The sequence below is a fragment of the Triticum aestivum genome, chromosome 1D (genome assembly GCF_018294505.1).
Source record: "Triticum aestivum cultivar Chinese Spring chromosome 1D, IWGSC CS RefSeq v2.1, whole genome shotgun sequence".
In the NCBI taxonomy this organism is placed as follows: domain Eukaryota; kingdom Viridiplantae; phylum Streptophyta; class Magnoliopsida; order Poales; family Poaceae; genus Triticum; species Triticum aestivum.
The window spans coordinates 6678371-6750459 of NC_057796.1; the positions used below are offsets into that span (position 1 = coordinate 6678371).

The window sequence follows — 72089 nt, forward strand, 5'->3', positions numbered from 1 at the left end:
TGGGACTGCCATGGCAGCATGCGTAATGACGGTCCTTGCACTAATGGACGCGTTTTGGTTCATGTGGGCCATCGTTACTGATACAATAGTTCTCGTTAGGAGGGAAGACTGGCGGTCAATGCCCAAGCGACTGATGAAGCTGGCGGCAAGAATCCTAATCAACACTGTGTATGTGTTCTGGCCCTACATCGTCATCTTCGGTCTGTTGGCCATCAAAAGCATCACTGGCCATCAAGAGACCTCAGTACCTGCACCAATGCCCACCCAACGGCTATAGGATTGATCACTAAATGCTTCCTTTATCAAAAAGAATACGATTGATCACAATGGAAGCCACGGCAAGCCAGACAAACTCACCTTAATAACTATGTTGACTTATGAATCCTTCCTCATCGTCCCATATGTTCATTTTCAGAACAATTTGTTTTCAACTCTAAGGGAATGTGTGTTTTTTTTGTTTTATCATGGTTTGTAAGCATGTGATAAATTTGTTCAACAGTACGTAAGCTTCTGCTCATGCTTCGTCGTGGTAATTTTCTGTCTTCTACTAGCTAGTATAGACATTCAACTTGAACAATTTTTGAATTGTGTGCATTTCTTACATTTTATGTCATTTGCATGGTATGCATGTATTTTATTGTATGTAGGCGCCACACCCAATGAAGTGATATTGAAGTTTATAATTAATATGAAACTAGCATAAATTTTATTTTGGAATGATATTTGTATTAATATCAACTTGGACGCATAGTTCTTTTAATAATATTGGAAGTTCTAGAGGATAAAAATATATGGAAAATTGCTAAATTGTCTCGTTAAAGAGGAGTCCAACTTCTATACGCATGGCTGAAATCACATGATAAAATAGAAGTTCTACTTTTTTTTTTAGACAAGAGTACTACTGCTATACGTACGTGCTGGATAGTCTTGCAACAGGCGTACTTTTTTCCTATCTAATCTCCACAAGCTGCTCAGCCTTTCAACTAAATGAAAATTGCCCGGCCTTTCAACTCAAGAAAAAAAAAAGCTCCTCGGCCTTTAGGGTATCCAATTCCGTGACAGCCCCATGGAGTCGTCTTTCTCTCTGATTAGGATCTTGCTAGCATGGGACTCTTCTCTATGTTCTCCCTTTTTACCTCCAACCCAAAAGTTGGAAATCATAGTCTCCGGCCAATCCGTGTTTGCAAGGTGCCGGTGGAAGTTTGTTTGCAAGGTGCCGGTGGAAGTTAACAAATCTGTTTCAGCAGCCTAGGCCAGCGACGGTCAGCAACGTCGAACATCACCTAGGGATCATCTTACTTCTATGCCACTACCTCGGCCCTGGAATCCTCTTCCCCACGCCTTCTGATTTGGTCACGGGGACAAGGAGGTACAACTACAATCATGCCCGATTGGATAAGAGTGCCATGTTTCATGCAATTTAGTTTACTTGATTTGCTCTATATAGAAGAATTTGCGTGCAGGCTAACCTCAATAGGAGGGGAATTTTGGTCATGCGTGCTGTCAGTAGGTTTGTTAGAACTAATAGGTTTATGTATATAACAAATCAACTGCTTCGATCAATTAGCTCACGCAGCAAGATACTGACACTAGAAGATGGTCAATACTATTTCAATTACATCTGAGAGATAACATTTTTGAAACTAACATGCTCAGCCTTTCAACTAAAAAAAAGCTGCTTGGCCTTTAGGGTTTCCAATTCCGTGACAGCCCCATGGAGTCGCCTTTCTCTCCGATTAGGATCTTACTACCATGGGACTCTTCTCTCTGTTCTCCCACTTTACCACAAAAAAAAGTTGCTAATCATAGTCCCCGTCTAATCCGCATTTGCAAGGTGCAGGTGGAAGATAACAAATCTGTTTCTGCAGCCCAGGCCAACGACGGAAAGCAGCTTCGAACATCACCTAGGGATCATCTTACTTCTCTGCCACTACCTCGGCCCTGGAATCCTCTTCCCCATGCCTTCTGGTTTGGTCACAGCGACCAAGAGGTACAACTACAATCATGCCCAATTGGATAAGAGTCCAATGTTTCATGCAATTTAGTGACTTGATTTCCTCTATATAGAAGAATTTATGTGCAGGCTGACCTCACTAGGAGGGGAATTTTGGTCATGTGTGCTGTCATTTGGTCTGTTAGAACTAATAGGTTCATCTATATAACAAATCAGCTGCTTGGATCAATTAGCTCACGCGGCAAGATACTGACACTAGAAGATGGTCAATACTATTTCATTTACATATGAGAGATAACATTTTCTGAAAGTAAACGCATACAGACGTTTGTGTCATAGGAGAAGCAGACAAATAGTTTTTAATTCTGCTCGAAGATGCACACACAGACGCGGAGGTGGGCTCTTAATATTTTATCACGTTATATAAGCTCCTATTGAATAACTGTTTGCGTTGGACCATTGGAGGTAGTGTAGGTACCTATTTTTTTATCATCGCATTTAAGCACTATATAAACATTTTGCATTAGAGATGGCTTAATAGGATGTATCGTAATATTGTAATGAAATACATGACACAGTAGTCGTGATTGGCAGGACACTTGCAGTCAATATATGGCAGGATAGCTCGATTATTTCCAAGCCGATCGGTGTTGAGAGCAGATGAAAATATAGCAGAATCGTGCATGTAAAGAAGCTAGCAAGCTGCTGGATTGATTCCGCTGCAAGACACAGGTATATGATGCTAATTTCTTCGATCCGTTTGGGAAAACACACGTACACGATGTCATAAATTCTTTGACATAGAATCGTGGCGCGCTTGGTCGAATCAAGCTAGCCTGTACGTGTGCGTCCATGACTCTATATATGGCCGAAAATAACATGACCAATTTGATGACTGTGAGCGTGCTCTCAGCGTGAAGTAGACGAGGACGAGAGATGATCGGGCCTGCACAATTGACAGAGTTTATATTGCTCAAGCTCTTTCCAGCATTTTGCTTCCTATTTACATGGCAGTGGTCAGATTTTCTACTTCGGAAGTATATTTGAATCACCATCACAACAATGGATAGCCTCAATCATGTGAGTGCTCGCCCAACTGGAGGTTTGCTTTATTGCACCACGCTTTTGTTATTATGAGCAAAACACATTGTTTTGCATTAGTTCTTCTGTTTGTCTGTTTTCTTCTTTTAGACCAGAGTGCATGGACATATATCATGTTTAAATAGTGAATTATTTGCTTCTGGCTTCTATGGATGTAAAATGCACAACCCGCTGGGACTGTCACAGGGATGTCCATCGACTAATTATCACTTCATTAGTTACGACATGCTTCTAAACCCAATTATCGGTTGATATGTTGTTGTGTACCAGTATTAGTTTCTAAATTTGGACATGACGTGAACTTCCTTATGTTTTCATGGCACTAGGCCACACCTACTTCCTTCACACCATTTTGTTCCCACCTTTCTTTTGATCTTACATCACATGACACATGTTAAACTCTTATAGCTTTCTTAATTTCATGGGGAATAACATAATTGATACAATTATTTTAAGGTGGGTTTGCAAGTTTAGCCGGTTTGAGATGGTACACACGAACACATTGCTGTTGCGGGCTCCTCTTCTGCGTAGGAAGCTTCATGTATAACTCTAATGTTGTGGCAATACCATTCTCAACCTACTTCCTCTTTGGTGTGCCTCAGTAAGCCCTCTTTGACCGAAAACAATCATTCAAAAATTACATGGTTATATTTCCTTCATTTTCTTACATGCGCGTGAGGATTTGCTCAGCTGGTATGTGTCGCTAACTATTTTCCTTTGGGTATCACATAGCTTTCCTATTGCCGGTATCGTGTTGCATGGCTACTGAGTCCGAGATTTCTAAGTCTCTCTATTTTCTCTTGGCTCGATGGAACATTTCCCAAAACAAAAGCAGTATTCCTTTGGCAACTTCGACATCACTATTAAGAGCTTGATTTTTTAATGTATAGTTATGAACAAATGGATCTACCATATTGTTTCACTTTCATCCTCTAATGATTTATTATGGTTCAAGACAAAATCCATCAGTTTATTATGCATAGAGTTCGTCAATCATGTAAATAGTTTTTCGCCTACCATAAGCTCCAATTTGTGTTATTTATTTTATTTTTCCGAAGGCCAACATTTTGTGTTTTTATCAAGTTTTCGAGACACTAAATGTTTATCACTACCCACATATTTTGCTCTGTTGTATACAATTTAATGGTCAAATTTCATGCTCATTAGTCAATATGGATTTCTGGAACTGACTGTTCCATAATTTTGAAAAAACTAGGAATATTAAATATTTTCTCAAGGGAATATAAGCATATGTAAAGTTATGAACTGTATAGATTCTTAGTAGGAGTTGGACGAGTGACTAATTAATTACTACGGGATGAAAATGTGGTACTTTAAGTAAAATGTTTTAGAACGATTGTGATATTCATGGGCATAATAAACAATAATATGTACTTTGACGTTTGATATTTGTGACATAAATGTTCACAAACAATTATGAAACAGATTTTCATAAAAAAAATTATGTTACTACATATTATGACTCGACCTTCTTCAATATTTCTATATATTGGTAGTGGAATTTACCTACACGTTTTATGTGTGCCATACATTTAATACTGGATGTCACATAAAAATACAACTGTTCTATAGTTTGAGTATTTAAGTAGCCAGACAATATCATTCGAGATATATTAGCTTACATGAGAATAATTAGGGAAACAGAAAAAAAATTCTCGACTATCCCGAATTTTTATTGTTCAAATATTTATTTGAATAGTTACAAGTATAAATGCCATACACTATGCATAAGAAAAATAAGCAGGATGTTTGGCGTCTCTACATCCTTCCCAAATGAGACCAACAAACATATGATTAGGGAAATTGTTCACAGAGGATTGTATCTTCGTATTAGTGAACTTTGAGCAATATAGCGTGATTCTATGAGGTCAAAAAACATTGTTGTTTGGTGACGTTACATGACGATTTCATTTAACTTATATGCATACATTCTTTTGAAAATCATTGTGACTCTAAAGGCAAATTCCAAAAAAAATCAAGTATAGTGCTCCATATTAAAAAAGCCATATTTTGTAAAAATACATATCGATAGGAAATTTTCGATCACCGGCCCGTGCGAATGCACTGGTTGACGACTAGTATTCTATAATTCATGAATATTTCTTTTAATCCGTGAATGCTTTTTGAATTCGTGAACTTTTTCAAATCTGGCCATGGGCTGGTGTTTTCAGCCACCAGCAGATGGTTTTTTGGCCAACAGCTGCTGGGTCTTTAGAGGCTAAGGTCCACGGAAAAGAAAAACTGAGCAAGGAGAGCTAGTGGTACTGGGCCACGGCCCACTGAAGTATTCCTATTCGGCGCTCATCACAACTGCCGCCGGCGGTAGCAGCAGCACACACTCGCGCTCGCCGCCGGGGTCCATCCACCCGATTTTTTACGACTTCAACCCATTGGGCAGCCAGGTGGCCTTGACGAGCTTCCGCCCCTGTCCACAGGCCGAAGTCCCCAAGCGTCTCGATGACGACCGCACCATCTTGAAATAGGCTTTCGCCCCGTTTTATAAATAAAGCAACGGTCCATACAATCCATGTTCGAACAACACCCGACAGACAACGGCTGGGGCCACAGCACAGTCAAGCCCAAGAAAACATAAAAGAAATAAGGAAAAGGCCACCTAGTGGCAGCCGCGAAGCGGCACTACGAGGACGATAGTCGACGCGCCGAAGCCAAGAGCGCATCCATCATAAGGCCGAGTCGATCACGATCACGCTGTCTCGAGAGCGGGTGCCAGTGCTGCAGACGACCGCACCATCATCATATGGCAGGCCGGGACAGCTGATAGTCGTTGCTCATGGTCAGACTTATGACTTGACTATCACATGCATCTGTGGGTGCACAAACGAACACGAACTTACACACACACGCACGCACATGCATGCATGCATTGCGTCTCGGTCTACGATTTATACTTGGTTAGTTTGCATTTCTCAATTAGTTAGTTAACGATCGCACTAGCTGCCATGACATGGGCTGGCCAAGCTTGCCTGTGTAGGAGGAGACAGCAAGCTGAAGAGCGTGTCATCGAGCCATGATCTCAAGTTTCTCTGCGGGTCCAAGTTCCTTCGCTTGATCTCTGTACAGAACTAGAGGCTCGAGGAGTTGCCCCATGGGATTGGTGACATGATTCACCTGCGGTACCTACGCTCCCTAGCACAGGGCCGGCCCTATGTTTTGGAAGGCCTTAGGGCGAACTGGACTATATGGGCCCCTATGTCCTAAGACCATACATATATATGTGTGTGATACATAAACATATATATATATATATATATATATATATATATATATATATATATATATATATAACTTCATTTGGATAATATTAAGAGTAAACATTCCACCATAAATCTTTAGTATGAGATTTACCTATAATAATTGTTGGCAATGCCATATTATGACATAAATAGTGACATGACATGATTACCTTAAATAAGAACGAATTCAGCTGACTCCATTGACAGCAATAATGCTTTAGTACTTATAAAGAAAATGTTCTTCGGATGTTTCTTGATGCAAAGTCATTACGGAGAATATCAATATCAACATTGTCCAAGATATCCTTCTCAAGAACCCTTCTCTGATTGAATTTCCATTTCGCTTTCTTTTCTTTTTCCCCTTTCGTGAGCACCCGACAAATGCTTCTTATTCAACATTGTAAGCCAGGCTAATGGCCTCAAATTATGAAGAAAAGAGGATGCAAAAAATTATAAACTTATACAACAAAACCCAAATCGTGTACAATGAAATTAGGGTTGAGGTCTTGGGGATGGATAAGTTAATACGTACAGCCTACTCTCGGTCTCGCGGATGCCGGACGGCGAATAGCCTGGTCGCCGGCACGGCAGACGCCGCACGGTGCACACGGTTGAGCGGCGCACAGGGATTCAAGAACGGCGGCGACCGAGGCGAGCGACGGTTGAGCGGCGCCAACGGAGGAAGACGAAGCGAAGCGATCCATTGATTCACGCGTGGTCGCGTGCGTCCGTGCCTAGGGTACTTCACGTATATCGCTAACAGCTAAGTGAACTGGGCCTAGGGCCCATGCCTAGCGTACTTCTCGTTCTTTTTCCCCTGTGCTATACCAGATCATGGGCCCCTCGCAGGCATGAGCCCTAGGCCACCGCCTCTCCGGCCATACCCAGGGCCGGCCCTGCCTAGCAGCATCAGAAGGCTGCTCAATCTGCAGACGACACTCGACATAAGCAGCACCGAAGTCGAGGAGATTGACGCAGAGTTCTAGAAGATCAAAACACTGCGGCATGTGCTTGCAGAAAAGCTCAAGCTTCTAACGCCACTCAAGGAGATCGAGGTCATCGAGCTGCCTTATATATTACATGTTAGATTTGGCTGCGAGGTCTGTTTGATATTAAGCCCAGACTATCAGCATCCCTTCATCAATTGGATAGGAGTAGCGACACTTTTGTTGCCTAGACGGTGGCTTCAGTCTTACTGTTGTATGACTTTGTAAGGTCTTGTGTGAATAATTAATAAAATGGCTGCATGCATCGTTCAGATGCAGAGTCCGGGGCTCCTCCTCTATTTTTTTAAAAAAAATATACAGACTCTGCATGGTGTAGTGGCCGGTGATGAAAATTGGGTCAAAGGGAACTCTTTACTGGACAAGATGACCAAACTGCAGTCACTGGAGCTGCACGTACTCAATGCTGCTAAACACGGGCCTGCACTGGAGAGTGCTATCAGTAAAATGGATCTCCTTGGGCACGTGAAGTTGAAAGGTGATGCTATCCCGGCATGCTTGTTTACTGAGCCGAATCTGCGGTGCCTGTAGACTATTGAGATAGAGGGCACCATGGAATGGGATAAGGTCACTTGGGATGCATGTCATTCGCAAGGACCGCCCGAACCTTGTTGAGCTCAAACTTAAAGCAACCGGGGGTGTGCCAGAACAGTTGAGTGATGAAATTGTAGCACACAAGCTCACCTGCATTGTGAATGGAAAAACTCTCTGCCAAAAAGGTCGAAGGAGAAAACTAATTAAAGAACACAAGCTGATTCCACTGTCTGAATGAGCAAACTCTCCTTACATGAACCTCACTGCAACTGCAAGTAAGGCTTTTGTTTCACTCTTTACTGTTTTTTTCTTGGCTGTCCTACACAGCTACCGAGTAAGAGTTGTGGCAAAACTAAATGATCTGATTTGGTGTTGTATTATTTTACATAGTAACGCACAGTACATGTATTCTGTTGTTTCGAACATGCTTGCTTTGAATTTTTACACCGATTTGTTTGATGTAGATGGACCATTTATGATCTTATTTTTACATCGATTTGTTTGATCTAGATGCACCATACGAGGCTCAACGTTCATTGTAAAAGTAAAGAGATTACATCCATCAGATTAAAATATAACATATTTGCAGCAGTTGATGAAGCCTAACTTTGAAAAAAAAAATCCTCTCGGTTGTCCCACGCACGGGAGTCGTCCTGTGCTGGGTCTCTATCTCCCAATGATTCTCCAAAAATAAATAACAGGGCAAGAAGCATTAATTGGTGCATATGCCCTGGTCTGGAGATCATCCCAATGCAAGTCACCGAAGACTTTCCTATGAGCGTTATGGACGTGCCCAAAGCTGGCTCTGTTAAACATTGTAACTTTCGGTGTTGTATAAACCGTAGGATAGATTAGGTTGTTAGGCTGTTGTGATTGAGTCCTTGGAGATCAATCCACGCCATGTATATCTCTTTGTAACAACCTGGCTTCGGCCTCTATATTAACACGCAATGCGTCCCTGCTAGGCATACACTTAACCTATTTTTATCACATGATATACAGAGCCTACCTTTTCCATCGCATCTAGATGTCGAGCTCCTCCTCATCCGTCGCCATGGCCACGCCCTCCATGGCCTCTCTCGGTCACACCATCATCGAAAAACTGACCCGAGAGAACTTCCTGGTGTGGAAGGCACAGGTCTTGCCACACATCAACGGGGCGGGGCTGATGGGCTATCTGGACGGCTCGATCAAGGAGCCCGCCGCCGTGATCTACTCCGAGAAGGACATCACCGGCAAGAAGGAGATCACGTCCTCGCCGAACCCTGAGCATGCCGTGTGGGTTACCCAAGACTAGCAAATCCCCAAGTTTTTGATCTCATCGCTCTCTCGTGAGGTCTTACTGCAGGTCAGCTCCCACACCACCGCCGCTTCGATCTGGAACGCTCTGCTGCAGAGCTTTCCTCGCAGTCGAGGGTGTGGGTCATCCAACTCCGCTCTGCCATCGAGCACACCCGCAAAGTAGACATGACCGCTGCTGCCTACTTCACCAAGATGGTGAGCATCTCCGACAAGCTGGCAGCCGCCGGCAAGCCCCTGGATGAAGACGACGTCGTCGATCACATCCTGGAAGGTCTCCTCCACGAACCCGACTACAACGGCTTCGTCTCGGCCATCTCCACCTGCACCGCCACCGACTAGCCGATCGGTCTCAGCGAGCTCTTCTCCCTACTGCTGTCGGCTGAAGCTCGCATCGCCGCCCAAAACACCGCCTTCCACTCCGCCATCTGGGAGCAAGGGGTGGAGGTCGCGGCAACCCAAGGGGCGAAAGCAACAGTGGAGGCGGCTCCCGCGGCTACATCAAAAACAACGCGGGCGCCCACTACCCTGACCATCCCGGCGGCGGCGGCTTTGGAGGTGGACCGCGATGACCGCGAGCGCGAGAAGTGCCAGATTTGCAAGCTCGAAGGGCACAGCGCATGGCGTTGCAAGAAACGCTTTAACCGCAACTTCAACAACAATGTCCGCAACCCCGCAGGAGGCGGCGGTGGCGGAGGACGCGGCAGAGGTGGAGGACAGCGCTCGGCCAAGGCAGCTCACGCCTATGGAGTTGATACCAATTGGTATCTTGACACCGGTGCTACTGACCACGTGACAGGAGAGTTGGAGAAGCTCGCTGTTCGTGATCGTTACACCGGCACGGAACAAATCCACACGGCAAGTGGTCAAGGTATGGATGTTGCACATATTGGTCATTCGGTTCTTACTACCCCTAATGGTTCCTCTTTAGCACTAAACAACATCCTCCATGCTCCACAAGCTGACCAGAGTTTACTTTCCGCTCATCGTCTTATGCAAGACAATCATGCTTTTCTTGAGATTTACCCTGAAATTTTCTTTGCTAAGGATCGGGCCACTCGGAGCACCATTCTTCAAAACAAGAGTAGAGATGGCTTGTTTCCTGTATGCGGCCGTCAGGGTGTTCCTCATCGTCAAGTGCTAGGCGTTGCAAAACCATCCACTTCACGCTGGCACAAACGCTTAGGGCATCCTTCACTACCGGTGGTCCAGAAAATTCTTCGTGATTTTAGTCTTCCAGTGTCAAATAAACAAGATCACCATCTGGTTTGTGATGCATGTCAAATGGCCAAGAGCCATCAACTTCCTTATTCTAGGTCTACTAGTGAGTCGAAAGCTCCTTTAGAGCTTGTTTTTTCAGATGTGTGGGGTCTTGGCCCAATTTCTGTAGGCAGACAAAAATATTATGTGAGCTTCATTGATGATTTCAGTAAATTTAGCTGGGTCTATTTACTCAAGCATAAGTCTGATGTGTTTGAGAAATTCCATCTCTTTCAAAAGCATGTTTAACGACTTTTTTATCGCAAAATTCTTGCTATGCAAACCGACTGGGGGTGAATACCAAAAACTTCACTCATTTTTTGAACACATTGGCATCACCCACCATGTCTCTTGTCCTCATGCCCATCAGCAGAATGGTTCTGCTGAAAGAAAGCACAAACACATTGTAGAAGTTGGCCTCTCCCTTCTTGCCCATGCCTTCATGCCTTTGAAGTTTTGGGATGAGGCCTTTCTCACGGCAGTTTACCTCATAAATCGTCTTCCTAGTAGAGTTATTGCCAACCAAACACCACTTGAGCGTCTCTTTGGCACCAAACCAAATTATTCGTTCCTTCGCATCTTTGGTTGTGTGGTGTAGCCAAACCTATGCCCCTTCAACAAACACAAACTTGAATTTCGGTCCAAACGATGTGTGCTTAGATGTCTCTACTGGGCGAGTTTATCTCTCTCGTGATGTGGTGTTTGACGAGCACGTTTTTCCGTTTTCATAACTCCATCCAAACGCCGGTGCACAACTTCGCAAGGAACTTGTCCTTCTTCCATCTCACCTCCATCCTCCATCAGCCTATGTTCCCGAGGGTGTAGTAGGTCCTAATGATCAGATGTCAATATCTAATGCTCATGCCGAAAGTATGCAGGAAACTGGCGAGGAAATAGGCGAAAATTCCTTTGATTTTATGCAGCAAACATAAAATACGGACGAAACTGGCGCAGACGATCCCAGCTGCAATCCCGGAGCTGATCTTGGCGGGAGTATCTCCTCGGGATCGCGCGCTGCAAGCCCGACAGGCGGATCCCCGATAGGATTTGCACCTGCGCCAGCGTCAGCGTCAGGCGGACCAGGTGGGTCCCATGCACGTGGGCCTGGTCAGTCTCCCGCAGCCCCTCAGCGGGCGGAACCGGGCGCGACCCCCGCCGCACGTGGGCCTGGCGTCGTGACAAGGTTGGGAGGTGGTGCGCCGCAGCCCAACCAGGACTCGCCACCTGGCACTCCAGGAGAGGAGGCGCCCTCTGCGTCTGGCGGCTCGCTGCATGCCGCACCAGATCCGCTACAGGAGTCGAACGGGGGATTTTCTGCGGCTGATTCTTCGGCTGTGTCTTCCGCGTCCAATCGGCTTCAACAACATCTGGCTCAGCCTCCTCCGCCTCCTCCTACGTGAGCACACACCAGGTCACCGAGTGGTATTTCTGAACCAAAAAAATATAAGGCTGGTTGCATTCGTTGGGGATCTTTCTGTGCTACAGGTGAACTGACAAATCTAGGAGAAGCACTCAGTGACTCCAAGTGGAAAGATGCTATGGACGAAGAGTATGCTGCTCTCATGAAGAACAAAACCTGGCACTTGGTTCCTCCTGCCAATGGTCGGAATGTGATTGATTGCAAATGGGTGTTCAAGGTAAAAAGAAAGTCTGATGGCAGTATTGACAGGTATAAGGCGCGTCTGGTGGCCAAGGGATTTAAACAGAGGTATGGAATTGACTACGAGGACACTTTTAGTCCTGTAGTGAAAGCTGCTACCATCAGATTAATTCTCTCAGTTGCAGTATCTCGGAATTGGTGTATGCGACAACTAGATGTAAAGAACGCGTTTTTGCATGGTGTTCTGGAAGAGGAAGTCTTTATGAAGCAACCTCCTGGGTATGAACATCCACAGTTAAAGCAGCATGTTTGCAAGCTTGACAAGGCCTTGTATGGGCTGAAGCAAGCACCTAGAGCTTGGTACTCTCGGCTATCCTCAAAATTACAATCTCTTGGTTTTGTTCCTTCAAGGGGGGACACCTCATTGTTCCTTTATCATCGCCATGGCGTCACTATTTTTATGCTCATCTATGTTGATGATATTGTTGTCACAAGCTCATCATCCAAAGCAGTGGAAGCTCTTCTCAAGGATTTGCGCATGGACTTTGTACTCAAGGACTTAGGCAATCTTCACTATTTCCTTGGGATTGAGGTAAAAGTGTAGATGGAATTGTGTTGTTACAAGAAAAATATATTCAGGATATACTTCAGAGAGTAGGCATGAAAGGATGTAAGCCATCATCTACACCTATATCTACCTCTGAAAAATTGTCTCTTCATGATGGAGAGGTGCTTGGCGCAGAGGACTCCACCAAGTACAGAAGCATTGTAGGGGCTTTGCAGTATTTGACATTAACTAGGCCAGATATTTCATACTCTGTTAACAAAGTTTGTCAGTTCTTGCATGCTCCTACTAGTGTGCACCTTACAGCAGTGAAAAGAATACTTCGATATCTTCAAGCAACACACAGTCATGGTCTTAAACTTGGGAAGTCGTACTCCATGCTTGTAAGTGCTTTTTCAGATGCAGATTGGGCCGGATGTCCTGATGATAGGTGATCAACAGGAGGATTTGAAGTTTTTCTGGGCAGTAACTTGATCTCATGGAGTGCTCGCAAGCAAGCCACTGTGTCTAGGTCCAGCACAGAAGTTGAATATAAAGCCTTAGCAAATGCTACTGCAGAAGTTATCTAGATACAAAATATGTTAACTGAACTGGGTATTCGCCATCCTCAGGCAGCATCACTTTGGTGTGATAATCTTGGTGCTACGTACTTGTTAGCTAATCCTATCTTCCATGCTAGGACCAAGTATATCGAGATTGAGTATCAACTTGTTCGAGAAAGGATAGCCAACAAACTGCTGAATATCAGGTTTATACCTACTGGTGATCAAGTTGCAGATGGGTTTACCAAACCCCTTTCTTTGAGACAACTTGAATCTCTACTCCTAACTAGTAAAACGTCTGTGTGTTGCTACGGGCTACAATGCATGCATATAAATGAATCAAACAAATGATAAGGTCAAAGCTGGATTTAGTATGTTAGGTGCACGTGCAATGCCATAAGACATCGCCCGAAGACCCTTGTCATTGGAAGGTGCCCCTGCGCTGCCATAAAAAATCCAAGGGTCTTCAAGCTATTCTTTTTGGATGTCGACATAATTCATCTCCATCTCTCTCATACTCTGTGAAAACAAACATATATATAAAGACACCTTTTGTATTATCACGGGCCAAGGAAGATGATCCCTTCAGACTTCTCATGCCCTCTCAATAAAACAAGTTAAAATGTCCCTTTGTGGTCCATTTCACTTCATGATCAAGCACAAATGTGCAAATCCTTAATGTTTTTCAACAGTGGAAGATTATTTTTCTTTAAATTTGACAACTCTGTTTAAATGATTATCATATCCTTTACAAGAACTGAACCGGGAAATAAGGGGGTGGTTCCCCTTGACCTCTCAGGCCCTGTCAATAGAACAAAATCGACCAAGTGTTCATGTGAATCTGCCTCTCGCCCCCGGTGCATCATCCTCGCCCTTCCAAAGCTTGCCATTAAATTCCGGCAGTCATAAGTGACAACTGCCCCTAAAGTGCGGTACTCCGACTGGTTCTTCACGCCTTGAATAATTTTCATTGAATCTCTCCACCGCATGGGAGTGGATGTCGAATTTTCTGCTAACTTCAGGCCCATCATTAATGCTTCAGCTTTCATCGGTGGAATGTCCAACCTTGACCGCTTGTACCTACATGAATCAACGTGTTGCAACACCCGAGCTCCAGTGCTCTCTATATTTAAACATTTTGAAATTCGTGTTTTGAAGTTTCAAAAAAATGTGGATTTTTTTCCAGGGATACATATACACATTCCAAATACCCGTGGCAAGTGTGGTAGTTATCTTGTTTTGTTTTTGGCTATAAAAAAACAAATTTCTGATAGTATATAGGACAAAAGGGGAGTCATTCCTGTCAGAATTATATCTTTTTTATATCTAAATACAACGTATTTTTTTCAGGTTTTTACCGGGCCTTAAGAATGTGTGTATGTATTCACGTATTTGATTTAAAAAATTTCTAGCAACCGAAGTGTGTTTTTCAAAAAATTCAAATATCTAGAGCACTGAAGCCCGGTAGTTGCAGGCACTTTTCGCAACGAAGCCCCCAAATGAGTCACGAAGAATAGCCCATAGGCCCCGTTGCCTCCATCAGTGTGAAACGAAGTGTTCTTGTTGAGCTACACACTGCCGAACGTAGATAAAGTCCATTTATGAACTTGGCGTCGGTGCACGATCCTCCAGAGCAATGGAGTTTGCAACTACGTACCGTCCTCATGCTCATCGATGAGTGAGCAAGGGGATCATATTTTTTTCCTCATGAAAATATTTCAACACTCCCACCAGATAAACCAGAAGGAAACCATTAGAAGATCCTTGTTGTTGATTAGATTCCTTTCTTTTAGCAGCTTCCTCGTGTCAATTATCAAGTCCACCCACACTTATCCAAAGTACCAATAGAAAAAAAATGCAATGATATTTTGAGAGTATTTTGGGAGTGTTTTGCATATATCAAGATCCTTGTTTTGAGCATGCTCTATATGAAACTTGCTTAGTTTTGCATGTAGTTTCATCTTATCATGTTGCATCCATGTTTTGAGAGTGTTTGCTTGATGTTTGAATGCATTTTGCATCAATGCCATGTTTGACTTGTTTTGCTCATATCTTCTAGGCCGTAGCTCCGAATTAAATGAACTTTATATGTAACTTGACTAGAATTTCGTGTAGATCATCTTGGTGCATCTTAACTTGCTGTTTAACAACTTGAACATAAAGTTTATTCAGATCTGGACCAATTTCGAAACTCGCATATGAGGACTTACCGGAATTGTTATATGTTGCTTCCGGCCTCATGTAAACTTGCTTTGATGTGTTGCTCTTGTATGCATCATCTCTTGCCATGAGTAGCATCATATAGCCTTGTCATGCATCATACTTGGTTGAGCATCATGTCTTGTTATGTGTTGTGTGTTTACCATGTTGTTTGCTTCTTTCCGGTTGTGCTTCTTCTCGATAGTTCCTGTTTCGTTGCGATCGTGAGGATTCGTTCGTCTAGGCTTGGTTCGTCTTCATGGATTCATCTTCTTCATGGATTCGTTCTTCTTCCTAGCGGGATTTCAGGCAAGATGACCGTTACCCTGGATCTCACTACTATCATTGCTATGCTAGTTGCTTCGTTCTATCGCTATGCTGCGTTACCTACCACTTGCTTATCAAGCCTCCCAAATTGCCATGAACCTCTAACCTTTGTCACCCCTCCTAGCACACCATTATTTGGCTACCGCTTTTGCTCAGCCCCTCTTATAGCGTTGCTAGTTGCAGGTGAAGATGAAGATTGCTCCATGTTGGATTATGTTTATGTTGGGATATCACAATATATCTTATTTTAATTAATGCATCTATATACTTGGTAAAGGATGGAAGGCTTGGCCTTATGCCTGGTGTTTTGTTCCACTCTTGCCGCCCTAGTTTCCGTCGTACTGGTGTTATGTTCCTTGATTTTGCGTCCCTTACGCGGTTGGGTGATTTATGGGACCCCCTTGACAGTTCGCCTTGAATAAAACTCTTCCAGCAAGGCCGAACATTGGTTTTACCATTTGCCTCACCTAAGCCTTTTCCCCTTGGGTTTCCGGAGCCCGAGGGTCATCTTTATTTTAACACCCCCCCCCGGCCAGTGCTCCTCTGAGTGTTGGTCCGAACCGAGCAGCCTGCGGGGCCACCTCGGGGAAACTCGAGGTCTGGTTTTACTCGTAGCTTGACTTATCCGGTGTGCCCTGAGAACGAGATATGTGCAGCTCCTATCGGGATTTGTCGGCACATCCGGGCGGCTTTGCTGGTCTTGTTTTACCATTGTCGAAATGTCTTGTAACCGGGATTCCGAGACTAATCGGGTCTTCCCGCGAGAAGGAATATCCTTCGTTGACCGTGAGAGCTTATAATGGGCTAAGTTGGGACACCCCTGCAGGGTATAAACTTTCGAGAGCCATGCCCGCGGTTATGTGGCAGATGGGAATTTGTTAATGTCCGGTTGTAGAGAACTTGACACTTGACTTAACTAAAACGCATCAACCGCGTGTGTAGCCGTGATGGTCTCTTCTCGGCGGAGTCCGGGAAGTGAACACGGTTTCTGGGTTATGTTTGACGTAAGTAGGAGTTCAGGATCACTTCTTGATCATTGCTAGCTTCACGACCATTCCGTTGCTCCTCTTCTCGCTCTTATTTGCGTATGTTAGCCACCATACTTGCTTAGTCGCTGCTGCAACCTCACCACTTTACCCCTTCCTTACCCATTAAGCTTTGCTAGTCTTGATACCCACGGTAATTGGATTGCTGAGTCCTCGTGGATCACAGATTACTACAACACCAGTTGCAGGTACAGGTTTTGCGATGATCATGACGCGAGAGCGATGTTAATTGTTTTGGAGTTCTTCTTCTGCTTCTTCTTCGATCAGGGGATAGGTTCCAGGTCGGCAGCCTGGGCTAGCAGGGTGGATGTCGTTTGAGAGTCTGTTTGTGTTCATCCGTAGTCGGATGTTGCTCTTATGTATTGTATTGATGTATTCTTGCGGCATTTGTATGCCTTGTATGTATCCCCATCTATTATGTAATGTTGATGTAATGATATCCACCTTGCAAAAGCGTCTTCAAGATGCGCTTCTATCCTTGGTGGGACCTTCGAGTTCCTTTAGGATAGGGTCGCATCTTGGGCGTGACAAAGACATGGGAGCTCGCGGCGGCGCGGATCGAACGGCAATATCGCGGTGGCCCAAGGTTGAGGAAGATGGCAGCGACGTCGATGCGGGGGGTGTTGGACATGATCTCGTTGGCGCAGACGAAGTAGCGAATGCGTTCGGGACTCCTCGACAAGCTCCTAGCCCGCAGGGAGGGCAGTGGCCGTGTGGACGGGGTCGGTCATGGTGGCCGTGGCGTCTGACTTCGTCCAGATCGACGGGATCGAGCGAGCGAGGAGGAGAAGTGGATTTGGGAGGGGGCGTCGAGGAGGAGTGAGGCCATGGGGGCAGGGAAGGCAGGGCGTCACCCTTATCCATTCCCCTTCGATGCCAGCGAGGTGGTCGGGCGGGAGCCCGGCTCTGTAGCGACGCGGCTCGGGGAACAGGAGAAGACCACCGCGCGGGGACTGGACCGCTGAGCCGGTTCGGTGGCAAGGCCCGGGGGGCAGGGAGAATCCCCTTTTACATCGTCCTTTTGGTTTTTCAATGTATTCTAATCTGTTTCGCCTTTTTAACACCGTTTTCTATTTATTCTTATCAACTAAATGATCTCTACTCCTAATGTCTCAGTTGGTAGTCTCCATTCCAGGTTTATTTTCGTCCCACCTCCCCTGGGTTTTTTTGGTCCTTCCTCCCACCTCCCAATTTCTTGTAGGTGCTTCTCAAGCTGGAGGAAAACATATTAGTCAAGACATTAGGGATCCTCATTGATGTTTTATCTCTCGTCTGCACTTACTTTGTTTGCTCCAATTCTATATATTCTCACGTGTAGATGAGGGACGCGGTGTTTTGGCTCCTAGGTGCATATGCACCCATTTTCTAAATACACATTTTGAAAAGTTGAAAAATTCGGAACAATAATCCCGCGGGTATATCCGGACATTCTATGTGCATGTACAAAGTTTCGGTGAAAAATGACGTTTTTTGTGGCTTGTGAAAAAAGATAAAGAAATGCAAAATGAATAGTTAAAATGAAGCATCAGAAATTGTCTATTTTACACAAGCCACAAAAAACCTCATTTTTCACCGAGAACTTTGTGTACGCACATAGAATGTCCGGATATACACGCAGGGTTTTTGTTCGGAATTTTTCAACTTTTCAAAATGTGTATTTAGACAGTGGGTGCATATGCACCTAGGAGCCATTGCCAATTTCCGGTGTAAGCATGTGCAATGTAGTTCCTTTTTCTACATATGGTGATTGATTTCTTCTTTGGTAACCCAACTAACGGATGGTAATCAATCTTCAAATACCAAAACCAAACATATAAGGCAACAATCAATTCACGTATCACAATCAGATTCTTCTTTAGTACCCAGCTTAACTCACGAATGGTAATCAATCTCCAAACAAAGGAAACAATCACCGTCGTTTACCTCTCGCCAATGTTACATAAAAATAACGCTGAGATGGATATGTGTGTGTTAGAGAGAGAGAGAGAGAGAGGGGGAGAGGGGGAGAGAGAGTGAGGAAGAGGGGGGAGAGGGTGTGTGTGTGAGAATTTGATGGTAAAAAAGGTCGTCAATGTCATTTAATATGTATGAGAATATTAAATGTAATATTAACATAATTGATATTGAACTTTTAAAGTTAATGTGGCCCCGTTGCAACGCACGGGCGTTCTTCTAGTGCTTTTAGACACAATCTCAACATAGAGAGTTGTGATTGAAGGGGAGTGTTAAACATTGTAACCTTCGGTGTTGTATAAACCGTAGGATAGATTAGGTTGTTAGGCTGTTGTGATTGAGCCCTTGAAGATCAATCCACGCCATGTATATCTCTTTGTAACAACCTGGCTTCGGCCTCTATATTAACACGCAATACGTCCCTGCTAGGCATACGCTTAACCTATTCTTCTCATAGGCTCCCGATTTGTGCTGCTGGCCGGTGCTTTTGCCCCTGACAAACGAACGCAGATGAAGCTAGCATGAGGCAGGAGAAGCAAATTCCGGCGGCTAGATGCGTATATATATGATGCACGTGTACACTGATCCTGGAGCGATGCATGGCACGGACGGCATCCATGCTTTTGCGCTGTGCATATTCTTCTTCCTTTCCAGATTTATGCATCATGCCTATTTGCTTCTTTTTCAGATCTTTCTGATGTTTGCGGCTGGCCGGCCCATCACGTTCGGTTCCCATGACCGTTACCAGAAGCTTTGCTTGCTCATCGAGGAATCAAACAAGAGGTGGAACAACCTTCGCACTAGAAATCTGCTTTGGTGTTTCAAGAGGTGGCACAACCTTCGCACTAGAAATATGTGTTGGTCTTCCGGTAGGCCATCGTGTTATTGTCAAACAAAAGAACACAATCTTGATATTTGCAAATATTGCAATATTTTAGGACAACAGTGCAAATATTCTCAAAAGGGAAAAAAAAATGTAAAAATAAAATTACAAGCTGATCTGAAAGGTTTGTTTCTTTGGCGAGGTGCTCAGCGAATCCCTTAATAGTAGAATAGAGTGATGTACATTCATGTGTATGATTTGACCGACACATATATATGCGCAAAGCTTAGTCAATCACGTACATGCATACACCTAAACTCCAATGATAAACAGGAAATTAGCATGCATACACAATACTGATAGGAAGGGTTTCCCAAATAGAATCCATAAGTGCTTACTTCTTTTTCATTCTGATAGGAAATTGCCCGTGTGTTGCTACGGGGCAGAAAATTTCAATGGTTAAAAACTAACTGTGTAGACACCATATATCTTTAGGATCCTCACGCACATTAGATACTCAAAGAGTTCACTAAGTAAGCATCGCCCCAAACAGTTCACTAAGTACGCATACAAACACACGCTAATTAATATTTTCTAGCCCAATATATACACCTCTATGTCGCGCTGCATCATCTTAGGCGCCCTATGCACCTGGTCGGAGGGAGTAGTATCTTTGAATTTTGTACCATTAAATCTCTTTTCTTCTTTTGCATGAATAACAGATCGATATATGTTGACGCAAAAAAATTGTTATTTTTTGGAAAAGGAGGATTTCCCCCGGCCTCTGCATCCGGAAGATGCATGCAGCCATATTATTAAAAAAGGTCGTCCAAAACAAAGTTTGGTATCTGAAGTACAGCTCACATCAGGAGCACATAAAAATGAAAGCTAATAAAAAGAAGCAAAGTCACAACCGGCTGGACGAAGTGGACATCAAGGACCTATTTTATTATGCGACCGCCATCCAAACCGGTTGAAAATAGCCCGTGCTACAATCTCCCATCGGTCGCACCCAAGCCAACCATGTACGGTGGCTTCGTGTGTGCGCGTCTGAAGAAAATCAAGTCTTCCTCTGCTCTTGTTTGTATGTAATCTCTCAAGGCAGTCCAAGTTCAAACAAACTTGTAACTAGCTCATTTTGTTTACCTTCTACATATATGTGATGGCTCCTGTCGCTACATCTCCGCTTAAATTGGAGTGAAACACTGATCTGTCCACATTTTATTTATGTTCTGCATAAATAAACACACGAGGCCGGGTTGGTTGCTTGCTTGGGCGTTTCCTGAATCCTGTTGCTCTGATGGTGATGGGTGGGCGGTGCAGATGATAGACAATGCATCTCCATTCTTGGTGCTGCTGTTTGTATCTGTTCTTTGCCTCTTTCGCTGATGCTTGTTGTTTCCTTCCCATACGCAGGTCCGTACATTTACTTTCCTAACGCTAATATACCTAGCACCAACCACCAGTAAGTTCAATATTTGCGACATTCGTGTGGCTTGCTTTTGTGGTATAATAGTGAAGATTTGAATCCTTTTTTGCATAGATTTAACCTTGGAAACACACAGGTGGAAGAACTATATATGTTGAATTGCTAAAAGATCACACACAAATATAAGAACGTGCCAACTAATGGAGTACTCTATCATGAGCAAACAAGCGGACAATACTATGCGAAAACTTGGACCCATCATTTGCTACCACGTCGAGAGTCGAACATGGTGTAAACTATGAAGTTACTTTACTTTTGAATTCATCTGGAAATCCCCAAAAAAAATCACTTCCTCACATGGCAGTTTTGTTATTTATAGCATGGCATTATTATTTTTAGTGACATGAAATATTTATCTGTAAGAGGATGCCAACTTTTGTAATTCAGAGGATCTCATTTTTATTATTGAGAGGATGTCATTTTTACTTTTAACGGCATGGCAGTTTCATTACTATGTGCATGGCATATTTATTAACGATAGGATGGTGTTTTAGTTATAGAATGACATTTTTACTATTGAGAAGATGGTTACCACATATTTCAAGAATGGCATTTTTACCACTCAAAATTTCAAGATTTACCATGGTTACCACATATTTCGGTGCCATTCGGTAAATGGTCATTTCAAGCAAAAAAAAAGAATTTTTTGAATTTGGTGAATTGAAACACTCAATGTATAGTAAAGTATGGCAGCACCTCACAGCACTCGTGTAGACAATGTTCCACTGAGCTAGTAGCTCTTTTATGATAAATATATGTTCTAGTGCTATCTATATCTACTTTGAAAGAATTTGAATTCAAAATTGAATTATAAATTTTGTTCGAAATTTGCTCAAAATTTCGTGATAACCATGGTAACCACGTTTACCGGCCTCCCTCGGTAACAGCGTCTCATTGTTGACCAAGATTCGGAGTAGGACTCGTGTGTTTGATTTGAACCAAACTGCCTATTAGACGTACATCATGTTAATGATTTTTTAAACATTTTGTACTAGGATTCAGGTGCTACAGTACATGGGTTTAATTCTTATATCAACATGTCAACACGAGGGGACGCAGGGATGGGAGACGCGTGTCAGCGGCGCAAGGATGGGCGCATGCGTGGGGCACAGGCGAGCCCCGTCTGCGCTCGACCATAGGGGCTGCAGCAAGAAGTGGTGACGTGGGCGCACCAAAAGCCAGAGAATTAGGTAGTGGGGGCCAGTTATTTAGATATATAAGTTTTAGGAAATGAGCGATGAGTGGGTTTGCAATGGTTATATCCAGATGACTAGTTCATAGGATGCGAAGTGGAAGAGATCAAAGGCTTCGATGTTTGAAAATGTGTACATAGAGAGGAAGAATAAAAGGCATTTTTAGGGCATTGGAATTTGGACTTTAAGCAGATGGAAAAACAATGTCACTTAGCATGCTCTAGCCTCTTTGGTAGTATCGGCATACGTATGGAATCGGAGTGATCTTGGATTATTAGAAAACGATATTAAATCATTGAATTGGTCAACACTTTTCTTCATGGATTTTTGTAGGGGTCACCAATCATGTTCCTTTGCTTCATCTTTTGGGAGCTAATCTGGAATATAATTGATGAACATTAGCCCAGTGAGATATGTTGACATTAATTAAATCAACCAAAGGGAATTAGGATCCACTTTCACTAGTCATTGTTATAATAATAGCACGTGCAATATATAGTTATTGCTCCAATGGACTCTAATTATTATATGGATAACGTCATTTAGATTTGCATAACTTTACATATATGATATAAATAGCCTATCTTATCATTTTCATTTCGAGTATTAACGTTACATCACAGACAAATTATAGACAAGCTTGCAATCTAATATCACATAAACAAAGGCACATATTGTCAAAGTATGTTGTTAACCTTGAACATGGCATGGAAATATTCATCGAAAAAATTAACATGATTAAAGATCTTTCAAATTCCCACATACAACATTTTATTTTGTATTACGTATAGGATGACTATAGAACCTTATTATTTGCAACCGCAAAATAAAAATGACTACAAATCTAGGAGAATATTTCTCCTACATTTTCAATACATTGAACATGACACCTTCACATCGGTGAGGACCACTATGCTAGTTCCATCAAACATAACATGCTAGTTCTGTCAAACATAACTACATATTATATGTATGAATCCTAGTTAGCTTGTTAAATCATTGCTATATAATTTACAAATTTAACATTTCAAGTAATGTGGATAATGTGAATCGACGTGGTGCCATGAGAAGAACCTCGTTTTGTCCTTTTTCGTAGATAGATAGATAGATAGAGAGATAGATAAACCAAAACACCATTTAACTGTGTATTTGTTCCTTCAATCTCATACACTGTTTGCTCATAAAAGAAAGAAATACATTTGTCCTAAAGGGAAAAGCAGAACATAAGGCATTATGGATCACATTTCCAAAAAAAAAAAGTTGCTTGATGCTTTAATAAAATTGCCCACTCCAAAAAAAAAAGGCATCATACACTTCATACACTTCACCGTCGCACGTACGCACAGACATACACATAATTAATAATAAGTCAGGACGCATGCATGCATGCATGCACGTTCCATATAAATGAGGTACATGTGTGCATGTGCACGCGATGTTTTGTTAAACCATAATTGGTCGCTCCTCGTCGATGTTTCGATGATGCCATGCTTAATATCCTTGGAACTGGGGTGGTGGTGGTGACGCGTATTTTGCCGACACGACCGGCGGCATGATGAACTCGTCGAACTTCGGGGGTGTAAGTGATTCCGCCGGAGGTGACTGTGGCTCTTCTTTCACCGGTGCTGGGGTGGATTTTGCTGGAGGAGGCAATAACACTGGTGCCGGTGGCGGTGAGCTGACAGGTGCCGGTGGTGGAGGAGACTTGACTGGAGGTGGCGGCGAGCTAACTGGGGCGGGGGGTGGTGGCGATTTCACCGGAGGTGGTGGTGAGCTCACCGGTGCGGGTGGAGGAGGAGACTTGACTGGAGGTGGTGGCGAGCTAACTGGAGCGGGTGGTGGTGGAGATTTCACAGGGGGAGGGGGTGAGCTCACTGGAACTGGTGGAGGCTTCACCGGTGCTGGTGGTGGAAGCACCTTCTCTTGTGCGGGTGGTGGAAGTACCTTAACTGGCGTTGGTGGTGGTGAGCTCACTAGAGCCGGTGGAGGCTTCACGGAAACCGGTGGTGGAAGCGCCTTCTCTGGTGCGGGTGGTGGAAGTACCTTAACCGGTGTTGGTGGTGGTGAGCTTACTGGAGCCGGTGGAGGCTTCACCGGTACCGGTGGTGGAAGCACCTTCTCTGGTGCGGGTGGTGGAAGTACCTTAACTGGTGCTGGTGGTGGTGAGCTCACTGGAGCCGGGGTAGGCTTCACCGGCACCGGTGGTGGAAGCACCTTCTCTGATGCGGGTGGTGGAAGTACCTTAACCGGTGCTGGTGGTGGTGAGCCCACTGGAGCCGGTGGAGCCTTCGCCGGCACTGGTGGTGGAAGCACCTTCTCAGGTGCGGGTGGTGGAAGTACCTTAACTGGCGCCGGTGGTGGTGAGCTCACTGGAGCCGGTGGGGGCTTCACTGGTACCGGTGGCGGTGAGCTGACTGGTTTTGGCGGTGATGGGGACTTCACCGGAGGTGGTAATGACTTCTCAGGCGTAGGTTCTTTTGGCGGATATGACTTCACCGGTGGTGGTGATGATTCAACAGGTTCTGGTGGTTCATACTTCTCGGCCGGAGGAGGAGACGACTTCGCCGGAGTTGGTGGTGGCATTGACTTTTCTTTTGGTGGGATCACCGGTGTTTCCGTTGGCGGAGACTTCTTCGGTGCAGGTGGGGGAGGAGATTTCACAGGAGGTGGTGGAGAGCTCACTGGAGCAGGCGGGGGAGGAGATTTCACCGGGGGTGGTGGAGAGTGGACTGGCGCGGGTGGGGGAGGAGACTTGACTGGAGGTGGTGGAGAGCTCACCGGTGCGGGTGGGGGAGGAGACTTCACCGGTGGTGGTGGAGAGTAGACCGGTGCTGGTGGGGGTGGAGACTTCACCGGAGGGGGTGGAGAGCTCACTGGAGCCGGCGGGGGAGGAGATTTCACAGGGGGTGGAGGAGAGTGCACCGGTGCGGGTGGCGGAAGCACCTTCACGGGCGTCGGTGGTGGAAGCACCTTCTCTGGTGCGGGTGGCGGAAGCACCTTCACGGGCGTCGGTGGTGGAAGCACCTTCTCTGGTGCGGGTGGCGGAAGCACCTTCACGGGCGCCGGTGGTGGAAGCACCTTCTCTGGTGCGGGCGGCGGAAGCACCTTCACGGGCGCCGGTGGTGGAAGCACCTTCTCTGGTGCGGGTGGCGGAAGCACCTTCACGGGTGTCGGTGGTGGAAGAACCTTCTCTGGTGCGGGTGGCGAAACCACCTTAACTGGTCCCTGTGGTGGAAGCGCCTTCACCGGAGGCGTGTATTCTTCCGGAGGCGCGTATTCTTCCGGCGGAGGTGCCTTCTTGCGCTCAGGGGTCAACGGGAGCCAGCCAGAACTGGGAGGTGGTGGAGCACCAGCATACTCATCCTTGGGTGGAAGTGGCCCAACAATCGGGCCCAAAACAGCCGGCTCGGGTGCGGGTGCGGGTGCTGGTGCTGGCGTCGGGATCTCCATTGCTGGCCCAATTATCGGGGACAGCGCCGGCGGTGATGCCTGCTTCCTGTCCGGCGAGGGCATCGTCGTCGGGTGCGGCCCGGCACACACGTGCTTGTTGCAGTCGACGGGGCGCGCGAGCACGGGCGCGCACTGGAGCGTGGTCTTCTGCGCGGGGCGGAGCGCGCCGAGGCAGTTGTTGGCGTCGTCGAGGTTGACCTCGGATTTGTCGGAGGGCATGCAGGGCGCGGACTCAGACTCGAAGAAGTTGGATGCGTAGCTGAAGTTGACGAGCATGGGGAGCTCGCAGATGGCCTCGTGCACGATGCCGGTGAGAACGTTCCTGGACACGTCGAGCTGCTCCAGCTTGCTGCAGCCGGAGATCTCCTTGGGCAGCGAGCCGACGAGGCTGTTGCCGCTGACGTCGACGACGGTGGTGTTGGTGAGCATGCCGATCTCGAGCGGCATGCAGCCCTCGAGGGTGTTGTTGAGGAAGATGATCTCGTCGAGCGTCTTGGCCATGCGGCCGATGCTCTTGGGGATGCATCCGACGAACTTGTTGTTTGCGAAGACGACGACGGAGGCGGTGGAGTTGCCGATGGTCTCCGGGATGGGGCCGACGAAGCGGTTGCTGTTGACGAAGATGGCGTCGTAGGGCTTGTCGAAGAGCGCGGGCGGCAGCTCGCCCTCGAACTCGTTGAAGCGGATGTCGAGGTACTTGAGCGTGGGCATCTCGAGGCAGACGTAGGGGAAGGGGCCGACGAAGCGGTTGTTGCTGACGTCGAACTCCCAGAGGATGGTGAGGCGCGACATGCTCTTGGGGATGATGCCGCAGAAGCGGTTGGTGTTGATGTGGAAGAAGGCGAGGTCGGTGAGCAGGCCGAGCTCCGGCGGGAGGTAGCCGGCGATGTCGGCGCCGTTGAGGTCGATCCCGGCGACCACGGTGGCCTTGGCGTCGTCCTGCGCCTGCGCGCAGACCACGCCGTTGTAGGAGCACACGTCGGCGCCCACCCAGTCGCTGGTGAAGTTCTTGGGGTCGGAGTAGAAGGCCTTGCGCCAGGCCTGGAGGCCGATGTAGGCGCGGCGGAGGCGGTCGTTCGGGAAGGTCAGGTTGGCGGTGGCGGCCTTGCCGTCGAACTCCAGGCAAGGCCTCGACTCCAGGTCCGCGGGGAGGTCGCCGTCCTCGCCCACCCCGGCCTCGCTCATGGCGAGCAGCTGGCGTTGTGCGATGTAGGAGGCCTCCTCGCTGGTGACGGCCCGGGCAGACGAGAGGCAGGCCGCCAGGAGGAGGAGGAGCGCGGCCGCCAGCCGGCGGCCATCGGGCAACAGCGGCCCGCGGTGATCCATCTACGAACTGGAGGTCGTCCGTCCGGCAATGTGTGGTGCCCACCGCTTGCCGCGTTCTCGCGATATATAGGAACATCTATGCATGCGTGGGAGCGTGTTCCTCGGTCGCGTCGATGCAGATGGATGGCCGATGGCGAGCTTTCGCGGTGGAGGGCTATGCGGGTTCAGGGGCGCGAGGTTGCAGGAGAGGTCGCGCGCAGAGAAACAAGGATCGAGTGGTTGCCCAGCCCCGGATCGACAATTTCGGTGCTGCTTTGCAAGCATGCCGCGTGGATGCTTGAGTTCCTTCCTTCTTCCATGGCGTTCGCTGTTCCTTGCATGCGACGCACGTACCGTGGACGAGTTCCATCGTCTTTCCTCACTGCCTCAGGCCCAGTGCTACGTACATCTACGAAAAGGTTTTTACGTACCTTACGTATGGGGTGATTTGGCTGTCTTTGATTGGACAAGAAGTCTAAATTATCATCAGTCTGAATATTTTAATTCCCGGTTAAAAGGCCTCAAGACAGGATCAATGTGGGCCGGCCATGTTTGGACAAAATTGAAATTACGAATTTTCAAACTTGGTGTCACTTGGTAAAACTTCATGAAACCATGAAACCTTATCACATATACTCCAAATTTTACAAGTCATTTTATCTCTATGAGATTTCACTAAAATAGATTGAATATGTCTGAAGTAATTACTTTTTGCCATTCTTTATGAAATATATTTGCGATTATTTTCCAAACAATGAAATATTATGTAACTGTATGAAATGTTTATCAATTTGATTTGCATATATGATAGAAATATACTAATTTTTTCTCAAATTGAGCGAAATATGACTAAAAAAATTAAGTTTCCTAAGATTAGGTGTGAAATGTACTTGTCAACTTCTTCCATGCATTCAAATATTTGGTACCTATGTGAAATAATATCTACATTTGATTGAATATTACCAATCTAATTAAAATAGCATCAGTTTTTATGAAATATATTTGTCAACTTATTCCAAATATCAAAACATTTGGTAATTATATAAAATGTTTCTGAATTTCATAGGAATATGACTAAAATATTTGAAATTTTGGTGGCATTATTTCGAAATATCTGTAAAATCGAATGGCATATACCAATGTATCTAATTATTAATTTATGAAACATATATTTCATTTTTTCAAGCAATCAAATATTTGGTACTTCTATGAAACGTTTCAAGTTTTTGTATATAAAAAGTAAGTGAAATTAATGTGAAATCTCTATGAAATTTTGGTGAAATTGATTTTAAAATATAACTAAAATAAGAAAAATATGAGCGATTATTTATGAATTATTCTTGAAAAAAATTCGAATTTTAGTAAAAATAATAATAAATGTGAATCAAAAACAATTTTTTCTTGAATATCATTGAAATAATTTAGCAAATTTGAATCATAATATGTCTTGTTATTTGTTTGGGACATTTCGTTGAAATGACGAGTTCTTTGTTACCTCTATGAAATGTTTCTAACATTATTTGAAATAACAACCCGGAAGCTTAAATGTGGGTGGATTCATATTCTTGCATCTCTCAACATAAATATATTGTGTTTTACACAAAAATATTGGAATAATGCGTTGCATATGAACCAATATCAAATCAAATTACGGGTGGATTCCACTCGGCCAGGTAGTTGAGCCGTTAGGAAACCTAGGTTATATACTACAATAAATTTGTTGATCCATAGAAACTCCAAACCGTCATGGACAAACTAAAACTAATCTTAGAATGACTGTTGAGATCCATCAAATATTCACTCACATAGATTCAAATGTGTGATGGGTGTCTATGTAGGAGATATGCCCCAGAGACAATAATAACAATTGTCATTTATCTCCAAGTTTGCAATTAATATTTATGTTCTATAACTACAATGGTCCTTGAGGTCGTATATCCATAACGGGTCAGATGAAAACCCATGCGCATGTGTGGAATAATAAACGGTAAAATATATTTATAGTCGTGCCTCTAAGACTAGCTCAACTGTTGCTTCATGGTCACGTTTTTCTAATCATGGGCATGACTATGCCGACACCTTTTAGGACACAATGCTCAAAGAACACTTGTGTTGAATTGACCCAAGTGATGTCATTCTATGAGATACATGTGTCATGAGTTAATGGTTTTATAACACAACGAAAGTTATACGTTTGCATAATTCCTTAGGCTATGAGAGTATCGAGTTCCTTCATACGTGCTTCCCAAACTTTAGGATTTGTTAAACATCATCTGTAATAGGGTGGCTATCACGGCAGCTTACGGGTTCACGGAAAAGTATGACAAAGAATTAGATAGCTCAAGATTGGGATTCACTCCTCTGACAATGGAGAGATATCATAGGGCCCTCATGGTGTTACAGTACCAGCATTGTCTGGGCAGACACAGTGTGATTTGATCACAATGATACCAGAACGCAGGAACAAGAAAAGAGAACAAAATTGATCACATGGTTGCTATTAAATCTCACCTCGCGTATTTGTAGCATATCGCGAAGAAACAGTAACAACATTCGGTAACTATAGGTTCACTCGAATATTTATTCGTTTGGGTATCTGGATCAATTTGGACGTCCACAGTTTTGCTATTGATCCGGTTATGTCTGTACTTCACTGAATCTATAGTCATAGTCCAAGAGAAAGTTACAGGAAAAGTTTTAGAGAGGACAAAAAAATTTAGAGAGAAAACCATAAATGTTTCAGAGTAATCGGAAATATTTCGAAGATAAAAACATCATACCGGAATATTTCAGAACGAGTCCACAATTATTTTAGTAGGTGCCAAAAATGTTTTGAACCTTCCAGAACTTTTGTGTCACAGAAAAATCAGGCTTCGCCCAGCCTCGCCCTCTGATGCCCAGGGAGAAGGGGGGAGGAAGGAAGTTTTTGTGGCAGCATATAGTCTTCCCTCCCTCTGCCGCCCCCACATGCGACAGGGAGGGGATAAGGTTCCGTTCGTGTTTTACCGATCACCTTTCACCATGCCACATTTCGGAGGCACATGCCTACGTACTCTCACAAATCAATAGCAGATTCCGTGCATGTATGTGTGATCATAGACGATGTAGCCAGGTAGCCAGCCACCGACAAGGACTTATTCCAGCATGATGAGAGTCCCGTAATGAAATGAGCCACTCATAAATATACTAGTTGAATGCTCGTACGTTGTCACGGGATTATATAAAAATATCGCTCTAGTTCTAATTGATATGTTACATTTCCTTCACTATCGGTTCTACTTTTTATCGACACGCATCTTATTTCTCATTCCCACTTATAAGACAAAAGTTAATTTTCCTTCTCCCTATTTTATCTCGGTCCACTGCTTCGCTCGAGCTTCGGTGTTGTCACTCTGCTTCCCTCCATATAGCAATTACAATGTTTGTCATTTGCATTTTATGCATTGGTAACCCACATGTATGTGTGTGTTTGTAATTTGGAATTTGGACTAACCAAGCGATTAAAATAAACGGTTCATGTGATTTTTTGACCTGAACTTTATTGTCTAGTCAAGGAAAGTATAGCAAAAAATATAATGAGTTGTGAAGATGAAAAATAAAAGATGGACCAATGCATGCCCACAAAATATAGAATTTCAGCCACAAAGTGACATTTGAAAAATAATCTAACTGCATACTATATGCTAGATTATTTATTTACAACAACATAGATTGAAGTTTCCGATCATGCATTAAACTAATGTCTTTCCTTCAAATTTTGAAAACTCTGATGTCTTTCTCCCTCCACGGTGGTCACCATGTATGTTCCTCCCCACCGAAGTTCCACTCAGAAGACAAGAAGATAAAAGCGCGATGGTGATCTTCCTCATCCTTGTCAGCTACTATTTCCGGTTGGTCTTCATTTTTGTGCCTCCGGCTTGAGTGAATTTTTGTTTCCTATATGAAGTGGGTACACATAAAGGCGCACATTAATATAGACAATCAAGGAACTTCAAATGATAGATAATCAAGGAGGACATATAACAATCAAAACATGCTGCAACCAACATGGTGCAATGTTGTAGGCTGGCCAGCGGGCTGCAACGACCGGTGAAGTAGATGGTGTTGGAAATATGCCCTAGAGGCAATAACAAATTGGTTATTATCATATTTCCCTATTCATGATAAATATTTATTATGCATGCTTGAATTGTATTGACCGGAAACTTAGATACATATGTGAATACATAAACAACACCGTGACCCTAGTAGGCCTCTACTAGACTAGCTCGTTGATCAAAGAAGGTTAAGGTTTCCTACCCATGGACATGAGTTGTCATTTGATAACGGGATCACATCATTAGGAGAATAATGTGATGGACAAGACCCAACTGTAAGCTTAGCATATGTTTGTATAGCTAAAGTTTATTGCATCGTATCACTAAAGTTTATTGCTATAGCTTTCTTCATGTTAAGTAGCTATTCCTAAGACCATGAGATCATGTAACTCCTGGATACCAGATGAATACCTTGTGTGCTATCAAACGTCACTTTGTAACTGTGTGATCATAAAGATGCTCTATAGGTATCTCCGAATGTGTCTGTTGGGTTGGCATGGATCGAGATTGGGATTTATCACTCCGCATGACGGAGAGATATCTCTGAGCCCTCTCGGTAATTCAACAACACAAGAAGCTTGCAAGCATGTGACTAATGAGTTTAGTCACGGGATCTTGTATTACGAAATGAGTAAAGAGAATTGCATTTAAAGATACTGAACTAGGTACCAACAATTGAATCTCGGGCAAGTAACATATCGCTAGACAAAGGGAATTGCATACGGGATTAACTGAATCCTCGACATAGTGGTTCAACCGATAAAAGATCTTCGTGAAATATGTGGAAACCAATATGGGCATCCAGGTTCCGCTAGGAGTGTTTGATCGCACGGCTCTGGAGGCAACTTAAATTTGGCTACAATCAGCTGGCTGATTAGTAGCTGTTGCGATAAAGTTTAGAATGTAAATAGAACATATATCATGCAGGGGTTTTGGGTACGCGGCAAAAGTTGGGATACTTCCCGGTATCCGCGTTTCCCGCTACCCCGCGAGAAAGGCCTGTTCGGAGCAAAAAAAAAAGGATTTTTTGATAATTTTGAATTTGAACGGTGAAAGTATAGTCAAGACAGAAATTTGTTTATAAACAACTAAGTATTGATGGCGCGATGGTTGTATGGCCCTCCTACATCGCGTTCGAGTATTGTCGTTAAACTTTTTTTTTGCAAATTTTTGAAAGACAAGAGGAACAAAGCACTTGCCACTGCGCCAGTACCAAGTTTCTAAAAGTTTTGAGTTTAACAACTATCTGTAGTAGTACAAAAGAAATTGAATTTAAAATTCGTTTGAAAATCTTGAGCGGTATTCGCTCACCATTTTCTGGTATTCACAGCTCCCACTTTCCCTCCCTCTACTTCCAAATATGTACACCAGAGTTAAAACAAGCAAGTGAATGCTAAGTCTCCTCATATTTACAGCGCTCAAAACTCGTACATGTGGTAGATTTGTTATCCCTTGTGCTAGGTCCTCTGCTAGATGCAGAGATTACATTATTCTTTGCCCCTATTACTCATTTATTTGTGATGGCAAGGCTCGTATATAGACTTCTAGATTGAAAAACTGGGACACCGGCATGCTAGATGGTTTAGTCTTTAATAATATAGAGCCCAAGACGGTTGGAGCCCGAGTCGCTTTTATGTGCAACCTAAGAGCGGAGTTTTGGATTTCGGCCGGAAAAACGAATTCCATCCGAAATTCGTCTGTTTCGTTTGGGCCAGGTATAAGTGTAAACCGGTCCAACAATTCGGCCATCTTCGAATTTCCAGCCCAGCCCAACATCCAAAATAGCCTACAGATATCACCCCGTACTGTAAAAATTGCCACCGAGCCTTCCCTAACCCTAAATTTCGTTTCCCCCCATCTTTGGGCGGCGGCTGCTGGGAACCCAGCCTCCTCCTCCTCCAGCGACCCATCTTTGCCCAACCTTCTCCTCCTCAAGCACTCCTCCCCGTTCTTCCTTTCTTTTGTTTCCCATGGATTTTGAGTTCGAGTTTGCCTTGATGCCTATATTCTATTGGAGCGTTAATAATCTAATACTCAAATCTGGTCTATAATGTTTTGATGCATAGATTCTTTTGTATCCTTTCTACATGTATATTTTGATACAGATTCATCATTACGTTTCTGTTCTGGTTTATGTCAATTTTGGGCAATTTTGGTCGAATTTCGTTTAAATTTCAAATTTTGGATTATCATTTTCGTCCGAAATTTCCTGGAAAAAAAATCCAAAAAACCGGATTTCGCCCATTTCGTCTAGCCCCGGTAAAACTTGCAAAACGAAATCCAAAACCTTGCCTAAGAGTACAGAGCACATGGAAGATAGAACGGACCTCTAGCTGCGGCGAGCTTCTCCATATGTGCCAGTGCCACTACGTGCTTCTTGTACGTGTATTTCTTCAGCGTGTTAAGATGAGGTTTGATCCTTGCGAGGATTGTCTCTGCTGCTCAACGCAAGTCTGTAACACCTTCTGTACCACACAGTTTGCAAACTAATCTTTCATCATCACCTACAGATTTCAATAAAAAAATAATACAGTTCAGCAAGACCAAAGTAAGGAGCTTGAATTATGGGCAATGTACAGTTCAGTAAGAAATTCACTTTTCTTGGCGGATCCAAGCATTTCACCAATCAAGATTTGATCTTCAATAAGATTCCTATAAAGGGTAAACACCTTCTCATTGATGATTGAGGCCGATTTCTGCTACAAGAACCTGACAAATTAAAAAGTTGTGATTTTCCTGACGTTGGAGGCATGGTCTATCTGGCTACGCTCTTCCTGTTCCTGGCTTCAGAAAGGAAGACAATCCAAATCACGCAAAAATCTCATGACATTAGATCCTGATGACCGAGTGGGTTATTCTACATGATGATTTTCAACAGAAAGCAAGGGCAAGTAGTAGCAGTGGTTTGTTGTTGTCCACTGAAAAATACTTTTCAGTTTCAGATGAGATATGTCTAAATGATATTATTGAAATCTCAGTAAAAATCATGGCATGTGTGATCTTAACACTGGACTAAACGATCATGCATAGGGGCAGCTCAACCTGGAGTGTAAATTGACCTGCACGTCGTAAGCAATAAACCAACCGTGCCATTGTGCCAATGGATGCAAGCTTTTGTGTGAGATTGACTCATTGACCAAATTCGTACGTTAAACTACTGAACTTCCGGATGCGACTTGTATTGCCATGGAGTTATAAAATAAAACTATTTCGATTGTTATCACCTGGCGCGCCGAGTGAGTCTGTGGGCTTCTTCTACGGCTACGGGTTGTACGGGTGCTGAGGCGGCCATGATGAGGTGCGACTGTGCGAGAGGATAGGAGGAAGGAATGGGGAAGAGACGGGACGGGCGATGAAACGGCTTCCCTGCGCGACCCGGTGGGGAGAAGAGAGGGGTGATCGTGGGTGCGTCAAGAGATGGAGGGGATCGGATCCAGGCAGTTGGGAGAAGACGGGATCGTAGAGATAGAGATGCCTTTGTTGTTCATTGGAGGGTCGGGGTGTCAACGGTTGTGCTGCTCCGCGTGGTTGCTCGCAGCCGGTGCGCTTCCACGGCGCTCCTCTCTGCCGAGCCGGGGTCGAGTGGCGCCCCCCTTCTTCTCCGGTAATTGGGGCAATCCCCTTGGGTTCAACTCCGGGCCGGCTAGTGGCGGCCATCTCGGCGATCAGCGACGGCGGCTCGTAAGATCTGGGCGAGTACGGCCGGATCCGGCTCTCCCGCGGCGGTGGGCAGCTGTGCCTGCTGGATGCTCCGGCTGGTGGGTGAGTTGTGGCTAGACATGGCGGCTGTGGTGCGAGCTGCATTGGGTTCAGGCCGACAGCTTGTCCAGGCGGGATTCGGGACGGGGTGGCAGGCCTCACCCCCATCTCCGGTGTTGCAACGAGGATCTGCTGCTTCGTGGCGGCGCAGCTCAAGGTGGGTGCCAGATCTGCTGGCCATGGCTCGTCTGCGGTTGCTGGCGATGCTCTTGGACTCCGGGGCGGCGGCCCCGAGTGTGGTGGTGGCGGCTTCGGCCAGGGGGTGATGCGTGTCTAGTCGCGGTGGATCGTGAGATCCCGTGGCCAGAGTGAGGTCGACCTCGGAGGGGTGGTGGTTTGTGGGCGGCGGTCGGCGGTGGCAGGTGGTCGGCACATCTCCTGGAGAAATCCTTGCTCCGGTCTTCAGTGCAGTTGGCGACGGCGGTGCCCGCGGGTGCCGCGATCTTTTTTGGAAGCGTCGTCGTGGAGGTGATCCTCCTTCTCCACATGACTTTGGCTCCGGAGAAAAACCTCAGATCCGTTGGATCGGGCGATGGAGGCGTCTACGCGTCTTTCTCCTCCTTGGGGGCATCGTCTCGGAGCCGGCTACGACTGGGAGGTTGGTGGATGATGGCATCTTCGCAACCTGCATATTTCCTTTGTGTTGCTCATCGTCAAAGTCATAATTTGAGCTGGTCGTTTGCGGAGGGCACGGTCGGCGCAAGTCCTGCATATTTCCTTTGTGTTGCTCGTCGTCAAAGTCGGAGCTGTCGGTTGCTTGCACGTGTGGCCATCCGTTGGCATGTGCCGTCATAGTTTCTGTTCCATGACGGTGGCAAGGTTGGCCGGTGGTGCCCATGTCATGTGTGTTGTGTTGTATCGATTTTAGCCCGGTTTTCCTTTAATTAATCGGGCAATTCTTTTCTTCTTAACCAATGAAAATGGCAAGTCTTTTGACTCGTTTAAAAAAAAGACTTAGAGGCGATGGCGGAATGGGTAGCAGAGGATGCGGTGATGATGACAAGCGTATGTATGAGGGGAGACGAGAGACGTGCGGTGCGTACGGGGAGAGAAACGTCTCCAAGTATACTGTGACGACACGAATCTCAAAACAGAGAATAATGATTTACTCGTTGTTTTCTTTGTTATTCAACATCCATGCAATTGCTGACATGCATGCATGCACCGTCGATCCATGATGCAGATTGTTAAATCCATAAAACCACCCCAATAGCAGTGTCATTGGCAAGAAACCATCGCTGGCAAAAATTACCATACCAAAAATTAATAGTGGCAAAAAGACACTGACAGTAAATATTAAGTGCTTTGTTGATGCTACTAATTGTTCGAGCCTGTCCATTAGGCTGAGTTGGCAGAAAAACTGACACGTTGGTAAAGAAAACTGCCACGTGTTCTTCTTCCTCCTCCTCTTTTTCCTCCTTGCCATTTCATCAAACACCTCCATTGCTCTAGGAGGTTGCCGCCGGATGTCCTCTGCTGCTCCCAGTGCCCAACCCGTCGGCCGCCATCCTCCTCCTCCGAGTTTGACCCGAGCTCCCATAGCTCTTCGCCGGAGTACTGCGTCGCCATACACGATCCCTTCGTCCTCCCACCAGGAGCATGGCTGTAAGGTTCCGGCTACGATCATGGCGAGATCTAGGTTTCTATTAACTTTAGCTGTCCGCCCAACCACCCTCACAGCGAATTCAAATTACAAACTCTCTCTCTGGCCAGGCCGAAGCCGCCGTCCTCCTTCCTATCCTTCTCTCTTAGAGCTAGCGGTATTTAAACTGTCGAACGTTACACCCCGCTTCTCGCCAGGTCCATCATCGTTGTCGACGCCCTGGCTGCTAACAATGGCTTGCCCCAAAAGATGAATCCACGCCGCCGCTGCTTCGATGGCGGCCAACACTGACATAGCCTTCGACATCTTGGCTATCAACCCCTTCACGAGCTCCCTCGCGTCCATGACAGTCACGCTCAGCGACCCCCTGCAGCATGGTTTGCAGTGTCGTCGTGTGCTCGTGCACCTGCACTAAGGCATCGTAGACCACAGCCAGAGGTGGTGCTTGCAACAGCAGCGGAGCAGGACCATGGCACCGTAGCACCGCGATGCGAGCTGGTGGCTGCCGAAGGTGGCGAAGCCAAGGTATGGCTGGGCTTCCGCGAGCTCGGTTGTGCGAGCAGGTGAAGGAGTACTACAAGAAGAAACTTGTTGATCCATGAAATCTTCAACCCGTCATGGATCACCCAAAAATTGCCATAGAACGACGGTTTTGAGATCCATCAAATATTGCCTGATGTAGATTGAAATGTGAAGGTTATTGACTATCGTATACATGCCCAAGACCCGGGCGTTTGTGATGGAACAATTCATCACATGATTGGCTGATGTGGCAGCCCAACAATACAACCCGTTTACTCTCTTTTTTAATAAACAATAGGCCCATCAGGGCATGGGAGCACATGTTAGTTCACATTTAGGGCACATGTTAGTACTATCTGGGCGCACAAATATGCCTAACTTTTTTTGTTGAAACCTATCAACATGGATCTAGTTTCAAAGATCTCGACACTAGAAATGCAACGAGAGAATGGTTTGTAATTTGGATGCACAGCTCAAAGGATATTTATAGGAAAGCACAGGAGAAGTGAAGGTATCTAGAGGATTAAGCACGACTCAGTGGCGGCTACAATTTTCCTTTTTTCTCTCGTCCTCCTCAAGACTTGTACTCTGTTTGAGATAGTTCTGTTGTCATCCCGCATTCGAATTACGAGCACTAGGATTTACTACGAACTATTTGGAATGGAGGAATGTACTAAAGCCCAACAATTCCAGCTTGGCCAACATCAAACTAAGAACCATGGGAAGTATCTCCTATGAAGGCTATGTAGTTTTATGTGCTGCCATTTCATGAGGGAAATAGGGTTACCCCTCAAAAAGAAAAACCCCGAGGGAAATAGGTTTAAGTTGTGTGGGTTGTCGCACTTCGTGTGTTGGTGAACCATCTTGAGCTTATTCCGTTTATTTCTTGCTTCAACAAGACAAGGTTTAGGGATACGGTTTTGTTTTCATTGACCGGTAATGGAAGTACGATGTGTATCTCCTCCAATGAATAATGTAAACTTCTGAATTTGATGAAATTGAATGCAGTTTCTATCTCGCAAAAAAAGGAATGTAGTTCCTATTTGGGCTATTTTTTATCTAATAGAATAAATTGCATTTATGTTGTTTTCATGTAGATTAATTCATACAGATTATACATGTATCATGATCACAAACTGATTATCAGAGGAGGCGATGTATCAATCGGGACCGACAGCGTCGACCTTGGGCATGGACTTGGGGTCAAAATCACAACAACTTCTGCCATCAGTCATTCAAAAGGTGCGGTGTTTCCCGTAACCATCGTCAATCATGCAAAAAGCTACACAGAATGGAACAAAAATGAACTAGAGCACAGTAGATGTACATATAATGGATTAATTACTTGATCGCTTATATGTTCACCGACTGTAGGCATGACAGGACAGCATCATGGCCGATCTAAGATCTCTTCTAGTATTCATTGTGGTTTGATATTGGGGCGATGTGTTGACATAGCTCGTTATATATAGGGGGAGATGTGATCACGCAGGTCGATCCAGCCTGCCTGCGTTTATGGCGTACGTTTATGGAGATGATTAACTACCTGCCTAATTTTAGGATGGAATTAATGCATTAATTAATGGATAATTATCGCCTCCTTGCTTCTCAGAACGAAAATTGATTCGTTTTCTTTCTTTTGGAATTTCACACGCTCATCTCGCTGTCCACTCGTCTCCACAACCATGGTTCAGATTGCAAAAAATAACAAACAAAAAAGATGGCCTCACTTGCATGGCACCGTCACCTTTCACCACGCCACACTTTCGAGGAAACGCTCACGTACTCTGATAATAAGTAGAGAATTCGGTGCAAGCATGCGTGATCATATACGGTATGGCTAGCTTGGAGACTCTGGATCGGTCGGGTGCACGAACCGGTGCCAGAAGAGACGATGGTGAGAGGGTAGGGGAGGGTGTGGCAAGGATGAGAGCATACATATTGGGGAAGACGAGAGACCTGCGATGCGTACGGGGAGAGAGAGATGTACAAGTGCATTGCAACATGACAAATCTCAAACTCAGAATAATGATTTACTCTTTTGTGTTTTTTGTTATTCAAAATGCAATTGCTGACACGCACGCATGCATGCATGCATATACATATCCTGATCACTGACAATGTTTGTCCAATAATGATTCAAGGTTATGTTATCAAGCATGATGGACGACGTCGTCGACCTCGGGCCTTGCGGCCATGTCACAACAGCATTCATCAGTCACGGGCTGGCAGTGGGGTCTATTTGGGGTATTATTTTTAGCACATGCATCCTTGCATAACGACTGCACGCATGGTCCGGGAATATCAAAGCAGATATCTACACACGAAAAAAAATAGTTAGCAAAAGGTATGGATTATATACAATGGGTCAATTGGTAGATTGGTACAAGCAATATCTTGCTGGTACATGCATACAATGGGTTAACTGGTAGATTGGTACAATCAATATCTTGTTGGATTCATAGATCACATATAAAATATTAGTACATCTGTAAATAAATATAAGACGTTTTAAAAGGCTTGTGTGGAGAGTTTTACAGAGGCAGTAGATGAGAAGGAAATCATGTCGGTCACATATATATGTATGTGAAACGTGTTGCACTAACCTGATTCGGCATCACCGGACAGCATCACAGTGGCCATCACCACCATGAGGGCGGCCAAGCATACCACGCCTGTGTTCCTCATGGTAAACGCCATGCCAAGATATGCAAAGCTAGCTAGCTACTTATCTCTTTTCTACACTGTATGTTTGATATCTTCTTGGCGATGCGCTGATGCACAGCTCCTTTCGCTAGTGTTTAAATAGAGGGTGGAGGCGCACACGCAAAGGTTGGTCCTCCATGCGTTTATGGTCATAATTAATTGTCGTCCTAATTTTAGCCTTGGATTAATGTATTAATCAATGCATATCTAAAATTAGACGTATAGGTACCGATCCCCTCGCTAATCTTGTTTTTACTACTAGCTGGAATTGATTTGCTTTATTTAAACGGTAGCAAGAGGATTTCGGGACCTCCTGCATGCGTGAATTAAGTAGCACCTGTGGGAGGTTGTTGGGGGGCTGACGCTTGAGTCCGAGCGCCGGACATCAAGCGGATGCACGGCGTGTCTATCTCTTGTTCATGTAGATGCAAATCAGGCTGAAATTTAGGACGGACATGCATCAACACAAACACGTGACAGACATTTTTTTAGTTTGCATCCGTGTGTTGGATCATCGTTTTTCTTCTTCTTTTCCTTATGGAGTTGCCCTAATCACCGCACGTCTCCTCTCCTCTATATGCATTGTGATATAGGACCAAGCCCTTGATAGTAATCTTTCATGAATCGAAGGGGGGATCCGTAAAGAACACGGGAAAGAACGTGGAGAAATCACAAGAGTAACAATCAAGAACAAGTCCAATCACACATTCACTCAACTCACATCTACACAAGATCCACAAGGTACATGAAAAACAAAGGGAAAATAGCACAAGGTAAGATTCTTCCCAAATTCAAAGGAGATGAGGTCTTGGTGATCTAGATAGATCATTCTCCCTAGGGAGGTCTTGATAATCTTACGATGGGGATCCTTCTCCTTTAGGAGGTCTTGATCCTCAAGATGGAGGTACAAGGAGAAAAGCTCTCTTAAACGATATTTTATACTTTGATAACCCTAATTCGGAGCTAGAAGATGACTACACTAGTAGAAAAAGGGGCTTTTACCTCGGTTGGTAAGGGCCTTTTGTCCCGGTTTTCGAACCAGGACTAAAGGGTCGTTACTAAAGCCCTAACCCTTTAGTCCCGGTTCTTACACGAACCGGGACAGAAGGTCCTCCACGTGGCCGATGCTGCCAGCCCAGGCAGGGGGGCCTTTGGTCCCGGTTGGTGACACCAACCGGGACCAATAGGCAGGGCCTTTTGTCCCGGTTGGTGTCACCAACCGAGACCAATAGGCATCCACGCGTCAGCATTTCAGGGGCTGGGGTTTTTGTTTTTTTGAAGGGGGGGGGGTTGGGGGTTTTGGGGGGTTAATTTAGGTGTTTCATATATTGTGTTAGCTAGCTAATTAATAGAGAGAAGTGTCCTCTCTTATCTCCGTGCTTGGTCGACGCTACGTACTATATACGTATGGAGAGGACTAGACACGCTAGCTAGTAAGCAAATGAAGGAAACAGAAGATCGTCATGAACATATGCATACAGAGAGAAGTGATATCGACCACCTCTCCTTCTCCGAGAGATTGGTCGAACAACAAGTTCTCGTATATCTATCTGACACTACCGGCTACATATATACAATAATTATCTCTTACAATATAATCTCCTAATTAAATTGTAAGAACACAGGGTCCACATAGTATTCTCCGTTTTCAGCGATCACGTGGTCAAGGAAGAATGCCGCCAATTCCTCTTGAATTGCTCGCATACGATCTGGTGCTAGGAGTTCATCCCGCATCCGAAACATCTAATTTGAAGAAGGGGGTCAATACATATATATATATATATATATATATATATATATATATATATATATATATATATATGAATAAATGAAACTCGACACAAATGATGGTAATAAAATAAAATTGTGAATATTATTGCTTACGCACTTCATATTGTTCGTCAGAGTAGCCCCGCTCACAGGTCGTGTGGCGGATAGACTCGCAAACGTAGTATCCACAGAAATCATTCCCTTGTTCCTGCCACAACCACTTTACAAGAAATAGAGGTCAATCTAACTGATAAGCAAGCATGCTAAATGGTATTGATGAAACTAGCGCTTGAATCACTAGGAGATGTGCGGAACATGCTACTATAGTACTTACTTTCGGGTGTCTAAATTGCAGCTTCTTCGGCAGTCCCGGAGCTTTTGTGGTGAATTTTCTCCAAACCCTGCCAGACAAAGAAAACAATTACTTGATATCAGGAAATGAACAAAGTTGCTGATATGGTGGATAATGATCGATTTAACTTACTTCTCGAGCATTTGAGTCATGTCCGCATAGTCCTGGGGATCTTTTCGTCTCGAGTCTAAGACGGTTACTACTCCCTGCTCAAGCTTAATCTCTAGGAGAATATAGTGGAAGCTGCGCATGCATGCATAAGTCATCAATTACATTACCATAACCTGGACTAATAAGGGAAACCGAATATGCACAAGACAGTAACACTCACTTGAAGTTGTAAGGAAAGAGTATTATATCTTTGTTTTGATTTAATACCAACGATCGTAGCAAGTTGGCCTCGGCTTCTTTGGCATGTTTTTCAACCGTATATGCATCTATGAGATTTGTGTTAATGAACCCAATATCACCGATTTGTCTTTTCTTCAATTCGGCGATCTTCAATCTGCATAATATAGTGAGGATAATTATAAATACATGCAATGAAAGAGCTGACCTATATAGAGAGACTTAATGACAGAAGTAGTACTACTTACAGACAGTAGCAAGTGATCGTTGATTTATCGAGGGCCTTTTGATTGAAAAACTGGAAGAACTCCTCAAATGGAACATTCAGCAGTTCAATTCCAACGAGGTCATGCTCCGGTTTAACTCTCAGCGTCAAAGTATTCATCCCATCAGACTCTCTGCAGGTTTTCATGTACCAATCATGTAATCTTCGCATCATCGTTGTTAGAGATCTTTCATCTTTGACGAGAGGCTTCCCGTAATGGTATTTGTGTTCGTCCACCTCCATGATTTCATAATGTACATCGTCGGGCAGGTAATCTCCAAGATTGCTATAACCGGCCACCATCCTCGAATCATTAGCGACGATGTCTTTAGACACCTTGAGCGGGGGGGGCACGATTGGTTCGCTTGTTCGCCGAGCTGGGCAATTTTTTCCCAACTCGTCGTTCTTTTAACCTTTGATCACTGACAGTACTTCCCGACCGCTCCGCTTCGACAAATGTCTTTGCAATAATGCGCTCATAGTTGCCTTTCGGCGGAGACTTTGGTGGTTTTGTCAGGGCAGCCAGAGTGCGCTTCGCTTTCACCGGATCTACCTTCTCCTCCGGAGGTGGATGTTTCTTTGCTTTCACCCCTTCAAAGAAGTTCTTCACTTCGGCTCGCACGATCTTCGCGTTCTCCTCCTCGGTCCTCTCGTATGGTAACTTCTCTGGAGTCTTCAGAGAAGGACCGAATCTGTATTGCCTCCCGCCTCTGGCAGCTGTACTGCTAGACGCCGGCAGAGCAGACGGAGCGGCTGCGGCTGTCTTCTTTCCTTGCTTACGAGGCGGAGGAGAAGGACTACGACGCGCCGGAGCAGCCGGAGCGGCGGCGGGTCTCTTCCGCCCTTGCTGACGAGGCGGAGAAGGAGGAGGCTGGCTGCTCTGGCACGCCGGCGCAGGCGGAGAAGGAGGCGGAGTGCCGCCACGCGCCGGAGAAGGAGGCTGAGTGCCCTGATCACTCGCCGGAGGAGGAGGCGGAGTGCCGCCACGCGCCGGAGAAGGAGGCTGAGTGCCCTGATCACTCGCCGGAGGAGGAGGCGGCGGAGTGCCCTTACTCGCCGGAGGCGTCCAGTTCGGAAGGTTAATGAGCTCCTTCCGCCATAGGCACGGAGTCTTCAGAGCTAAACCCAGCCGAGTCTCCCCTTCACCGGTAGGGTGGTCAAGCTGGAGGTCCTCAAATCCCTCCGTTATTTCATCCACCATCACCCTAGCATATCCTTCTGGAATCGGCCGGCAGTGGTAGGTTGCGCCGGGTTCAGGAGGTAAAACAGAGCCAACAGCCGCCTTGACTTTGAAGTTCTGCCATTGCGCCATAAGGTGGCAATGTTGAGACTCCGTGATAGCATCCACGGGGTAGCTAGCAGGAGCCGTCAAGACATGCTCCGGCTGAAGCAGCTCGGTGGAAGCCACGCTGCTTCTCCGCTGAGATGGCGGGGTAGCTTCGGGGGTAGTTTCGGCATGTCGATTGCCGTCTCGTTCCTCTAGCGCTTGAACCCTTTCGTGCAGCTTCTGAATTTGGGTCTGCTCCATTTTTTCCTCCTCTCCTGGCTTTTGTAACCGCCTGCGTCCGGAAAACCAGCCTTCCACGGAACGGAGCCTGGCGTGCCTCGTGTCCGTCCAGGGTGCTCAGGATTCCCGAGGGCCATTGTGAGCTCGTCGTTCTCTCTGTCTGGAACGAACGTCCCTTCCTGCGCTGCATCGATATATTGCTGAATCTTCTTGACTGGTATTCTCAAAAGCTCGTTCGTCCAAACGCACCTCCCTGATACAGGGTCCAATTTTCCGCCAGCCCCGAAGAACCAAGTCCGGCAACGGTCTGTCCAGTTCATTGTCTGTGGTTCGATCCCTTTTTCAAGCAGATCATTCTCAGCCTTGGCCCACTTAGGCCGGGCTTTGAGGTAGCCACCTGACCCCGTGCGATGGTGAAGCTTCTTCTTCGCAGCATTCTTCTTGTTTGTCGCTGACATCTTCTTACTCTTTTCCGATGTCTTGTGGGCCACAAATGCGGGCCAGTGATCTCTGATCTTCTCATACCGGCCGATGAATTCTGGTGTCTCTTCTTTGTCGACAAACGTTTTCAGCTCATTCTTCCACCTCCTGAATAGGTCTGCCATCTTCTTAAGAGCATGAGACTTGATTAATTGCTCTTTAACTGGCTTCTCCGGATCCTCCTCTGGCGGTAGGGTGAAATTTGCCTTCAGCTCAGTCCAAAGATCATCTTTCTGCATATCATTGACATAAGACACCTCAGGGTCTTCCTTCTTAGGCTTATACCATTGGTGGATGCTGATCGGGATCTTGTCCCTAACAAGAACCCCGCACTGAGCAGCAAATGCTTCCTTTGTCCGGATGGGTTCAATCGGTTGGCCGTCGCGCGCGATTGCTGTGATCTCAAACCTTTCATCCGAGCGCAACTTTCTCTTCGGGCCTCGTCTCTTTACCGAAGTTGTGCTCGATCCGGAGGGCTAGAAAAAAGAAGAAAGACGAGAGTTAATTAATATGTGTACATACCAAAACAATGAATGCATCAATTAGCTAGTCAGCACAGGCTTAACTAATATATTTACCTGGCCGGACTCTGTTCGGTCACCGGAGCCGTCACCACGGGCTCCTTCTTGCACCAGCATTGGGTCACCGGAGCCATCATAATCATGTCTTTCCTCCTCCACTCTTCGATCACCGTAGCCTGCTTCTTCACCCTGTTCTTCCAGACCATCATTGTCGTTAAGATACGACAAGATATCACCTCCGGCTAAGATTATGTCCCCCAACACCTCTTCTGCTTGCTCGTCTCGTCCGTGCTCCATTGTTTCTGCAAATATTACAACATGGCAATTATTACACAAACATGACAGCAGGTGGATATATTAGTGCAAACGTAGACCTAGCTTATTCCGGGTTTGGGGTGGCCTCGTCAACGCTTCAAGGGTAGGGGCGCGGCGGAGGGGGTAGGAGACCGACATCGTTTTTTTCTAGGGTTTGGGTGTCCTCGAGAGTTTTGGTCGAGCGAGAGGGCCGGGGGGTGCTCCCGTGGTATAAGTTATCACGGTCGAGAGGGGGTATAAATATCGACCGTCCATCATGTCGAAGTTATCTGGGAGGGAGTTATATATATATATCGACAACGACGACATACATACATAGGAAAATAATGTTATCGGGGAGGGGGTATATCGACCCCCCCCCCACATGTTGAAGCTATCGGGAGGGGATTATATCGACAACGACGACATACGTACATGGGAAAATAATATTATCGGGGAGGGGGTATATCGACCCCCCCTCGTGTTGAAGTTATCGGGAGAGGGGTATATCGACGACGACAGACCCAATAAAACATAAGAAAACGAAGAAGAAATAAAAAGAGGAGAAGAAGAAAGGAATAGAGGAGAAGATCGAAGAAAAAAAGAAAAAAAAAGAGGCGAAGAAGAAAGGAATAGAGGAGAGAAGAAGAAAAATAGATTTTTTTCTATTTTTTCTTCTTCTCTTCTATTCCTTTCTTCTTCTCCTCTTCTTTTTCTTCTTTTTTCCTCTTCTTATTTATTTCTCCTCTTCTTCTCCTTTCTTCCTCTTCTTATTTTCCTTTTTCCTCTCATTGATAAAAAAATGTTCAAATAGAAAATTTCGAAAAAAAGTAAAGGTTTTGCCTACTGCATTGTTCATATGAATATACAAACATTTGCATATTCTACAATAATTAATATCACCAAAAAAATCTATGAACATAAAAAAATCCTAACTTTTCTAAAAACCTATCTTTTGCATATATACATGAACATATATATACACAGAGAACATATATACATACATATATACATTTTTATAAAAATGCAAAAAATAAATCTAAAAAAGGACATATAAACAGATATACACACATACATATACTCATACATATACATATAATCAGGAAAAAACATCATATATATGTGAAGAAAAAACAGGGAGGAAGGGGGCAGTGCCGGCCCTGACCAAAGGATGAGAGGTGCGGCGTGGTCGGGGTAGGGGCAGAGGCACGGCGCGCATCGGGGTAGAGGCGACGGCGGCGTGGTCGGGGCAGGGGCAGAGGCGACGGCGGCGTGGTCAGGGCAGGGCGAGGCAGAGGCGACGACGGCGTGGTCGGGGCAGCTGGGGCGACGACGACGTGGTCGGGGCAGGGGCGCGCGGCGTGGTCGGGGCGGGCCGCCGGCGGCGTGCTCGGGGAAGGGGCGGATGCGCGTCGACGAGGCAGCAGAGGGCGGCGACGGCGTCGACGGGGCGAGCTCGGGCAGCCTGGCGGCGTCGTCGGGGCGGGGGAACTGATGCAGAGATGAATCTGAAAAACGCTAAGTGCTTTCTCATATACTGAGAGCATTGGTACCGGTTCGTGGCACCAACCGGGACCAATGCCCCCCTTTAGTCCCGGTTGGTGCCACCAACCGGGACCAAAGGCCTCTTTTCAGCAGCCCAAAGGGCGGGAAGCGGCGGCCTTTGGTCCCGGTTGGTGGCACCAACCGGGACTAAAGGGGGGCATTGGTCCCGGTTGGTGCCACGAATCGGGACCAAAGGGTGGCATTGGTCCCGGTTCGTGCCACCAACCGGGACCAATGGCCTTGCACAGTGGCGTGGTGGTGGGAGTTTAGTCCCACCTCGCTAGCTGAGAGAGAGCTGCACCTGTTTCTGTTTATAAGGTGCGGTGCGCCTGAGCTGTCGAGCTCCTCTCTAAAGTAGGCTTACGGGCCTAACCTCTCTGTACATGCCTATGGGCCTACTGGGCCTTCTGCGGGCCTGAATCCTGGCCCATGGATGGGTTTCTAATCGTATTCAGGCCGTGGTGGCCCAGTAGGTGGCATAATTTTTATTTTTTGCCTGTTTTTTTGTTTTCTTTTTTCTTTATTTATTTTGTTTTGTTTCTACTTACAACAAAAAACTTATTTATTTTATTTTATTTTGTTTCTAATTACTTATTTATTTTACTTTATGATAATTCTTTTTGCTATTAAAGTTTCTAACAAAAAAAGTTCTTTATGAAAATTATTTTTGCTTTCAATGATTTTGAACAGAAAATACTTCGATAATTTTAGTTGCATCAATTTTATATAATTTTAGTTTCAATAATACTAGAGGTTGCTTATAATGTTTTGAACAGAAAATACTTTGATAATTTTAGTTTCATAAATTTTATTTATGTTATTAAAGTTTATTTTATTTTGTTTCTACTTATATATTTTATTAAAGTTTATATTATTTTGTTTCTAATTACTTATTTATTTTATTTGTTATTTTTCATGCACCATTTTTCATGCATTTACTGATTATTTTGAGCTATAAGACCCTAAAATTGAAAAGCATTTCAAATGAACTCTGAAAAGGTTGAAAGTTGGCATGGTATCATCATTTCATCCACATAGCATGTGCAAGAAAGTTGAGAGGGTTACGGCAAAAACTGGATGCACTTCGTGTACAAAACGGACAATCTCTTTCGAAGTATCAGGATTTCATACGGAAACTCGTCTGTTACAAAGGGATTTCATTTTTTTAAAACTTATTTGAACTCCTGACTTTTTGTGTGTTCAAAATGCACCATTCAAAGCCACATCATCAATTTTCAACCCTTTCTGACTTCATTTGTTATTTTTCATGCATTTACTAATTATTTTGAGCTATAAGACCCTAAAATTGAAAAGCATTTCAAATGAACTCTGAAAAGGTTGAAAGTTGGCATGGTATCATCATTTCATCCACATAGCATGTGCAAGAAAGTTGAGAGGGTTACGGCAAAAACTAGATGCACTTCGTGTACAAAACGGACAATGGTATCATACTCGTCTGTTACAAAGTTGGCATGGTATCATCATAATAGTTGCGGGAGAAAGTCTTCACTTTTTCTTCGCTTGTGTCATTTGCTTATTGCGCCGTAACCATGGATAATCTTCATCGTTTATCAGGATGCTTGGGTCAGCCTTGACTTTGAAGGGAGGAATTTCATGAAACTTTTCATAATCTTCAGACATGTCTGTCTTGCCCTCCACTCCCACAATGTCCCTTTTTCCTGAAAGAACTATGTGGCGCTTTGGCTCATCGTATGATGTATTCGCTTCCTTATCTTTTCTTTTTCTCGGTCTGGTAGACATGTCCTTCACATAGATAACCTGTGCCACATCATTGGCTAGGACGAACGGTTCGTCAGTGTACCCAAGATTGTTCAGATCCACTGTTGTCATTCCGTACTGTGGGTCTACCTGTACCCCGCCTCCTGACAGATTGACCCATTTGCACTTAAACAAAGGGACCTTAAAATCATGTCCGTAGTCAAGTTCCCATATGTCCATTATGTAACCATAATATGTGTCCTTTCCCCTCTCGGTTGCTGCATCAAAGCGGACACCGCTGTTTTGGTTGGTGCTCTTTTGATCTTGGGCGATCGTGTAAAATGTATTCCATTTATCTCGTATCCTTTGTAAGTCAATGCAGTCGAAGATGGTCCCCTGGACAACGAGTACAACTCATCACAAACAGTGGTGTCACCTCTGAGACGTGTTTCCAACCAACTGCTGAAAGTCCTGATGTGTTCACATGTAATCCAGTCGTCACACTGCTCCGGGTGTTTGGAGCGCAGACTGTTCTTGTGTTCATCGACATACGGGGTCACCAAGGTAGAGTTCTGTAGAACTGTGTAGTGTGCTTCAGACCAAGAATATCCGTCCCTGCATATTATTGAGTCCCCTCCAAGCGTGCCTTTTCCAGTCAGTCTCCCCTCATACCGCGATTTAGGGAGACCTATCTTCTTAAGGCCAGGAATGAAGTCAACACAAAACCCAATGACATCCTCTGTTTGATGGCCCATGGAGATGCTTCCTTCTGGCCTAGCGCGGTTACGGACATATTTCTTTAGGACTCCCATGAACCTCTCAAAGGGGAACATATTGTGTAGAAATACGGGCCCCAGAATGACAATCTCGTCGACTAGATGAACTAGGACGTGCGTCATGATATTGAAGAAGGATGGTGGGAACACCAGCTCGAAACTGACAAGACATTGCGCCACATCACTCCTTAGCCTTGGTATGATTTCTGGATCGATCACCTTCTGAGAGATTGCATTGAGGAATGCACATAGCTTCACAATGGCTAATCGGACGTTTTCCGGTAGAAGCCCCCTCAATGCAACCGGAAGCAGTTGCGTCATAATCACGTGGCAGTCATGAGACTTTAGGTTCTGGAACTTTTTCTCTGGCATATTTATTATTCCCTTTATATTCGACGAGAAGCCAGTCGGGACCTTCATACTGAGCAGGCATTCAAAGAAGATTTATTTCTCTTCTTTCGTAAGAGCGTAGCTGGCAGGACCTTCATACTGCTTCGGAGGCATGCCGTCTTTTTCGTGCAAACGTTGCAGGTCCTCCTGTGCCTCAGGTGTATCTTTTGTCTTCCCGTACACGCCCAAGAAGCCTAGCAGGTTCACGCAAAGGTTCTTCGTCACGTGCATCACGTCGATTGAAGAGCGGACCTCTAGCTCTTTCCAGTAGGGTAGGTCCCAAAATATAGATTTCTTCTTCCACATGGGTGCGTGTCCCTCAGCGTCATTCGGAACAGCTAGTCCGCCGGGACCATTTGCAAAGATTACGTGTAAATCATTGACCATAGCAAGTACGTGATCACCGGTACGCATGGCGGGCTTATTCCGGTGATCTGCCTCGCCTTTGAAATGCTTGCCTTTCTTTCGACATTGATGGTTGGTCGGAAGAAATCGACGATGGCCCAGGTACACATTCTTCCTGCATTTGTCCAGGTATATACTTTCAGTGTCATCTAAACAGTGCGTGCATGCGTGGTATCCCTTGTTTGTCTGTCCTGAAAGGTTACTGAGAGCGGGCCAATCGTTGATGGTTACAAACAGCAACGCGTGCAGGTTAAAGTTCTTCAACTAATGGCCTTAGGTACACATCAATGTCGTTGCCGGGTTTCTTAGGGCCTTGGATGAGAACTGGCATCATAATGAACTTCCGCTTCATGCACATCCAAGGAGGAAGGTTATACATACATAGAGTCACGGGCCAGGTGTTGTGATTGCTGCTCTGCTCCCCGAAAGGATTAATGCCATCCGCGCTTAAACCAAACCATACGTTCCTTGGGTCAGCTGCAAACTCAGCCCAGTACTTTCTCTCGATTTTTCTCCACTGCGACCCGTCAGCGGGTGCTCTCAACTTCCCGTCTTTCTTACGGTCCTCACTGTGCCATCGCATTAACTTGGCATGCTCTTCGTTTCTGAACAGACGTTTCAACCGTGGTATTATAGGAGCATACCACATCACCTTCGCAGGAACCCTCTTCCTGGGGGGCTCGCCGTTAACATCACCAGGGTCATCTCGTCTGATCTTATACCGCAATGCACCGCATACCGGGCATGCGTTCAGATCCTTGTACGCACCGCGGTAGAGGATGCAGTCATTAGGGCATGCATGTATCTTCTGCACCTCCAATCCTAGAGGGCATACGACCTTCTTTGCTGCGTATGTACTGCCGGGCAATTCGTTATCCTTTGGAAGCTTCTTCTTCAATATTTTCAATAGCTTCTCAAATCCTTTGTCAGGCACAACATTCTCTGCCTTCCACTGCAGCAATTCCAGTACGGTACCGAGCTTTGTGTTGCCATCTTCGCAATTGGGGTACAACCCTTTTTTGTGATCCTCTAACATGCGATCGAACTTCAGCTTCTCCTTTTGACTTTCGCATTGCGTCCTTGCATCGACAATGACCCGGCGGATATCATCATCATCGGGCACTGGTTCCTCTTGATCTTCAGCAGCTTCCCCCCTTGCAGCATCATTGGGCACATCGTCTGGTTCCTCTTGATCTTCAGCAGCTTCCCCCGTTGCAGCATCACCGTATTCAGGGGCACATAGTTGTCATCGTCCTCTTCTTCTTCGCCGTCTTCCATCACAACCCCTATTTCTCCGTGCCTCGTCCAAACATTATAGTGTGGCATGAAACCCTTGTAAAGCAGGTGGGTGTGAAGGATTTTTCGGTCAGAGTAAGACTTCGTATTCCCACATGTAGGGCATGGACAACACATAAAACCATTCTGCTTGTTTGCCTCAGCCACTTCGAGAAAATCATGCACGCCCTTAATGTACTCGGAGCTGTGTCTGTCACCGTACATCCATTGCCGGTTCATCTGCGTGCATTATATATAATTAAGTGTGTCAAAACCATTACAAAACATCATGAATAGATAATTAAGTGACCAAATTAATAGAAGTTCATCATCACATTAAAACCAAAGTACATACATAGTTCTCATCTAACAACATATATATAGCTCTCCAGAGCATCTAATTGATTAAACCAAGCTATGTAAAACATTTCAATGCGAAAACAAATGCGATCATAATCGCAACCAAGGTAACAATTGATCCAACGGCATAATGATACCAAGCCTCGGTATGAATGGCATATTTTCTAATCTTTCTAATCTTCAAGCGCATTGCATCCATCTTGATCTTGTGCTCATCGACGACATCCGCAACATGCAACTCCAATATCATCTTCTCCTCCTCAATTTAATTTATTTTTTCCTTCAAGTAATTATTTTCTTCTTCAACTAAATTTAACCTCTCGACAATAGGGTCGGTTGGAATTTCCGGTTCAACCACCTCCTAGATAAATAAAATCTATGTCACGTTGGTCGGCATATTTATCATAAACAATAAATGAACCAAATAGTTATAAAAAGATAATATATATCACATCCGAATCATAGACAGGACGAGGGCCGACGGGGGCGGATACCAAAATCATCGCACTATGTAATAAGAAGGAATAATAGAAGTTACAAAATTAGACAAGTATCTATCTAAAGTAAGAATTTTTTTTCTTTCAGAAAGAAGATAAGAACAAGAGCCTCACCACGGTGGTGCTGGCGACGAGATCGGCGCGGGCGATCGACGGCGGTGAAGACGGGGACGGGACGTGACGGACCGCTAAACCTGGACAAATCTCGGGGAAAATTGAGCTCGGAGGTCATGTTTCGAGAGGAGAAAGATTAACTAGTGTGGCTCGGACATTTCATCGAACACCTCATGTGCATAGGAGGTGAGCTAGAGCACCCAAATGCCCTCCCCTCGCCGGCCAGAAAAAACAGAGCACTGTGGAGTGCTCTGCTGTGGCGATGGGGTATATATAGGCAACTAATTGGTCCCGGTTCGTGGCACCAACCGGAACTAAAGGGGGGCATTGGTCCCGGTTGGTGCCACGAACCGGTACGCATGCCCCCCTTTAGTCCCGGTTGGTGGCACCAACTGGGACCAAATGCCTTGTGCTGCCCCGCGTCAAAAGTTTAGTCCCACCTCGCTAGTTGAGAGAGCTCGAGAGTGGTTTATAAGCGCTGAACGTGCCCACCCTCTCGAGCTCCTCTCAACTGCAGGCTTTCGGGCCTAACCGTTCTCTTTGCCTATGGGGCCTACTGGGCCTTCTGCGGGCCTGAATCCTGGCCCATGCATGGGTTTCAAGTCGTATTCAGGCCGTGGTGGCCCAGTAGGTGGCACAATTTTTTCCCTGTTTTTTGTTTTCTCTTTTGCTTTATTTATTTTGTTTTGTTTCTACTTACAACAAAAAACTTATTTATTTTATTCCATTTTGTTTCTAATTACTTATGTATTTTACTTTATTTTTATTTATTTTATTTTTATTTATTTTACTGCTGCTATTTTTATTTATTTCATTAAGGTTTATTTATTTTATTTACTATAGTTTATTTTATTTTATTTTATTAAGGTTTATTTATTTTTATTTATTTTATTAAGGTTTATTTATTTTATTTACTATAAAAAATGAACATAGATGCGCCTATAGAGAAAATTCATAATAAATTTCTATGAAATTCAAAGAAATTTACTCTGAATTTAAGTCAAATTCCCTGTATAAGGGCATCTATTTTCACTTTGAGAGGAGCTCAACAAGGCAGAGAGGGACGGGCTTATAAACCGGTGTGAGCGCCCTTCGGTTGGCGAGGTGGGACTAAACTCTGACCGCAACTAGGACCAACCCTTTAGTCCCGGTTTGTGGTATGAACCGGGACTAAAGGGTGAGCCTCTGGTCCCGCTTCAAGCCACCAACCGGGACCAATGGTGGTGGGCCAGGAGCGAGGCCCATTGGTCCCGGTTTGTCCCACCAATCGGGACCAAAGGGGCCGGACGAACCGGGACCAATGCCCCCACGAGGCCCGGCAGGCCCCTGGCCGCACGAACCGGGACCAATGCTCACATTAGTCCCGGTTCGTGACTGAACCGGGACTAATGTAAATATTGCCCTGTGACCAAAGCCCAGTTTTTTACTAGTGCTATTTATACACTATGGGGAGTTTTGGAGGGGGGGGGGGGGGGGGGGGAACGGGGGTGCAAGAGACTTTTGCCCTAAATGCGCAGGCATGGTTAGGGAGGTCTGGGCACCCCGGCTCATCTGCGCGTTGGGGCCGGGCACCCGGGGGTATGCCTGGGGGGAGGGCCGGGCACCCGGGATGGAGGGTCTGAGCAGCGGGGAGTGCGCCTGGGAGGTGCGCCCGTGCACCCGGGGTGACCAGGGGCATTGCCCACCCGACGGCCACATGTCCGGGCACTCGGGGTCTTCTTGTTCAGGCTCCCGGGGTGTCCCGAAGGCCTCCGGTTCTTCACGCCTTTGGGTTCCTCTTCCTCTATCTTCTTCTTGGGGCTCCATGTGTACTTGGAGATTCCTCCATGGTTCATTCCACATACGACACCAACATGCGTTAACTCGTTTATATGTAGGGCTGCAATGTCAAACCAAACATTGTTTATTTGCCAGATCAATAAACATTACAGAGACATGTTTATCTGGTGTGCGTGTACAGACTACGACTTGGACGTCTGATGCCCAAGACTCATCTGCTCACATTCTTGTCTCGAAAGTGTGCATCAACAAAGTGGTAGCTTTTGTTGGTTGTTCGTGTGATCTTAAGTGGTTTAGATTTCCTCAAAGAAGTGGGCCTAGGTATGGAATTTTGAATCCACGATTCTTAGTGCGCACGACAAAAATGGGCAAAATGCAGGCCTGGTTCCAGCTGCCAGATGATTTCTGTCATTCGTGTATCGTTGATACACAGACATGTACTTCTGCACCAACAACCAAGGAATGTAGAAGTGACAAGTGTTGGGATTGACTAAAAACTTGTTCTCATACTTGAGTATATAAAAGCACATCTAATTGTTCGGACTAGAACACATGAGCGGGATGCCTTGAGTACAAAATAGTGGGCGGCGTTGGTCGACAAGGAGAAGAAGGGTGGGAGATGTAGATGAGGAGGCTTGCATCAGAATGAGGTTGAAGAATGGTCCACAAAATTCATTAACTGACGGTGACTGGGTTGTTATCAAACGCCTAGTAGGATAGAAGGTCACCGGCCAGGTCGTCAGGTAATAACTGGGCTGGGAAGGACCTAACGGACGGAATGCCATTAGGTGTGTTGCAGGTGTGGGCCATGGCTCAGGAAAAATAATCATATACGCAGTTCTATACGACATGGAATACATGTGGTAGTCAGAATCTAGGAGAGAACCGAGGAAGAGGATGAAACGTGCATATGTGGTCGGGCTCATAATAGCGTTTCCGTATATCTAAATGCTAAAAGAGTAGTCCAGTAGACACTGAGCTGCTAAACAGATCGCTGAATAGAGTATATACGCTTATATCTGAATTTATAGATCAGGCAAAGATCTTTTGCCGAGTCCACTGCAATCTGAAGACGCTGGATCCAGCTAACGTGATTCTCTCCACCGGCAAATGTGTATACACATATATGGTCATGTCTCCTTTTTCTATGTGATCCCAGAGCAGAGCATACAGAAATAAAATGAATTTACCAAGAAGATAATCTTTCAGAGTCATCATGAACTCATAGAACGTTAGGACGAGGATCCCCTGACGTGGGCTATCCTACCATTGGGTGACTGACATGTGGGTCCCACCTGTCAGCGGCCCAAAGGCAGGGTAAGGCAAGGATAGGTACGTTAGAGGATCCATGTCCAGACCGTTATTATAGTAGGGGAGGGGGGCACCGGCCCCCTACCCCTTATTGGGTGAAAATCGTGTATTTTTTAACCAGACATGACCACATATATATACATTTGCAGGTCCAGACAAACACATTATCTGGATCTAGTGTCTTGAGATTGTAGATGACTCAACGAAAGGTTTATACTTTCTATTTAATCTATAAATTGAAACACATGCACATAGAATATGTTAAGCCAACATTATATAGTAGTCCATTTCGAGCTTGTAGTAACTGATCCAACATATGTACTCTATTAAGCATTCAAATATAACACAATAAACATGTTATATTAATGCACGCGGGGATCGAGTACCTGTCGTTGATCATCCACAAGGACATCAAGACGATCAACATCTTTCTAGACAAGAAGATGAGAGCGAAGGTCTCTAACTTTGGGTTGTCAAAGTTGGTTGCAGAGGGGTCCCACGGATCATCTAGCAGTCCGCGGCACGCTGGGCTACCTAGATCCAGTAGAGCATAGGATCTTTTGCTATTAAGTACTAGTCTTCCTTGAGAGAGAATAAGTTGAATTATATAATGGCTTCTTATGTTGTGATTTTGCATGTCTTGTTTAATTTTTTACAGATTATTAAAAAAATCATCTTATTTAGCTCGAAATTAACTCGAGATTGTTACAAGCTGAGCACGAGCCACTTTCTACAGCTCGATCTCGAGCTTCGCTCAGTTTGAGCTCGTTTGAATTTTATTATAAGTTGAATTTTATTACAAGTCCCTGCAACTTTCAAGATCCAGAACTTGTAATATCTGAAACTTCAGCAAACAAGAATGCAGTTCTTTGAAGCTCTCAAGTGTGGTGATGGATCGAACGTGAGACATGTTTCATCCTCTCTACCTTTCCTTTTTCTTCACTTCTCTGGACGACAACCTGCGAACCTTATAACTTGGGAACGGTGTCTGCCAGTGACCACCCACTATTGTGATGAAATTCTCGGTGCTTGACTTGGAAACAATGTATTCAAGACCTCATGAATCTGATAGTTCTTAAGCTTTCCGTTACTTCACTGAAGCAGTCTTCGGCTACTTCCTCGACGGTCTTGCCATGCTTCTCAATAATTAATGAACCCTTCTGCCATCCATCTTGTGATCAAATGCTTTCTACTGATGGAGCGTCCCTTGGGAAACATGGTCCCAGCTCTTGTACAGCAAGGACGTCTTGAGATCAGCCGACAAATCAGTGTAGCACTTGTCAAGTATTTTTGTTACTCCTTGGGTTGGGTGGTGAGAGTAGCTCCCAGCTCTCGGCTCAAAGCCTCGGCAACTTGAGGCAAATAGTGATCTAAAGTTGACGAGCTTGGCCCTGCGACGCCAATAATCGCCAAAGGCAAACCTCCACGTACGTCTTGCTGTGGAGGGATGCACCGCGTGCATCAGATGTCAAGGCGCACGTGGAGGACACAACCCTGAAGCTAGGTATACTAGTAGTATCTTTGCTCGATTATTAATTAAACAAACAAATATCTCAACCTAATAATAAAAGAGGCTATTGCTTCCGATGATACGTATTGAAAATTGCCCCTAAAGTTACCAATAGTCACTTACTATGCCACCGGTAAGTCAGAAAAAAAAACAGTTCGGACAAGTCGCTCCAAAAGACTTTGGTTTATTTAAGCACCGACCCGCTAAAGAATAACAAAGAGACAAGTAGCACACTAACAAGCGCACTGCCTTTCTACCTGATAGACCAAGGTTTGTATCCTTACTAACCACCTCTTTTTCTAATTTTCATTTATCAGACATTTTTAAAACTTTTAAAAATATACATATCTTTTAAATCCTAACTCAAAATCAAACATATTATATCTGAAAGTTTCTCAGAAAAATGTGAAAGATTTCGAATATGCTATTGTCTTGCATGTCAATTATTTGTAAAAATCTCATTTTTCTTCTTATTTGTTTATTTTTTTATCGGACAGTTTCAAATACTTTTCAAAATATTGATATCTTTCAAATCATCACTCGAAATTTAACATGTTATATATGAAAATTTCTCAGAAAAATGTGTAGAATTCAAATATGCTATTGTCTTCATGTCAGTCATTTCTATAATTCTTGACTTCAATTTTATACGACAAACACTCGAAGTCACCACCAAGGTATCCTCGAATATATTTTCCAGAACGAAAAACAGAAGTCTCTCTCTCCCTCAAGGAAAAAAAAGAAAGAAAAGGAGAAGGAAAAGGAAGTGGTCACATAAATACATGTCACCAGCTAAGGACCGCTTTCGATAAATGTCCGTATATGCAATTGAGACTAGTAAAAAACAAAACTATACGACAAACACTCGAAGTCACCACCAAGGTTTCCCTATTCAGTGGCAATGTTCACAAAACACTGGCAACATTCACCCAAAAACAAAACTCAATGACAACAATGTTGACAAGGAATGCTCACCAATAGAATCTCTGCCATAAACTGGGAGAAAATATCCCGCAACTACTTAGATAATTCCAGTGGAGACTAGTCAAATCGGAAAAACAGACACTCTAAGTCACTACCAGGATTTCCCATTTAACTGGTAACATTGACATGGAATGCCCACCAATAGTTTCCACTCCTCATGGGAAAATACCCAGCGATTCCTTAGATAATTTGAAGGTGCACAGTGGTAAAAAAAATCACAGCTCACGATTACTCGACCTTACGGCACACCATATATAAATTGACACAGGGCAGCCACCACTATTATCACATGATACAATCCCAGTGGCCAGTTCCCAACTCCATCTTGTATAGGACATCGTGTTCTGTTCATGAAGGAAGAAGGCTATGGCGTCCAAAATCCAATTCTTTCTTGGCCTTCTATTGGCTTCCCTCCTCCTCCTCCTCATCGGCACCCAAGTCGCTGCTGCCCGGCCACTAGCTGAAACGAGTCCCTCGCTCTCTGCTGCCTCTCGCATGCATTCACACGATGTTTCAGCAAACTTGGAGAGCCTAAATATATTTTCTATTACTTGCTTCAGGTGCGTATGGCTACAAGGTACAGTGGTCCAAGTGTGGTTGGGAACATGCTAAGCGGCACCAACATATACTATACGATATACACCATGTATCTTATTTCCACATAAGTAATTCAGGTGCCATACATATGTATGTCTAGGAGAAATAGAGGATGTGTACGCTACCTTGGTACAGCATGTCCGTATGCACATATATAACTCTTGATATCATATATGTACGTACTAGCTAGCAGCATGCGGACTGCAGATGTATTTCTTCCTGTGATGTCGATTGATATACGATCCTTTCTTAATATCATATATAACTCTTGAAGCATGAGATGGCATAATGGCCTATTTTTGCCGGTTGTGGCAATTTTTTATTTTATTTCAGCAATTCAGCTCGATTTACGAACTTATCGAACTATGTACTTGGTGCCTACTTTGATTAATAATATGGTTGTATGCATCAGTTTGATGAAAAGGCCGGGGTAATCCTTCTTTTAAAAAAATAAAATGAGATGGCATAATACCACAGAACTGTAAAAGAGAAGTGTATACATATGTTGGAAGAATGTTGTCTTCTAGATTATAAGTCGTATGCAAAATATGATGCCGTTGTTAAGTCCATCTCACCATGTTAAGTGATAACGACTGCACAATTGTACATACCGTGTTTCAGATAAATTTTGAAGATGCAAAAGATCTGATCCCTTTGATTTCGCTCAACACTCAAATACGGCAGAATTTGGAATTAAAAAGGACCCTTTTAATGCAGAGACTAGTCTGCCACCTATGTTGGGAGAACATGTCCGAAAGAACACGCGCTCCAGCTGCAAAACATGTGTAGCGCCCGGAGATGACTAATCAAAATGACCAGTCCTTGGCCTCGGAGATGATAATCAAAATGATCAGTCCTTGGTGTCTAACAAAAATCTTGATCTTGTGCAATTTTTCTGAAGGAACTGTAAATCATATGGCCTACACATGTTGCGCCTCGGAGATGACTAATCAAAATGACCAGTCCTTGAATGACCATTCGTTCAATAAAGTTTCCAAAACGTAAAAGATCCTTCGCTCAATAACAAGAAAGGAAGACATAAATATCTCAAACAAAAGGTGGACACCATAAATACATGTAACCAAACTAAACATCATTTTCAAGTGACGTAGATATGTGCTATGGAGACTAGCCATCAAACTATAAGACAAACACTCCAAGTCACTACCAGAGTTTCCCATTTCACGAGCGATTTTGACATCGAATGCTCACCAACAGAGAGACTTTGCTGTATCCAGTGATATGTTGGCAGCTCATCAGCAAGCTAACGAAATGTGGCGCTATGGGAAGGAAGAATCGTAGTCCTAGAAACAAAAATTAGATTATTTGAATTTTAATTACAATAAAAAATCTAACGAAGAGATCAATAGTAGGCGCGGCTGCACGGATCTCCGGCGGCCATGCAAGCAGCACTCTATCTGCTGCATGGCTTGGCGACCGGTGGCTTCACGAGAAATAAAAGATGTGTACGTTACCAAGGTACAGCACGTATGTATGCACATACATACCAGCCTACAAGCTAGCTGCATGCGAACTGCAGATGTATTTCTCACTGTGATGTATATTGATATACAATCCTTTCTTAATATCATGTATAATTATTGAAGCACAAGCGAGTGTAATACCATGAAACTATAAAACACAAGTTTTTATACATTGGAAGGTGTTGACTTTTTGGATTCAAAGTTGCATGAGATCTAACACCATTGTTTGATCCGTCTCTCTGTGTTATTTGATACCGACTGCAATTTTCCATACTGTGCTTTTGGTAAATTTTGAAAAGTGCAAAAAATCTGATCCCTTCGATTTTGCTCAACGCGCAAATGATACATTTTGGAATAAAAGCATTAAAAGCACCTTGTTAATGCCACTGGAGGCTTCAGATGCTCAGATACTGAGATTAGACTGCCACATATACAGGGACAATATGGACCTTGACAACACGCTCCTACAAACACGCTGTAGGGCTCGGAGACGAGTGATCAAAATCGATATGGGAATCGCAATGTCCCTACAGAAACAATATGTTGACCATTTGTTCAATACATTTTCCGGAAGGAAAAAGATCCCTCACTCCATCACAAGAAAGAAACACAAAAAATATCTAAAGGGATACACAATAAAATGTAATGACCTAAATATTGTCAAGTGATGTGCATATATAAGACAAACACTCCAGGTCGCTACCAGAGTTTCCCATTTCACTGGTGACTTTGACATCAAATCTTCACCAACAGAGAGACTGCACAGTAAACAGGGAGAAAATATCCAGCGGGAGCTCGGCTGCAAGCCAACAAAGTGAACCGCCGAGGGAAGGAAGAATCTTACAAACCAAACAATTAGATCATTTTGATTTGGATTACAATCACAAAGCTATGTAATATCAATGCACGCAGCATCTCAGGGACATTACATGTATGTTGGTGGTGATCAGGTTGTTCATCAGAGTTCGCGATCATGATGATAACTTGGAGGATCAACAGCAATAGCAGTGTGATAAACAAAGGACCCCATGTCGCCATCTGCTCAGAGCTTGCTCTAGTGATCTAGTTATAAACCATGGCACATGTTCTCTGAATGCACGGGCACTCTACTAGTAAAGAGAAAAGGAAGAGAGGGTGATGGGCTACACACGGTAAGAAAATTAGAGAAGGGAGTACTTATTAGACTGGGCCGTTCGGCATGGGAAAAGGAGAGACCCATTTGCACTTTGCAGCAAGCAACACAGAGGGGACAATATGTGGGAAAATCCTATATGACGCACAATGCGTCAAGTTGTCGAGCGTTCGCAGGTTAGAAGCGAGGGATGATCTAGGCCAGCTCGTCCAGCACTTCAGCCATCCCGGTTTTTGGAAACTTCCAGGAGGTTCCTAGCTGGTGTTTTTCGGTTTTGGGACCTTCTACGAGGTTCCTGAACCATTTTTTTTAATTTCAATTTTTTATTTTTTTATTTTCTCTCATTTTCTCTGTTTCTTTTTTTCTTTTATTTCAAAAAATATTCGTGGTTTTTGAAAATTGCTCGCATTTAAAAAAAATAGGAGTTTCAAAAAATGTTCTCGTTTTCCAAAAATGTTCGTGTTTCCAAACATTGTTCACGTTTTAAAATTTGTTATGCCGTTTCAGAAATTGTTCACGTTTTCAAAAAACTTTTGTGTTTCCAAAAATTGTTTGTAAATTTCAAGTAGTGTTCTTGTTTCCAAAAAATTGTTTTCCCTAAAATAGTTCACGTTTTCAAATTTGTTCCACAGTTTCAGAAATTTTTCGTGTTGTCAAAAATGTTTTGTGTTTCAAAAATTGTTCGAAAATTTTAAAAATGTTCCTATTTTAAATTATGTTTTGGAGCTCTAAAAAATGTTCATATTTTCTAATATTCCTGAAAGTTCCAAAATATTTCCCCGTTTCAAAAAAAGTACATATGTTCAAACAAATGTTGGTGATTTTCAAATATGTTTTCATTTTTCGATTTTCTTATTAATATTTTTCAAAATTTTGTTAATATATCCTGATAATTTATTGAAAAATACAAATAATTTCTGAAAATATGAAACTTTTTTTATTTCAGTATCGAGAACATTGTTTGGAGTTTTGAACAAAAATTCGAAAACATGAAAAAGATAAAACGAAAAATAGAAAAAGAAAATGTTTGGATCTGCATTCTTTTCGGTTCTTATAAGGTTGCGCTGCTCCGTAATCATTCACACTCATTATCTTTGCTGGCTACCACAATAGCGCGCGACGTTTCTTTTGAATTAATGCTACAGTGCTCGATCTCTTCTTTCCGCTCGTGCGCCAGTGGGATGGCCCAGTCCGTTGCCTATCCATTTGCCAGACCGTCTGCTGCAATAAGGGGTAGATAGGAGCTCCCAAAAATGTGAACTGAGACGTCACCTTTCGGCTTACGAGCATTACCGAGTATGAATGGGCAGGCCCAGTAGTGCGACGCGCTATGTCTCCCCAACACAGGAGCAATACGCTAATGTATAGTTCTAAAAAAAGGTTTCCCTTCCATTTTTAAACTTTATAAATAATTGTTTGATATGTATTTAGAAACCTCTTTGCACTATATTTTAGAAATATTTCATTGCAATGATCATGGCGTATTTAAAAATGTTGAAACCATATTTTGAAAGTGTTCAAGTTATTAGAAAAATACCCAAGTTACTAAAAATTGTTCACAATATTTAAATAAAATGCTTTCTCTATTGGTAAACAAGTTCACGTTCTTTAATAAAATTATTACAACCTTTTACAAAAAATCATGTACTTTAAATAAAATGTTATCTCTGTCAAAAAAATTCACATACATTCAAAAGATATTAAGGTTGGGCCTAAACAATTTCACTGCTATAGCGCGCTTGTGGCGAGCGCAATATGCAGGCTCGCCCATGTCTTCCAGAGATGGCACTAAGTTTTCTTTATAGGGCGAATTTAATTGCTAAACTATCCGTCCAGCCCATTTATCCGCCGGCAGTTTTTCAGTATTACTTTATAATAATATAAGGTGTATTATTATTTTTAGAAAGTCAAACTTCTCTAGCTATGACCAAGTTATCCCTAAAACAAATTGACCAAGTTTATAACAAAAATAATCAATATTCACATTATCAAATCGGTATCATTAGATTCAGCGTGAAATATTTTCATATGTTATTTCTATAATATGGTAGATTTTGACATATGTTTCTATAAACTTTTAGAAAAACTAGCACACATTATATTTTTTATATAGATGTAGTAATTCGATGGTTATGAATATTTTCAGTCGACGGTTTAACAACAAGTACTCCCTCATTCCTGCCATATAGTCAATCGTTGTATATAGGTACCGCCCAACGGACCAAGGGAAGTTTTCCCAACTAATAGTCCTTCGGTGTACAATGAACTTAGTCGCGAGGTGTCAACGAGGAATCTAGTGTTACTGTGTAGTCGCCATCACTAATGAGGTTCATGGACACTGGAAACGACATAGACAGGGCCATCGACCAAGCCTCTAATGTTGACCACGAGAACACCCATCAGCGAGGAATATAGTGTTACTATGTAGTGGCCGCCACTAATGAAGTTCAGGGACGATAACAATGACATAAACATGGTCATCGACCAAGTCGCTAATGTTGACCACGACAACACCATTGGGTCCTTGGTTTCAGCTTGCCACAATCTCAGCTCCTGCAGACGCAGGGAGCCGACCTGGAGCGATCATTTGCCACCATTTGGAGCAATCAATTGGCACCCGCGGAACCTCAACTCTTCCTAAGGGAAGTAGAGACATGGGTGATTATTTTGAATCCTAGATGGGATTGATGGAATGGCATGGACTTTTGTATTTTGATGGAATAGAATGAACTTTGCACTATCACCATGGAATTGATTGCAATGTGACAGAATTTGTAGCTCTATTATTTTTAAATGGACGCAACGATTTGCCTCATCTATTAATTAAGGTGAGAATAAATCGAGTTTGTTACAAACCATCCAAACACCATATGAATTATTTTCTTGCAACACAATTGACCCTAACTTCTTTGCACCGGCGATGATCCAAGGATTTGCCTCGGTTATGATAATGTTGAGCAAAATCGTTGGTGGCGTGCACTTGTGGCGAAATACCCTTGCGTTAGTATGTGGTCTATTTTGGTGGCTGGGTGGGTGGGGGATCACAAAGATCTCCACTAACAGGTAGTGTTACTGTGGCCCGACACTGGTGACGCCTATCGACTGACAGGGGGTGTCGTGATGACCATCAGCGGCGATCTCTCCCCTTTTGGATAGGGCGCCGGTAATTGAAGACCACCTCTGCAACAGTTTGGTATTGGTCGCGCTTAACCTGTCGATGGTACATGTTCAATGTGCGGTAATGTCACAAGTTTTAACTGTCATTTTTTTTCTTGGAGTCAATGGCGACTAGTCATCTCCTAACCACATCCACGCACATAAACAAGTGAAGTTTGCCTGGATTTTGCGCTACTATCGAAGAATTAAACAATTAGAGCACATCCAGTAGTCCATACCACGCACATCAGGTTTTTTATAGCATTGATGAGACAGTATGTTGTGATGAGACGCAGGAGTTGTTTCATAAATGTGATGTGTTTTTTCTCTTATCTTAGTAACAAGTTTTAAAAAACATAGGCTCTCAAGAACTTGGTTTGGTAGATGCTTTTTTTGGAAGTTGATGAAACTCTTGGACTTTTGATGATAAAGGTCAGAACTGCTTGTTTCTTTTGGTGTGATTTTTCAAAATTTAAATATTCCGAGCTCACCATGACCCAGCCGCCCGCACCCACTCGGAAGCCACTATATAAGCTAGACGGATCGGCGGCTCAGAATGTCCACTGAGTGGCAGGCAGCTATCAACACCATTTTCATCTCCATCGTGTTCCTCTCCAGTTCTTCCAAAAGCTCTGAGAAGATGGCGAGAAGCAGCAGGCCCTGGTCGTTTGTTGCACTGCTGCTCCTGCTGTTTGTGCTCCTCCAACTCATCACGGTGCTCGATCACTCTCATGATCCTCAGCGCCGACCATTTCCCTGTAAGCAAGCCTAGCCCACAAGTGCATGCTTTTGAGCCTATCACGCAACTCTTCGATCCAACACAAATGAATAAGCTGCGGTTTATTCATGGTTGAGTTCTCTTGTAAACTTGACAAGAGTGCTTTTTCCTTACTCCTTTGGTACTCTCTCTGTTAACAAATATAGGACGTTCTAGAGACATGACAAGTCTCTAAAACATCCTATATTCATTTAAGGAGGTAGTATTAGTTAGTTACCACCATCTTACGCTATGCTTTTGGATCCATATGCAGGCCACCCTCTCCGTAAAAAGAGCTGTAAATGAAGTCGAAAACATCTGCGCTTGCGCCATCCAGTTCCCCACGAAATGAAATAAAATTAGAAAAATGTCCGCTGCTTGGGATTCAACTGTTTGGTCAGTTTGTTGGCAGTAAACTCAAAGAAGATCAGATTATTTAAATGTGCTGACTGCTTTGATGTCAATCATGTACTACTACTTTTTTGAGGAATAATTTATTGGACAATGCATTTTCTTTCTCACAATTATCAATCTAGGTTGTGTCTTAATTCTCGTGGTGTGCCTCCATAAGAGAAGGCACGCACTAATTCATGGTATCTTGTTTGCTGTGACATATAAGAATTCGGCTTTGCTAAAACTCAGATATCTATTTTTTCACTAAAATTAAATAAATGTTGAACTTGTGTATCTTTTAACAAGATAAGGTCGCGGAAAACCCAATGACATGTATGCAAAATATTTTTTTTTTCAAGGAACAATTCCTTTGTCTCCTCGCATCTTCTCTCATCATTGCTATAAAAAAGTTGATGTGCAACCCTAATAAAATGGTGAGTAAAGTATGTTTTAAACCTTAAATTCGTAGAGCTGGTCGGAATTGAACCTCAACCTTTGAATCCCTGAAATCGGTACTCTGACGTCTCTGATCCCGGTCAAAATCAACCCTACACCGATCCTAGACATGTTTGTCGCACTGGAAAACTGCAATCCCGGCCGGGATTACAGGTTCTCTCACTGCACGTCATATCCATCTTCTTCCTCTCTCCTGTCGCGCCGAGCTCCCCGAGCGATGCTGCAACAGCCAGCACTGCGATGCGTGGCAAACTCCACGGCATGCCCCGCACCAGCCAAGACGCCGAAGCCGAGTCAAAGGCCGTGCTCTTGGGCGTACTCGCGCGTCCATTGAACGGCAGCTAGCTGAGTTCCGCCGGTACAGATCGATTAAGCTAGCCGGCGTGCAAGTCACTACGTCCGTCAGCTAGCTCATGGAAAATCCATCCACATGCCTACTGGCTTCACAGTCAGCTTCTACGTGTTTTTTTTTCAAGATTGACGGAGGGTCAAAAACCCCACCGCTTGTTATATTCCAACTCGAAGAGTGACTTGGCAGTCAGTACAAATACATGGAGGCGCACACAAAAGTGCAAAGGAAAATTACACAGCAAATTAAAGGCGCCCAAGATGAGAGCCGAACACTAGAAAAAGAAAGAAGTAAAGGAGGGGAAGGCTGGTACAGAGGCCAAACCGAAAACCCCTGGTAACCGACACCTCAGGAGCGAGCTTCGAAGAGCAGCTCGTTTCACCAAAGACAAAGAACCACAAGAAGGCCTGGGGAGAAAACAGGCATCAAAACAACAGCTCGTAGGGGAACATCATTGGCATGAACGAAGGGCGTCGGATAGCCAAGTTCATGCGGAGACACCGGTGTGCCGCCGTCAAAGCCGAAAGACAACACGCCACCGAGACCGAAGGGCGCAGCACCGGTGTACCGCCGCCGAGGTCGAAGGGCGGCATGCCGCCGAGGCCACCCCAGGACGTCCACATAAGCGTTGTCTGGGCCACCATGAAGCATAGCCCTGTCCAATAGGATAATCGGAGTAGAAACATGCCAAGAAGCGTCAACGGCAGGAACGAAGGGTGTCGGATAGCCGAGTGCGTGCGACGGCACCGGTGTGCCGCCGGCGAAGCAGAAAGACAACACGTCACCGAGGCCGAAGGGCATAGTACCGATGTACTGCCACCGAGGCCGAAGGGCAGCGTGCTGGCGAGGCCACCCCAAGACGTCCAGGCAAGTCCCAACCGAGTCTCCAAGAACAAAGGCCTGTTAGGATCAAAACCAAGGTGAAGAAGGAGCAGCAAGGGGCGGATCCGCCCAGAGCAGAACAATCCAAAACGATGCCCCCAAGGAGGAAACGACGTGGAGACGTCGACACCGTCCGACACGGGAAACCCGGGTCCGAGATTTCTCTCGGGATCAAGGAGCAAGGGGGGAGGAAGGCAGAGCCAAGTCGATGCCTCTGAGAGGGAAACGGCGCCCGCAGGTGTCGCCATCGATTGAGCTTTCACCCGGCATTGTCTCCTCCACATCGCATCCCGAGCAGGTCGGCCACCCACCATCGCAGCCCTACACACGAGCAGTGGCCCGAGGAGGCCTAGCCAGAGCCGGGTTACGAGGGTGCCCAAGCCCCAAGACACAAGCCGGCAGGGCTAGCCGGAGACAGCAGACAGCAGTGGACGACCCACCTCACCGCGGAGGCGGCGACCCAGGCCGCCAGGGAGCAGCGGCTATCTGCTGCCCCAACGGTCGAACGAGCGAAGGGGATGCACCGCGAGAAGCCTCCGGATCTGAGAGGAACCGCTGCTGTCCCAGCCGGCCAGAGGAGGCCGATGCAAGGAGGCGCCCCGCAGGACCACGACGGGAGGGATCCGGGGAGCCACGACCGTCGTCAAGGGGAGGCACAGCGCAGCAGGAAGGCTCCGGCGAGGAGGAACTCGGGGTCATTGTAGCGAATCCCGCCGTCGCCGGCCATCGGCGGGCTTTGCCCGGCGACGCCTGCCAGCGGCGGCGAGGGGGAGGTGGCGTCGGTGGGGGTGGCGGCTGCGGCGGCTGCAGCGGCTAGGGTTCCGCCCGGGCCGCCCCCAGGGGACGACGTGGGGGCTCTGTTTTCCCTGGGTTAACTTGCACATCCTCAGCTTCTACGTGTGAATACGCTGGAATACCAAAATCGTCTGTCAGCTTTGCACAATAGTATTCGCCGCAGAGTACTCGGCGACGACTCGGCGTCTTGGGGCTGCTCGTAATCGCCGACGGTGGCATGCACTAAGACGGTCATCATCTCGTACGGCGGAACCGCATTCTCATCTTGTCATGGCCCGCCCGCATGCCGCCGCCGGGAGCATGCTAGACACGTCTCGAGGAAGAACCCGAGCACCTTGGTCCTTGGTCACCAGGCTCATGGCGTGCCGCAGCACGTAGTCGCCAACTGATGTGATTACCGAGGACCGGAGAACGAAGTCGAGCAGGCCAGTCCAGCCGATGTACGCGCGCGTAGTGCACCTCCTGTCGCCCAACGCCATGACAAAGATCGCAGGCACGCAGGTCCGCTGCGTCAACCCAGTTGCTCGCGCCGAGCCGCTCTCCCACCTCCTCGACGTGCAGGCATTGTTCCACCATCAATGCGCATGCCATCACGGTCCGTCCCCCTACAGCTCCCATCCCCCCCACTGACGCCTTGGCGCCAGCCACGGCGTCGGTGACGTCGTGCTGGAGCACACCAGACTAGGGCTGGACACGAGCCGAGCCGAGCTGAGTTCGGTCCGAGCCTGGCTTTGGCTCGCCATGAACGAGCCATGCTCGGCTCGGCTCGCTGGTTGAACGAGCCCGCATCTGGAGGCTCAGCTCGTCTTGCCTCTGGCTCGGTCCAGCCCGAGCAGCTCGTTTTGCCTCTGGAGGCTGGGTGCGTGGGCGTACGGGCGCATCAGGCGAGGCTGGAGCTTGACAGCGTTGAGGGGAGCACGACGGAGACGTGCCGACGTGGCGAGGTCGGGCGTCTGGTGCGTCGAACGCAGGTGGCTAGCCTCTGTAGCAGTTGATCTTGCTTCCTCTCGTACGTGTGCATCAAGTTTTGTACTTGTGTCCAACTCCAGGATTCAATCAACGTGCTTCAAGTTTTGTACTTGTGTCCAGGAATCAATCAACAGGCTGGTGATGCGTGCGTGCGCTGCGGCCGCTGGATGCGTTCGTGCGTGCCGACGCCAGCGGCAGGATGCGTCGTGGTGGCATGCAGGAAATAGCTTGGCGAGAAGCGTGGGGCGGCGGCGACGGCGGCGGCGAACCCTAGCGGGAGGAGACAGTGGAGACGACGCGACTCGCTGGGTTGGGCTGGTTGCGCTCCTCTGCTGGGCTGCATGAACGTGTCGCGTCCTGGGCTTCGGCTTTGGACGAGCCACCGAGCTGGACCGGGCCAAAACAGGCTCGGCTCGGTCGGCGAACGGGCCCATTTCGCGTGGCTCGGCTCGGCCTATTTAGTTCTCGGGCCGAGCTGAGTCGGGCCGAGCTGGAGCGAGCTCCGAGCCGAGCCCATTAGCCCGTTCGGACGTCCAGCCCTACACCAGACCTCCATGGACGCCCCCTGCGCAGGTCACGCGGCCAGGAAAAATGCCCGGGGATTGAGGATGTATATGACATGTGGGGCATGGACGTCAGCGATAGTAGACTGTGATCCTGGACGGGATGGATATTTTCCTGGTGCGCCAAACAGGTTCAGGGTTGATTTTAACCGGGATCAAAGAGGTGAGGGTACCAATTTCAGGGATTCAGACGTGGGGCCTGATTACGACAAGCTCTACGAGTTCAAGGTTTAAAATAGACTTTACTCTAAAATGGCTGATGAGCACTATTGGAGGTGCTCGAATTCTTGACCACTTGATAGCACAACAACCGGTCAAATATGTTCTGTTTGTGCTTGTTTATGTGGTTGGGAGAAGACCACCAGGAATGACTAACCACATTTGACTCGATCGAATAACCCGACCAAGGCATGTACAACTTCCTAAGATTATCCTTTGATACGATTGACATGTGGCATCTTGTAGACGTCAACAAGGCCAAGTCAAGGTTCACGTCTGATCAAAATAATTAACTACTTGCCCGTGGCTTAAACAAGGGCAAGTCATGTGTAATTTATCGAGAACTTAATAACAATACAAGATAATAATCAAATCAACCAAAGTGGAGCATGTTAGGAATGATCTTGACATGCAGGTGGAGGCTAGCCGTCCGGCCCCGTGAGTGTCTGTGCGTGTGGTCAGTTGGCGTAGCGTCGATGTGCTGGCCGAGTCTCCAGGCGTGCATTTGGGCAGCCGGACGTGCAGCCGTGTGTAGCTGAGAGCAGCGGCTGGGCCATGCATGTGCGAGTTGCATAGGTGAGTTCGTTGGTGTCCTCGTGGACTGATTCATGGAGTTAGTTGGGATGCATCTGCCCGGGTGGGCTGAGTGGCTTAGACTAGCCACAGTAGGAGTAATTTCAGCAGTAACATCGAGTCTAACTCAGCAAATTTGCTTATGTGGCAATGAGTTAATGATGAGAGAGATAGTTTGAGTAACTTAGCTAGTTACTGTAACATCACATGTTCCAATGCAATATGAGTCTATAACCTAATAAAAAAAGCTTTGCATGACACCATGCTTATGTTATTATCCACTATGAAGATAGTAACATAGTCTAGGGATATGCGTATGTTACCTGTGTATGTTACTCTTCATTGTGGCTAGTCTTAGGAATAGGGCAGTTAGTGCATGCGGTTAGTGGCCTAATGTGGTGTCTGGATAGGCTAGTGTGTGCGTGTGTAGCCATGTGTACTTAAGATGCAGGGCCAAGCGTGAGAGGCAGAGTAGCTAGGAGAGATGTAGTCTCCAGTAGTCTCTCGTGTGGGTGTGGCGCCAGTATGAGCCAAGCCACGGTATGTTGCTGGGTGCCGGTATGAGTCGAGCCAAGGTATGTGCCGAGATTCGAGTTCGTGCTCGAGGAAAAAGTTGTTCGTGCGGCGTGCGTTCATGCGCCGAAAAAACACCACCGTGTCCTGTGTCTTCTTCTTCCTTTCTTCTTCGGTTTGCGCCAGAGAGAGGAGTGTAGAAAGAAAGAGAGAGCCACGGTGAACTAGGGTACGAGCGTCGACCCCAATAGAGCAAGTGGACTTTTTTCTAGTCTCACTTCTAATAGTGTTGTTGTAAAGTTTGGGTGTAGTTCTCTTATCAATTCAATAAAAAGTGTTTTTTTCTTACTTCTTTGGTGCAACGGAGTTTATTAGTTACCACCTTATGCCGTGTTTTTAGATCCATTTGTTCATAAGATTGGGAGAGGACTGACCAAAGTGCCTAGTAGTTGTTGATCGACTTGGAATTGTCCAAGTCATCTGCGATTTTGCGAACCGAGCCATGAACAAGTCCAAGTCAGACGACTGTTTTTTTTTCACTAAAATTAATAAATGCTGCACTAATTTATCTTGTTCAAGATAAGGATACAGGAAACACAGCCGACGTGTATGCAGAAGTCAATCTTCATCAATGCTATAAAGAAAAAGGCTGATGTGCAACCCTAACGAAATGGCTGATAAGAACTAGTGCAGGTGCTCTAATTGTTAAACAGTCTGTAGCATAACATTCTTGTGCGTGTTGATGCGGTTTGCAGACGACTACAGCGCAAATGACTGCCATGTTGACTCGAATCAACTCTGGCATGTCGTGTGCAACTTCCTAAATGTTATCATTGGAAATGTGTGATACAGCAGATCGAAATAATTAACCAATCACCGCTGAATCAAACAAGCCCAAGTCATGTGCAATTTCGGAAAGTAATTAATCATCAGATTGATGTGTGACAGGTAGGGTCGTCATGGCTGAGGTCGAGAGACAAACCCGCCGCCGTGCAGTGCGATGTGCAGGTTTCATGTCTGTAGTGTTCTATATGTTATGCTGACTTTGGGAAACGACTGACCAAGGTTCCTAGTCCTCGGTGATCGACTTGAACCATTTTCTCTTGTTTGGCAACCTTCCGGGCCGTTATTCTTTTTTGTTTTTCTTGCTGATTTTCTGATTTCCATTTGGTTTGTTTATTTCCAGTTTTAATTTTTTATGTTTTCCTTCCCTTTAGTTCCTTTTCTTCTGCAGTTAGTTTTTTGTTTTACTATTTTAGTTTTGAAAACAATTGTGACAATTTTACAGTTCACAAATATGTTTAGATTCACGAATAGTTTTTCAATTACCGACTAAATTACTGAATATTTTTAAATTTCAAATATAGAAAAATTGAAGTCACAACATTTTTCATTCGTTATTTTTTTTAAATTAAATAATTTGACAATTCACAAAAATTGCAG

At 45.1% G+C, this 72089-nt stretch overlaps 3 protein-coding genes and 1 long non-coding RNA gene across 6 annotated transcripts in view; 2 read left to right on the forward strand and 2 right to left on the reverse strand.

Moving 5' to 3' along the window:
• LOC123179819 (ankyrin repeat-containing protein At5g02620) overlaps positions 1 to 584 on the forward strand; it is a 14501-nt gene extending 13917 nt beyond the window's left edge. The window contains exon 4 of the mRNA XM_044591709.1: positions 1 to 584. This exon is cut by the window's left edge and continues 494 nt beyond it. Within this exon, the coding sequence (XP_044447644.1) occupies positions 1 to 277 (277 nt within the window). The 3' untranslated portion in view covers positions 278 to 584.
• A 22831-nt stretch (positions 585 to 23415) lies between these two features.
• LOC123179820 (pollen-specific leucine-rich repeat extensin-like protein 3) lies at positions 23416 to 26992 on the reverse strand. Of its 2 annotated transcripts, XM_044591711.1 has the most exons (2): positions 25143 to 26992; positions 23416 to 25088 (listed from the first exon to the last, which is right to left on the reverse strand). In XM_044591711.1, the coding sequence occupies exons 1-2, from the start codon at positions 26938 to 26940 to the stop codon at positions 23656 to 23658; spliced, it is 3231 nt and encodes a 1076-aa protein (XP_044447646.1). In that variant the 5' UTR covers positions 26941 to 26992; the 3' UTR covers positions 23416 to 23655. The 2 variants fall into 2 exon arrangements, with proteins under 2 accessions (XP_044447646.1, XP_044447645.1); XM_044591710.1 differs by having other exon boundaries at positions 23416 to 26992.
• An 11928-nt stretch (positions 26993 to 38920) lies between these two features.
• Positions 38921 to 39687, reverse strand: LOC123162203 (uncharacterized). Its single transcript, XR_006481097.1, has 2 exons — positions 39507 to 39687; positions 38921 to 39217 (listed from the first exon to the last, which is right to left on the reverse strand). It is a non-coding gene; the product is annotated as an uncharacterized lncRNA (long non-coding RNA).
• Positions 39688 to 68400: 28713 nt separating this feature from the next.
• On the forward strand, positions 68401 to 69253 carry LOC123162212 (uncharacterized). 2 transcript variants are annotated; one of them, XR_006481103.1, is made up of 2 exons: positions 68401 to 68818; positions 68899 to 69253. XR_006481103.1 is itself a non-coding variant. In XM_044579998.1 (2 exons), the coding sequence occupies exons 1-2, from the start codon at positions 68562 to 68564 to the stop codon at positions 69121 to 69123; spliced, it is 444 nt and encodes a 147-aa protein (XP_044435933.1). In that variant the 5' UTR covers positions 68418 to 68561; the 3' UTR covers positions 69124 to 69242. The 2 variants fall into 2 exon arrangements, 1 of the variants encoding a protein (XP_044435933.1); XM_044579998.1 differs by having other exon boundaries at positions 68418 to 68780; positions 68899 to 69242.
• Positions 69254 to 72089: the final 2836 nt, after the last annotated feature.

Bases quoted from the DNA above. Each gene is read 5' to 3' on its own strand.
- LOC123162212 (XM_044579998.1), top strand. From the start codon at position 68,562: ATGCTCGGCTCGGCTCGCTGGTTGAACGAGCCCGCATCTGGAGGCTCA. The intron at 68,781-68,898 runs GTGGCTAGCCTC...ACTTGTGTCCAG, and splicing joins GTCTGGTGCGTCGAACGCAG to GAATCAATCAACAGGCTGGT.
- LOC123179820 (XM_044591710.1), bottom strand. From the start codon at position 26,940: ATGGATCACCGCGGGCCGCTGTTGCCCGATGGCCGCCGGCTGGCGGCC.